The 66,140-nt window shown below is 37.2% G+C and overlaps 2 protein-coding genes across 2 annotated transcripts; both read right to left on the bottom strand.

The window, feature by feature from the left end:
* Positions 1–19,083: 19,083 nt before the first annotated feature.
* On the bottom strand, positions 19,084–47,425 carry LOC142353597 (lactosylceramide 4-alpha-galactosyltransferase-like). Its single transcript, XM_075405916.1, has 5 exons — positions 47,154–47,425; positions 45,143–45,331; positions 35,289–35,444; positions 33,237–33,328; positions 19,084–19,346 (listed from the first exon to the last, which is right to left on the bottom strand). The coding sequence occupies exons 1-5, from the start codon at positions 47,423–47,425 to the stop codon at positions 19,084–19,086; spliced, it is 972 nt and encodes a 323-aa protein (XP_075262031.1).
* A 4,935-nt stretch (positions 47,426–52,360) lies between these two features.
* On the bottom strand, positions 52,361–60,627 carry LOC142352680 (uncharacterized). The gene is made up of 4 exons (XM_075404879.1): positions 60,432–60,627; positions 58,021–58,370; positions 54,942–55,114; positions 52,361–52,667 (listed from the first exon to the last, which is right to left on the bottom strand). The coding sequence occupies exons 1-4, from the start codon at positions 60,606–60,608 to the stop codon at positions 52,474–52,476; spliced, it is 894 nt and encodes a 297-aa protein (XP_075260994.1). The 5' UTR covers positions 60,609–60,627; the 3' UTR covers positions 52,361–52,473.
* Positions 60,628–66,140: the final 5,513 nt, after the last annotated feature.

Here is a 66,140-nt window from a genome sequence, read left to right as displayed (position 1 = left end):
TTGAATCAGAAAAAATCACAGTCTCTATTAGAAAATATCAGAGCAAAAAATGACATGAACAGACTCTGAATCAGTACTGAACAGTTTCTGAAAAACGTTCTTACGCCTTCATCTTTGACGCTATTTAGTTATCATAGCCACAAGGGAAAGGGAAATTTACTGGTATGAATTATATAGGGGGAATTTGAGCGATATAGAGATTAATTAGGGCAATTAGGAGGTAATTAAAAGCCAGGTGAGTAAATTGCGATATCCGCTGAGTTGCGCCAATTCAGCCCCGCTAACGTGACGTCACGAACTGTCTTTTTTACAATTGCACAGTACGGTGTCAGGAGATAATACCCAATGCCAATATACCCACAGTGAAAAGTACCCAATATTTTATCCTAATATTGAAGCTACCAAAACAATTATTTAGCATAATTTCTACTAATTTCTAGCTACAAGTTGAAGTTGGACTTGATATGAAACTATCACAACCGAACATGGGATCAAATTATAAGCTTAATTATGATAAACAAAACTTGAAATACCGAGTGCAAATTTGTAATCGGATTTTTAAACGAAATTGATCAGAGGGAATAAATTGGGTATAATATCATTGGGTATATTATCACATTGGGTATTTTGGCATTGGGCATATTGTCGGTGTCCCGCTTTTTCACTCCTATTCATTTAGCCCCCTATCATTGAACCCCGATTTATTCACCCCTGTATCATTTAACATCTCTATCATTTCACCCCGATTTATTCACCCCTGTATCATTTAACACCTCTATCATTTCACCCCGATTTATTCACCCCTGTATCATTTAACACCTCTATCATTTCACCCCGATTTATTCACCCCTGTATCATTTAACACCTCTATCATTTCACCCCGATTTATTCACCCCTGTATCAATTAACACCTCTATCATTTCACCCCGATTTATTCACCCCTGTATCATTTAACCCCTCTATCATTTCACCCCGATTTATTCACCCCTGTATCATTTAACACCTCTATCATTTCACCCCGATTTATTCACCCCTGTATCATTTAACACCTCTATCATTTCACTCCGATTTATTCACCCCTGTATCATTTAACACCTCTATCATTTCACCCCGATTTATTCACCCCTGTATCATTTAACACCTCTATCATTTCACCCCGATTTATTCACCCCTGTATCATTTAACACCTCTATCATTTCACCCCGATTTATTCACCCCTTTATCATTTAACACCTCTATCATTTCAACCCGATTTATTCACCCCTGTATCATTTAACACCTCTATCATTTCACCCCGATTTATTCACCCCTGTATCATTTAACCCCTCTATCATTTCACCCCGATTTATTCACCCCTTTATCATTTAACACCTCTATCATTTCACCCCGATTTATTCATCCCTGTATCATTTAACACCTCTATCATTTCACCCCGATTTATTCACCCCTGTATCATTTAACACCTCTATCATTTCACCCCGATTTATTCACCCCTGTATCATTTAACACCGCTATCATTTCACCCCGATTTATTCACCCCTGTATCATTTAACACCTCTATCATTTCACCCCGATTTATTCACCCCCGTATCATTTAACCCCTCTATCATTTCACCCCGATTTATTCACCCCTGTATCATTTAACACCTCTATCATTTCACCCCGATTTATTCACCCCTGAATCATTTAACACCTCTATCATTTCACCCCGATTTATTCACCCCTGTATCATTTAACACCTCTATCATTTCACCCCGATTTATTCACCCCTGTGTCATTTAACACCTCTATCATATCACCCCGATTTATTCACCCCTGTATCATTCAACACCTCTATCATTTCACCCCGATTTATTCACCCCTGTATCATTTAACACCTCTATCATTTCACCCCGATTTATTCACCCCTGTATCATTTAACACCTCTATCATTTCACCCCGATTTATTCATCCCTGTATCTTTTAACACCTCTATCATTTCACCCCCGATTTATTCACCCCTGTATCGTTTAACACCTCTATCATTTCACCCCGATTTATTCACCCCTGTATCATTTAACACCTCTATCATTTCACCCCGATTTATTCACTCCTGTATCATTTAACACCTCTATTATTTCACCCCGATTTATTCACCCCTGTATCATTTAACACCTCTATCATTTCAGCCCGATTTTTTCACCCCATGTATCATTTAACACCTCTATCATTTCACCCCGATTTATTCACCCCTGTATCATTTAACCCCTCTATCATTTCACCCCGATTTAATCACCCCTGTATCATTTAACACCTCTATCATTTCACCCCGATTTATTCACCCCTGTATCATTTAACACCTCTATCATTTCACCCCGATTTATTCACCCCTGTATCATTTAACCCCTCTAACATTTCACCCCGATTTAATCACCCCTGTATCTTTTAACACCTCTATCATTTCACCCCGATTTATTCACCCCTGTATCATTTAACACCTCTATCATTTCACCCCGACTTATTCACCCCTGTATCATTTAACACCTCTATCATTTCACCCCGATTTATTCACCCCTGTATCATTTAACACCTCTATCATTTCACCCCGATTTATTCACCCCTGTATCATTTAACACCTCTATCATTTCACCCCAACTTATTCACCCCTGTATCATTTAACACCTCTATCATTTCACCCCGATTTATTCACCCCTGTATCATTTAACACCTCTATCATTTCACCCCGATTTATTCACCCCTGTATCATTTAACACCTCTATCATTTCACCCGGATTTATTCACCCCTGTATCATTTAACACCTCCATCATTTCACCCCGATTTATTCACCCCTGTATCATTTAACCCATCTATCATTTCACCCCGATTTATTCACCCCTTTATCATTTAACACCTCTATCATTTCACCCCGATTTATTCACCCCTGTATCATTTAACACCTCTATCATTTCACCCCGATTTATTCACCCCTGTATCATTTAACACCTCTATCATTTCACACCGATTTATTCACCCCTGCATCATTTAACGCCGCTATCATTTCACCCCGATTTATTCACCCCTGTATCATTTAAGACCTCTATCATTTCACCCCGATTTATTCACCCCTGTATCATTTAACCCCTCTATCATTTCACCCCGATTTATTCACCCCTGAATCATTTAACACCTCTATCATTTCACCCCGATTTATTCACCCCTGTATCATTTAACACCTCTATCATTTCACCCCGATTTATTCACCCCTGTATCATTTAACACCTCTATCATTTCACCCCGATTTATTCACCCCTGTATCTTTTAACACGTCTATCATTTCACCCCCGATTTATTCACCCCTGTATCGTTTAACACCTCTATCATTTCACCCCGATTTATTCACCCCTGTATCATTTAACCCCTCTATCATTTCACCCCGATTTATTCACCCCTGTATCATTTAACACCTCTATCATTTCACCCCGATTTATTCACCCCTGTATCATTTAACACCTCTATCATTTCACCCCGATTTATTCACCCCTGCATCATTTAACACAGCTATCATTTCACCCCGATTTATTCACCCCTGTATCATTTAACACCTCTATCATTTCACCCCGATTTATTCACCCCTGTATCATTTAACCCCTCTATCATTTCACCCCGATTTATTCACCCCTGAATCATTTAACACCTCTATCATTTCACCCCGATTTATTCACCCCTGTATCATTTAACACCTCTATCATTTCACCCCGATTTATTCACCCCTGTATCATTTAACACCTCTATCATTTCACCCCGATTTATTCACCCCTGTATCTTTTAACACCTCTATCATTTCACCCCCGATTTATTCACCCCTGTATCGTTTAACACCTCTATCATTTCACCCCGATTTATTCACCCCTGTATCATTTAACACCTCTATCATTTCACCCCGATTTATTCACCCCTGTATCATTTAACCCCTCTATCATTTCACCCCGATTTATTCACCCCTGTATCATTTAACACCTCTATCATTTCACCCCGATTTATTCACCCCTGTATCATTTAACACCTCTATCATTTCACCCCGATTTATTCACCCCTGTATCATTTAACACCTCTATCTTTTCACCCCGATTTATTCACCCCTGTATCATTTAACACCTCTACCATTTCACCCCGATTTATTCACCCCTGTATCATTTAACCCCTCTATCATTCACCCCGATTTATTCACCCCTTTATCATTTAACACCTCTATCATTTCACCCCGATTTATTCACCCCTGTATCATTTAACACCTCTATCATTTCACCCCGATTTATTCACCCCTGTATCATTTAACACCTCTATCGTTTCACCCCGATTTATTCACCCCTGTATCATTTAACCCCTCTATCATTTCACCCCGATTTATTCACCCCTGTATCATTTAACACCTCTATCATTTCACCCCAATTTATTCACCCCTGTATCATTTAACACCTCTATCATTTCACCCCGATTTATTCACCCCTGTATCATTTAGCCCCTCTATCATTTCACCCCGATTTATTCACCCCTTTATCATTTAACACCTCTATCATTTCACCCCGATTTATTCACCCCTGTATCATTTAACACCTCTATCATTTCACCCCGATTTATTCACCCCTTTATCATTTAACACCTCTATCATTTCACCCCAATTTATTCACCCCTGTATCATTTAACACCTCTATCATTTCACCCCGATTTATTCACCCCTGTGTCATTTAACACCTCTATCATATCACCCCGATTTATTCACCCCTGTATCATTTAACACCTCTATCATTTCACCCCGATTTATTCACCCCTGTATCATTTAACACCTCTATCATTTCACCCCAATTTATTCACCCCTGTATCATTTAACACCTCTATCATTTCACCCCGATTTATTCACCCCTGTGTCATTTAACACCTCTATCATATCACCCCGATTTATTCACCCCTGTATCATTTAACACCTCTATCATTTCACCCCGATTTATTCACCCCTGTATCATTTAACACCTCTATCATTTCACCCCGATTTATTCACCCCTGTATCATTTAACCCCTCTATCATTTCACCCCGATTTATTCACCCCTGAATCATTTAACACCGCTATCATTTCACCCCGATTTATTCACCCCTGTATCATTTAACACCTCTATCATTTCACCCCGATTTATTCACCCCTGTGTCATTTAACACCTCTATCATATCACCCCGATTTATTCACCCCTGTATCATTCAACACCTCTATCATTTCACCCCGATTTATTCACCCCTATATCATTTAACACCTCTATCATTTCACCCCGATTTATTCACCCCTGTATCATTTAACACCTCTATCATTTCACCCCGATTTATTCACCCCTCTATCTTTTAACACCTCTCTCATTTCACCCCCGATTTATTCACCCCTGTATCGTTTAACACCTCTATCATTTCACCCCGATTTATTCACTCCTGTATCATTTAACACCTCTATCACTTCACCCCGATTTATTCACTCCTGTATCATTTAACACCTCTATTATTTCACCCCGATTTATTCACCCCTGTATCATTTAACACCTCTATCATTTCACCCCGATTTTTTCACCCCATGTATCATTTAACACCTCTATCATTTCAACCCGATTTATTCACCCCTGTATCATTTAACCCCTCTATCATTTCACCCCGATTTAATCACCCCTGTATCATTTAACACCTCTATCATTTCACCCCGATTTATTCACCCCTGTATCATTTAACACCTCTATCGTTTCACCCCGATTTATTCACCCCTGTATCATTTAACCCCTCTAACATTTCATCCCGATTTAATCACCCCTGTATCTTTTAACACCTCTATCATTTCTCCCCGATTTATTCACCCCTGTATCATTTAACACCTCTATCATTTCACCCCGACTTATTCACCCCTGTATCATTTAACACCTCTATCATTTCACCCCGATTTATTCACCCCTGTATCATTTAACACCTCTATCATTTCACCCCGATTTATTCACGCCTGTATCATTTAACACCTCTATCATTTCACCCCGATTTATTCACCCCTGTATCATTTAACACCTCTATCATTTCACCCCGATTTTTTCACCCCTGTATCATTTAACCCCTCTATCATTTCACCCCGATTTATTCACCCCTGTATCATTTAACACCTCTATCATTTCACCCCGATTTATTCACCCCTGTATCATTTAACCCCTCTATCATTTCACCCCGATTTATTCACCCCTGTATCATTTAACACCTCTATCATTTCACCCCGATTTATTCACCCCTGTATCATTTAACACCTCTATCATTTCACCCCGATTTATTCACCCCTGTATCATTTAACACCTCTATCATTTCACCCCGATTTATTCACCCCTGTATCATTTAACACCTCTATCATTTCACCCCGATTTATTCACCCCTGTCTCATTTAACACCTCTATCATTTCACCCCGATTTATTCACCCCTGTATCATTTAACACCTCTATCATTTCACCCCGATTTATTCACCCCTGTATCATTTAACACCTCTATCATTTCACCCCGATTTATTCACCCCTGTATCATTTAACACCTCTATCATTTCACCCCGATTTATTCACCCCTGCATCATTTAACACCGCTATCATTTCACCCCGATTTATTCACCCCTGTATCATTTAAGACCTCTATCATTTCACCCCGATTTATTCACCCCTGTATCATTTAACCCCTCTATCATTTCACCCCGATTTACTCACCCCTGAATCATTCAACACCTCTATCATTTCACCCCGATTTATTCACCCCTGTATCATTTAACACCTCTATCATTTCACCCCGATTTATTCACCCCTGTATCATTTAACACCTCTATCATTTCACCCCGATTTATTCACCCCTGTATCTTTTAACACCTCTATCATTTCACCCCCGATTTATTCACCCCTGTATCGTTTAACACCTCTATCATTTCACCCCGATTTATTCAACCCTGTATCATTTAACACCTCTATCATTTCACCCCGATTTATTCACTCCTGTATCATTTAACACCTCTATCATTTCACCCCGATTTATTCACCCCTGTATCACTTAACACCTCTATCATTTCACCCCAATTTTTTCACCCCATGTATCATTTAACACCTCTATCATTTCACCCCGATTTATTCACCCCTGTATCATTTAACCCCTCTATCATTTCACCCCGATTTAATCACCCCTGTATCATTTAACACCTCTATCATTTCACGCCGATTTATTCACCCCTGTATCATTTAACACCTCTATCATTTCACCCCGATTTATTCACCCCTGAATCATTTAACACCTCTATCATTTCACCCCGATTTATTCACCCCTGTATCATTTAACACCTCTATCATTTCACCCCGATTTTTTCACCCCTGTATCATTTAACACCTCTATCATTTCACCCCGATTTATTCACCCCTGTATCTTTTAACACCTCTATCATTTCACCCCCGATTTATTCACCCCTGTATCGTTTAACACCTCTATCATTTCACCCCGATTTATTCACCCCTGTATCATTTAACACCTCTATCATTTCACCCCGATTTATTCACTCCTGTATCATTTAACACCTCTATCATTTCACCCCGATTTATTCACCCCTGTATCACTTAACACCTCTATCATTTCACCCCAATTTTTTCACCCCATGTATCATTTAACACCTCTATCATTTCACCCCGATTTATTCACCCCTGTATCATTTAACCCCTCTATCATTTCACCCCGATTTAATCACCCCTGTATCATTTAACACCTCTATCATTTCACGCCGATTTATTCACCCCTGTATCATTTAACACCTCTATCATTTCACCCCGATTTATTCACCCCTGTATCATTTAACCCCTCTAACATTTCACCCCGATTTAATCACCCCTGTATCTTTTAACACCTCTATCATTTCACCCCGATTTATTCACCCCTGTATCATTTAACACCTCTATCATTTCACCCCGACTTATTTACCCCTGTATCATTTAACACCTCTATCATTTCACCCCGATTTATTCACCCCTGTATCATTTAACACCTCTATCATTTCACCCCGATTTATTCACCCCTGTATCATTTAACACCTCTATCATTTCACCCCGATTTATTCACCCCTGTATCATTTAACACCTCTATCATTTCACCCCGATTTATTCACCCCTGTATCATTTAACCCCTCTATCATTTCACCCCGATTTATTCACCCCTGTATCATTTAACCCCTCTATCATTTCACCCCGATTTATTCACTCCTGTATCATTTAACACCTCTATCATTTCACCCCGATTTATTCACCCCTGTATCATTTAACACCTCTATCATTTCACCCCGATTTATTCACCCCTGTATCATTTAACCCCTCTATCATTTCACCCCGATTTTTTCACCCCTGTATCATTTAACACCTCTATCATTTCACCCCGATTTATTCACCCCTGTACCATTTAACACCTCTATCTTTTCACCCCGACTTATTCACCCCTGTATCATTTAACACCTCTATCATTTCACCCCGATTTATTCACCCCTGTATCATTTAACACCTCTATCATTTCACCCCGATTTATTCACCCCTGTATCATTTAACACCTCTATCATTTCACCCCGATTTATTCACCCCTGTATCATTTAACCTCTCTATCATTTCACCCCGATTTATTCACCCCTGTATCATTTAACACCTCTATCATTTCACCCCGATTTATTCACCCCTGTATCATTTAACACCTCTATCATTTCACCCCGATTTATTCACCCCTGTATCATTTAACACCTCTATCATTTCACCCCGATTTATTCACCCCTGTATCATTTAACATCTCTATCATTTCACCCCGATTTATTCACCCCTGTATCATTTAACACCTCTATCATTTCACCCCGATTTATTCACCCCTGTATCATTTAACACCTCTATCATTTCACCCCGATTTACTCACCCCTGTATCATTTAACACCTCTATCATTTCACCCCGATTTATTCACCCCTGTATCTTTTAACACCTCTATCATTTCACCCCCGATTTATTCACCCCTGTATCATTTAACACCTCTATCATTTCACCCCGATTTATTCACCCCTGTATCATTTAACACCTCTATCATTTCACCCCGATTTATTCACCCTTGTATCATTTAACACCTCTATCATTTTACCCCGATTTATTCACCCCTGTATCATTTAACACCTCTATTATTTCACCCCGATTTATTCACCCCTGTATCATTTAACACCTCTATCATTTCACCCCGATTTCTTCACCCCTGTATCATTTAACACCTCTATCATTTCACCCCGATTTATTCACCCCTGTATCATTTAACACCTCTATCATTTCACCCCGATTTATTCACTCCTGTATCATTTAACACCGCTATCATTTCACCCCCATTTATTCACCCCTGTATCATTTAACCCCTCTATCATTTCACCCCGATTTATTCACCCCTGTATCATTTAACACCTCTATCATTTCACCCCGATTTATTCACCCCTGAATCATTTAACACCTCTATCATTTCACCCCGATTTCCGATTTATTCACCCCTGTATCATTTAACACCTCTATCATTTCACCCCGATTTATTCACCCCTGTGTCATTTAACACCTCTATCATATCACCCCGATTTATTCACCCCTGTATCATTCAACAATTCTATCATTTCACCCCGATTTATTCACCCCTGTATCATTTAACACCTCTATCATTTCACCCCGATTTATTCACCCCTGTATCGTTTAACACCTCTATCATTTCACCCCGATTTATTCAACCCTGTATCATTTAACACCTCTATCATTTCACCCCGATTTATTCACTCCTGTATCATTTAACACCTCTATCATTTCACCCCGATTTATTCACCCCTGTATCACTTAACACCTCTATCATTTCGCCCCAATTTTTTCACCCCATGTATCATTTAACACCTCTATCATTTCACCCCGATTTATTCACCCCTGTATCATTTAACCCCTCTATCATTTCACCCCGATTTATTCACCCCTGTATCATTTAACACCTCTATCATTTCACCCCGATTTATTCACCCCTGTGTCATTTAACACCTCTATCATATCACCCCGATTTATTCACCCCTGTATCATTCAACACCTCTATCATTTCACCCCGATTTATTCACCCCTGTATCATTTAACACCTCTATCATTTCACCCCGATTTATTCACCCCTGTATCGTTTAACACCTCTATCATTTCACCCCGATTTATTCAACCCTGTATCATTTAACACCTCTATCATTTCACCCCGATTTATTCACTCCTGTATCATTTAACACCTCTATCATTTCACCCCGATTTATTCACCCCTGTATCACTTAACACCTCTATCATTTCACCCCAATTTTTTCACCCCATGTATCATTTAACACCTCTATCATTTCACCCCGATTTATTCACCCCTGTATCATTTAACCCCTCTATCATTTCACCCCGATTTAATCACCCCTGTATCATTTAACACCTCTATCATTTCACGCCGATTTATTCACCCCTGTATCATTTAACACCTCTATCATTTCACCCCGATTTATTCACCCCTGAATCATTTAACACCTCTATCATTTCACCCCGATTTATTCACCCCTGTATCATTTAACACCTCTATCATTTCACCCCGATTTTTTCACCCCTGTATCATTTAACACCTCTATCATTTCACCCCGATTTATTCACCCCTGTATCTTTTAACACCTCTATCATTTCACCCCCGATTTATTCACCCCTGTATCGTTTAACACCTCTATCATTTCACCCCGATTTATTCACCCCTGTATCATTTAACACCTCTATCATTTCACCCCGATTTATTCACTCCTGTATCATTTAACACCTCTATCATTTCACCCCGATTTATTCACCCCTGTATCATTTAACACCTCTATCATTTCACCCCAATTTTTTCACCCCATGTATCATTTAACACCTCTATCATTTCACCCCGATTTATTCACCCCTGTATCATTTAACCCCTCTATCATTTCACCCCGATTTAATCACCCCTGTATCATTTAACACCTCTATCATTTCACGCCAATTTATTCACCCCTGTACCATTTAACACCTCTATCATTTCACCCCGATTTATTCACCCCTGTATCATTTAACCCCTCTAACATTTCACCCCGATTTAATCACCCCTGTATCTTTTAACACCTCTATCATTTCACCCCGATTTATTCACCCCTGTATCATTTAACACCTCTATCATTTCACCCCGACTTATTCACCCCTGTATCATTTAACACCTCTATCATTTCACCCCGATTTATTCACCCCTGTATCATTTAACACCTCTATCATTTCACCCCGATTTATTCACCCCTGTATCATTTAACACCTCTATCATTTCACCCCGATTTATTCACCCCTGTATCATTTAACACCTCTATCATTTCACCCCGATTTATTCACCTCTGTATCATTTAACCCCTCTATCATTTCACCCCGATTTATTCACCCCTGTATCATTTAACCCCTCTATCATTTCACCCCGATTTATTCACTCCTGTATCATTTAACACCTCTATCATTTCACCCCGATTTATTCACCCCTGTATCATTTAACACCTCTATCATTTCACCCCGATTTATTCACCCCTGTATCATTTAACCCCTCTATCATTTCACCCCGATTTTTTCACCCCTGTATCATTTAACACCTCTATCATTTCACCCCGATTTATTCACCCCTGTACCATTTAACACCTCTATCTTTTCACCCCGACTTATTCACCCCTGTATCATTTAACACCTCTATCATTTCACCCCGATTTATTCACCCCTGTATCATTTAACACCTCTATCATTTCACCCCGATTTATTCACCCCTGTATCATTTAACACCTCTATCATTTCACCCCGATTTATTCACCCCTGTATCATTTAACCTCTCTATCATTTCACCCCGATTTATTCACCCCTGTATCATTTAACACCTCTATCATTTCACCCCGATTTATTCACCCCTGTATCATTTAACACCTCTATCATTTCACCCCGATTTATTCACCCCTGTATCATTTAACACCTCTATCATTTCACCCCGATTTATTCACCCCTGTATCATTTAACATCTCTATCATTTCACCCCGATTTATTCACCCCTGTATCATTTAACACCTCTATCATTTCACCCCGATTTATTCACCCCTGTATCATTTAACACCTCTATCATTTCACCCCGATTTACTCACCCCTGTATCATTTAACACCTCTATCATTTCACCCCGATTTATTCACCCCTGTATCTTTTAACACCTCTATCATTTCACCCCCGATTTATTCACCCCTGTATCATTTAACACCTCTATCATTTCACCCCGATTTATTCACCCCTGTATCATTTAACACCTCTATCATTTCACCCCGATTTATTCACCCTTGTATCATTTAACACCTCTATCATTTTACCCCGATTTATTCACCCCTGTATCATTTAACACCTCTATCATTTCACCCCGATTTATTCACCCCTGTATCATTTAACACCTCTATCATTTCACCCCGATTTCTTCACCCCTGTATCATTTAACACCTCTATCATTTCACCCCGATTTATTCACCCCTGTATCATTTAACACCTCTATCATTTCACCCCGATTTATTCACTCCTGTATCATTTAACACCGCTATCATTTCACCCCGATTTATTCACCCCTGTATCATTTAACACCTCTATCATTTCACCCCGATTTATTCACCCCTGTATCATTTAACCCCTCTATCATTTCACCCCGATTTATTCACCCCTGTATCATTTAACACCTCTATCATTTCACCCCGATTTATTCACCCCTGAATCATTTAACACCTCTATCATTTCACCCCGATTTATTCACCCCTGTATCATTTAACACCTCTATCATTTCACCCCGATTTATTCACCCCTGTGTCATTTAACACCTCTATCATATCACCCCGATTTATTCACCCCTGTATCATTCAACACCTCTATCATTTCACCCCGATTTATTCACCCCTGTATCATTTAACACCTCTATCATTTCACCCCGATTTATTCACCCTTGTATCATTTAACACCTCTATCATTTCACCCCGATTTATTCACCCCTGTATCTTTTAACACCTCTATCATTTCACCCCCGATTTATTCACCCCTGTATCGTTTAACACCTCTATCATTTCACCCCGATTTATTCACCCCTGTATCATTTAACACCTCTATCATTTCACCCCGATTTATTCACTCCTGTATCATTTAACACCTCTATCATTTCACCCCGATTTATTCACCCCTGTATCATTTAACACCTCTATCATTTCAACCCGATTTTTTCACCCCATGTATCATTTAACACCTCTATCATTTCACCCCGATTTATTCACCCCTGTATCATTTAACCCCTCTATCATTTCACCCCGATTTAATCACCCCTGCATCATTTAACACCTCTATCATTTCACCCCGATTTATTCACCCCTGTATCATTTAACACCTCTATCATTTCACCCCGATTTATTCACCCCTGTATCATTTAACCCCTCTAACATTTCACCCCGATTTAATCACCCCTGTATCTTTTAACACCTCTATCATTTCACCCCGATTTATTCACCCCTGTATCATTTAACACCTCTATCATTTCACCCCGACTTATTCACCCCTGTATCATTTAACACCTCTATCATTTCACCCCGATTTATTCACCCCTGTATCATTTAACACCTCTATCATTTCACCCCGATTTATTCACCCCTGTATCATTTAACACCTCTATCATTTCACCCCGATTTATTCACCCCTGTATCATTTAACACCTCTATCATTTCACCCCGATTTATTCACCCCTGTATCATTTAACCCCTCTATCATTTCACCCCGATTTATTCACCCCTGTATCATTTAACCCCTCTATCATTTCACCCCGATTTATTCACTCCTGTATCATTTAACACCTCTATCATTTCACCCCGATTTATTCACCCCTGTATCATTTAACACCTCTATCATTTCACCCCGATTTATTCACCCTTGTATCATTTAACCCCTCTATCATTTCACCCCGATTTTTTCAGCCCTGTATCATTTAACACCTCTATCATTTCACCCCGATTTATTCACCCCTGTATCATTTAACACCTCTATCTTTTCACCCCGACTTATTCACCCCTGTATCATTTAACACCTCTATCATTTCACCCCGATTTATTCACCCCTGTATCATTTAACACCTCTATCATTTCACCCCGATTTATTCACCCCTGTATCATTTAACGCCTCTATCATTTCACCCCGATTTATTCACCCCTGTATCATTTAACCCCTCTATCATTTCACCCCGATTTATTCACCCCTGTATCATTTAACACCTCTATCATTTCACCCCGATTTATTCACCCCTGTATCATTTAACACCTCTATCATTTCACCCCGATTTATTCACCCCTGTATCATTTAACACCTCTATCATTTCACCCCGATTTATTCACCCCTGTATCATTTAACACCTCTATCATTTTACCCCGATTTATTCACCCCTGTATCATTTAACACCTCTATCATTTCACCCCGATTTATTCACCCCTGTATCATTTAACACCTCTATCATTTCACCCCGATTTTTTCACCCCTGTATCATTTAACACCTCTATCATTTCACCCCGATTTATTCACCCCTGTATCATTTAACACCTCTATCATTTCACCCCGATTTATTCACCCCTGTACAATTTAACACCTCTATCATTTCACCCCGATTTATTCACCCCTGTATCATTTAACACCTCTATCATTTCACCCCGATTTATTCACCCTTGTATCATTTAACCCCTCTATCATTTCACCCCGATTTTTTCACCCCTGTATCATTTAACACCTCTATCATTTCACCCCGATTTATTCACCCCTGTATCATTTAACACCTCTATCTTTTCAACCCGACTTATTCACCCCTGTATCATTTAACACCTCTATCATTTCACCCCGATTTATTCACCCCTGTATCATTTAACACCTCTATCATTTCACCCCGATTTATTCACCCCTGTATCATTTAACGCCTCTATCATTTCACCCCGATTTATTCACCCCTGTATCATTTAACCCCTCTATCATTTCACCCCGATTTATTCACCCCTGTATCATTTAACACCTCTATCATTTCACCCCGATTTATTCACCCCTGTATCATTTAACACCTCTATCATTTCACCCCGAATTATTCACCCCTGTATCATTTAACACCTCTATCATTTCACCCCGATTTATTCACCCCTGTATCATTTAACACCTCTATCATTTCACCCCGATTTATTCACCCCTGTATCATTTAACACCTCTATCATTTCACCCCGATTTATTCACCCCTGTATCATTTAACACCTCTATCATTTCACCCCGATTTATTCACCCCTGTATCATTTAACACCTCTATCATTTCACCCCGATTTATTCACCCCTGTATCTTTTAACACCTCTATCATTTCACCCCCGATTTATTCACCCCTGTATCATTTAACACCTCTATCATTTCACCCCGATTTATTCACCCCTGTATAATTTAACACCTCTATCATTTCACCCCGATTTATTCACCCCTGTATCATTTAACACCTCTTTCATTTCAGCCCGATTTATTCACCCCTTTATCATTTAACCCCTCTATCATTTCACCCCGATTTTTTCACCCCTGTATCATTTAACACCTCTATCATTTCACCCCGATTTATTCACCCCTGTATCATTTAACACCTCTATCTTTTCACCCCGACTTATTCACCCCTGTATCATTTAGCACCTCTATCATTTCACCCCGATTTATTCACCCCTGTATCATTTAACACCTCTATCATTTCACCCCGATTTATTCACCCCTGTATCATTTAACGCCTCTATCATTTCACCCCGATTTATTCACCCCTGTATCATTTAACCCCTCTATCATTTCACCCCGATTTATTCACCCCTGTATCATTTAACACCTCTATCATTTCACCCCGATTTATTCACCCCTGTATCATTTAACACCTCTATCATTTCACCCCGAATTATTCACCCCTGTATCATTTAACACCTCTATCATTTCACCCCGATTTATTCACCCCTGTATCATTTAACACCTCTATCATTTCACCCCGATTTATTCACCCCTGTATCATTTAACACCTCTATCATTTCACCCCGATTTATTCACCCCTGTATCATTTAACACCTCTATCATTTCACCCCGATTTATTCACCCCTGTATCTTTTAACACCTCTATCATTTCACCCCCGATTTATTCACCCCTGTATCATTTAACACCTCTATCATTTCACCCCGATTTATTCACCCCTGTATCATTTAACACCTCTATCATTTCACCCCGATTTATTCACCCTTGTATCATTTAACACCTCTATCATTTTACCCCGATTTATTCACCCCTGTATCATTTAACACCTCTATCATTTCACCCCGATTTATTCACCCCTGTATCATTTAACACCTCTATCATTTCACCCCGATTTTTTCACCCCTGTATCATTTAACACCTCTATCATTTCACCCCGATTTATTCACCCCTGTATCATTTAACACCTCTATCATTTCACCCCGATTTATTCACCCCTGTACAATTTAACACCTCTATCATTTCACCCCGATTTATTCACCCCTGTATCATTTAACACCTCTATCATTTCACCCCAATTTATTCACCCCTGTATCATTTAACACCTCTATCATTTCACCCCGATTTATTCACCCCTGTATCATTTAACCCCTCTATCATTTCACCCCGATTTGTTCACCCCTGTATCATTTAACACCTCTATCATTTCACCCCGATTTATTCACCCCTGTATCATTTAACACCTCTATCATTTCACCCCGATTTATTCACCCCTGTATCATTTAACACCTCTATCATTTCACCCCGATTTATTCACCCCTGTATCATTTAACACCTCTATCATTTCATCCCGATTTATTCACCCCTGTATCATTTAACACCTCTATCATTTCACCCCGATTTATTAACCCCTGTATCCTTTAACACCTCTATCATTTCACCCCGATTTATTCACCCCTGTATCATTTAACACCTCTATCATTTCACACCGATTTATTCACCCCTGTATCTTTTAACACCTCTATCATTTCACCGCCGATTTATTCACCCCTGTATCATTTAACACCTTTATCATTTCACCCCGATTTTTTCACCCCTGTATCATTTAACACCTCTATCATTTCACCCCGATTTATTCATCCCTGTATCATTTAACACCTCTATCATTTTACCCCGATTTATTCACCCCTGTATCATTTAACCCCTCTATCATTTCACCCCGATTTATTCACCCCTGTATTATTTAACACCTCTATCATTTCACCCCGATTTATTCACCCCTGTATCATTTAACACCTCTATCATTTCACCCCGATTTATTCACCCCTGTATCATTTAACACCTCTATCATTTCACCCCGATTTATTCACCCCTGTATCATTTAACACCTCTATCATTTCACCCCGATTTATTCACCCCTGTATCATTTAACACCTCTATCATTTCAGCCCGATTTATTCACCCCTGTATCATTTAACACCTCTATCATTTCACTCCGATTTATTCACCCCTGTATCCTTTAACACCTCTATCATTTCACCCCGATTTATTCACCCCTGTATCATTTAACACCTCTATCATTTCATACCGATTTATTCACCCCTGTATCTTTTAACACCTCTATCATTTCACCCCGATTTATTCACCCCTGTATCATTTAACACGTCTATCATTTCACCCCGATTTATTCACCCCTGTATCATTTAACACCTCTATCTTTTCACCCCGATTTATTCACCCCTGTATCATTTAACACCTCTATCATTTTACCCCGATTTATTCACCCCTGTATCATTTAACACCTCTATCATTTCACCCCGATTTATTCACCCCTGTATCATTTAACACCTCTATCATTTCACCCCGATTTATTCACCCCTGTATCATTTAACCCCTCTATCATTTCACCCCGATTTATTCACCCCTGTATCATTTAACACCTCTATCATTTCACCCCGATTTATTCACCCCTGTATCATTTAACACCTCTATCATTTCACCCCGATTTATTCACCCCTGTATCATTTAACACCTCTTTCATTTCAGCCCGATTTATTCACCCCTGTATCATTTAACACCTCTATCATTTCACCCCGATTTATTCACCCCTGTATCATTTAACACCTCTTTCATTTCACCCCGATTTATTCACCCCTGTATCATTTAACCCCTCTATCATTTCACCCCGATTTATTCACCCCTGTATCATTTAACACCTCTATCATTTCACCCCGATTTATTCACCCCTGTATCATTTAACACCTCTATCATTTCACCCCGATTTATTCACCCCTGTATCATTTAACACCTCTATCATTTCACCCCGATTTATTCACCCCTGTATCATTTAACACCTCTATCATTTCACCCCGATTTATTCACCCCTGTATCATTTAACACCTCTATCATTTCACCCCGATTTTTTCACCCCTGTATCATTTAACCCCTCTATCATTTCACCCCGATTTATTCACCCCTGTATCAGTTAACACCTCTATCATTTCACCCCGATTTAGTCACCCCTGTATCATTTAACACCTCTATCATTTCACCCCGATTTATTCACCCCTGTATCATTTAACACCTCTATCATTTCACCCCGATTTATTCACCCCTGTATCATTTAACACCTCTATCATTTCACCCCGATTTATTCACCCCTGTATCATTTAACCCCTCTATCATTTCACCCCGATTTTAATCTTTCTATAAAATAATGATTATTATATTAGCAATACAATCATTTGACCATGCCTCAGCGGCCCGTGGGACTTGATATGAAACTATACAACCGAAAGGGGGGGATTAACTTACCAATTTAATTATGACAAAACATGCCGTTAATGTCGACTGCTAGTTGGCGGGATGAAATGATAGAGGGGTGAAATGATAGAGGGGTTAAATGATAGAGGGGTTAAATGATAGAGTTAAATTGTCAAGTAACCGCACTATACTTATATTGAAGACCCAGCATCAAAAGTTTTCCAGATCTTTGAAGGCTTTTGGACAGAATTTTGGCCCAAAATACGAGTAACTCTCTCTTTTGACATTCCCAGTCACTTTAAACTGCTTGGTCCGATTTGAATAGAAATGGATTCCGTGGCAACATCTAGAAAGTTCCTCCCATTCTTCGGGTGTTGAGTTTCCGCCTTTTCCGAGCCACAGTCTCTGGCGGGCGTCACGCCAGTTGACAGGAGTGAAAACCCAGCTATGTAGGAACTCGATGTCTTTCTGGTCTGAAAATACATCAATTAGCTGAACCCAAAACGAGGCATTAAACTTGTTAGGGGGTCTAAGTAGGCGCAACTACTGTGAAATTGGACGGGTACAGGATTCGAACCAGCTTTTCTTACTTGCTAGCCTAGGGAGCAAAGTTAAGCAATAATTTATTTGCGTGGTTATCAAAAACCGTTTTTCTGTTTTTTGCTGCAGTATTTCAAATGAAAATCTTTGTCGATTCCCCGGATGACCCTTTTTAGATACTTTATCAAAGACCTTATATGGTTCCATTCAAGTCAAGGCAAAACATTTCTTGTATGATCTTGCTATGGTTTCTAAGAAGCCATATATGATCTTGGGTCTGTTTTTTTTCAGATTTAACATATAAAAGGTAATTTCAACAGAACAGCACGTTTTTGATGATGTTCTCACAGATCGAATGTTTTATGATATTGGATATGTCATCTCAGACACCTTCTATTTTTTGTGATTCGAAAACGTTTTTTAAACGATTTGTCTTTTTTGTCGTTTTTGAAGTAATTCAAGTTCTTTTTACCAAGAAAATGATGCAAAAATTTTTCATGTTTATGGTCTTCTATGGGCCAAAGATTTCTATGATCTTGGATATGGAATCTATGACACCATCCATCTTTCTTTTTCTCAGCCTTCTTTTCTTTTGTCTTTTTTCTCTATCAAATTAATTGAAGTTCCTTCAACCATAAAAAACGGATGCTCAATTTATGGTCTTTTATGAGCCACGATTTTCTATGGTCTTGGATATGGAATCTAAGTCCCCTGAAAAAAATTTTTCATTCATTCAAAAAAAATCAAATTTCGTCAGCTTGTTTTTAGTATGCGATCCAAAATACGTCATTTGAGACCTAGTTTTGTTTTTTGTGTTGTCTTTGATGTGGTATTTAAGACACCATACGCACCATATATAAAATTGAAATGGTATGTAAGATGGATTTCAGTTGGTCAGCCTGCGCCTTGTCTCGAGTCTAGCTGTTTCATGGAATTTCACTTATCTAAATCAGCAGCAGTTTTCCAATTTACGTCACATGCAATGGTTGATCAAAAAATTACGTTTGCAGAAAAGCCTTCACCACATCAAATATGTACTCGTAATTAAATCTGGTCGAATTGAGTGAGCCAAAATCCTTGAAGCAGACCCCAAGATTGTAACTGTCGAAATGATTTACACCATCTATTATATGTTGCTGAGAGTCCCGTTGAAAATTACGACTCTGCCTGATTGAAATTAATGTTGACTGCAGCAGTGAAGTAACGGTAACGACAAAAGCATAACATCTGTCGGCTGTCGAAACAGGAATCAAGTTTTTACCTGGTCTGGTTTTGCTGTCAGGATTTCAATTTCTTCTTGTCTGTGACGAGTAAAAGATGTGCAGAGAAGAAAATTGAAAAAAGACAATCTATGATTCGACTATGTCTAACGATTCCGTTGCCTAGAGCGTAGCATATGACCGCAAGTTCGCCGTACAGATCTATGGTTCCCGTATCAAGTATACCGAGTTTCGTTCAATCACAAATTCAGCGTATTGTTGGAATCGATGGTGCTGCAAACCATGCTCCCGCTCGTGGATGTTGCAGTGGCAACACGAGGGCTTTTTGTCTTTTGTGTGTTTGCTTGTCTAAAAAATCCTCGCATTATACTTTGATCGCGGCACGGGTTTCGCGATTTTTTTTATATAGCTTGTAAAGCAGAGAAGAGATGCTTGAATTTAAACCGACGTAATCTTTAATCTAACTATTTGAAATCTCTAATTTGAAAAAAATAAAGAGGATTATGAAGTTATGCAGCCAAAATATGTTTGTTTCTTGATCAATAGATTTCTTAACTCCTAATCCCAACAGCCTAACAGGTTAAGCATGCTTGAAATCAAGCAATTTCTAACAATGGTTCACCAATAAAGCATTGAGAATTGTCCCTGTGTGCTGGTTATCAAATGACCTTAAGACTTTGATATGGCATACAAAATGGATTTAGGTTGGTCAGCCTGCGCCTTGTCCCGATTCTAGCTGTTTCATGGAATTTTACCTCTCTAAATCAGCAACATTTTTCCAATTCACGTCACAGGCAAAGGTTGATCAAAAAATTGACCACTGAAATTGACCAATGTGACTCTGCCGCATCGAAATTGTTGTTGAATGCAGCAGTGAACTAACGGTAGCAAAAGAGCATAAAATCTGTCGGCTTTCCAAATTCGAATGAAGTTTTCAACTGGTCTGTTTTTGCTGTCAGAATTTCAATTTCTTTTGTCTGTGACGAGAGAAAGATGTGCAGAGAAGAAAATTGAAAAAAGACAATCCATGATTCGACTATGTCTAGCGATTCGGTCGCCTAGACCGTAGCAGGTGACCGCATGGTCGCCGTACAGATCTATTGTTCCCATTTTTTACTATGAATTTTTCGTTTGCTATCATTAACCAGAAAATCTGGACGGTACGTCAGGCCTACCGAATTTCATTCGGTCACAAATCCAGCGTATTGTTGGAATAGTTGGTGTTGCAAACCATGCTCCCGCTCGTGGAAGTTGCAGTGGCAACACGAGGGCGTTTTGTCTTTTGTGTATTTGCTTGTCTAAAAAATCCTCGCGTAATACTTTTATCGCGGCACGGGTTTCGCGATTTTTTTTATATAGCTTGTAAAGCAGAGAAGAGATGCTTGAATTTAAACCAACGTAATCTTTAACCTAACTATTCGAAATCTCTAATTTGAAAGATAGGGAGGATTGTGAATTTATACAGCCAAAATATGTTTGTTTGTTTGATCAATAGGTTTCTTAACTCCTAACCCCAACAGCCTAATAGGTTAAGCATGCTTAAAATAAAGCAATTTCTAACAATGATTCACTAATAAAGCATTCAGAATTGTCCCTGTGTGCTGGTTATCAAATGACTTTAAGACTTTGATATGGCATATAAGATGAATTTAGGTTGGGCAGCCTGCGCCTTGTCTCTATTCTAGCTTTTTCATGGAATTTTACCTCTCTAAATCAGCAACAGTTCTCCAATTCACGTCACAGGCAATGGTTGATCAAAAAATTGATCACTGAAATTGACCAATGTGACTCTGCCGCATTGAAATTGTTGTTGAATGCAGCAGTGAACTAACGGTAGCAAAAGAGCATAAAATCTGTCGGCTTTCCAAATTCGAATGAAGTTTTCAACTGGTCTGTTTTTGCTGTCACAATTTCAATTTCTTTTGTCTGTGACGAGAGAAAGATGTGCAGAGAAGAAAATTGAAAAAAGACAATCCATGATTCGACTATGTCTAGCGATTCGGTCGCCTAGACCGTAGCAGGTGACCGCATGGTCGCCGTACAGATCTATTGTTCCCATTTTTTACTATGAATTTTTCGTTTGCTATCATTAACCAGAAAATCTGGACGGTACGTCAGGCCTACCGAATTTCATTCGGTCACAAATCCAGCGTATTGTTGGAATAGTTGGTGTTGCAAACCATGCTCCCGCTCGTGGAAGTTGCAGTGGCAACACGAGGGCGTTTTGTCTTTTGTGTATTTGCTTGTCTAAAAAATCCTCGCGTAATACTTTTATCGCGGCACGGGTTTCGCGATTTTTTTTATATAGCTTGTAAAGCAGAGAAGAGATGCTTGAATTTAAACCAACGTAATCTTTAACCTAACTATTCGAAATCTCTAATTTGAAAGATAGGGAGGATTGTGAAGTTATACAGCCAAAATATGTTTGTTTGTTTGATCAATAGGTTTCTTAACTCCTAACCCCAACAGCCTAATAGGTTAAGCATGCTTAAAATAAAGCAATTTCTAACAATGATTCACTAATAAAGCATTCAGAATTGTCCCTGTGTGCTGGTTATCAAATGACTTTAAGACTTTGATATGGCATATAAGATGAATTTAGGTTGGGCAGCCTGCGCCTTGTCTCTATTCTAGCTGTTTCATGGAATTTTACCTCTCTAAATCAGCAACAGTTCTCCAATTCACGTCACAGGCAATGATTGATCAAAAAATTGACCACTGAAATTGACCAATGTGACTTTGCCGCATTGAAATTGTTGTTGAATGCAGCAGTGAACTAACGGTAACAAAGGAGCATAGAATTTGTTGGCTGTGTAAATTCGAATGAAGTTTTCAACTGGTATGTTTTTGCTGTTAGAATTTCAATTTCTTCTTGTCTGTGACGAGAGAAAGATGTGCAGAGAAAAAAAATTGAAAAAAGACAATCTATGATTCGACTATGTCTAGCGATTGGGTTGCCGAGACCGTAGCAGGTGACCGCATGGTTGCCGTACAGATCTATCCTTCCCATTTTTCACTATGAATTTTTCGTTCGCTATCATTAACCAGAAAACCTGGACGGTACGTCAGGCGTACCGAATTTCACTCGGTCACAAATCTAGCGTATTGTCGGAATAGTTGGTGTTGCAAACCATGCTCCCGCTCGTGGAAGTTGCAGTGGCAAAACGAGTGCTTTTTGTTTTTGTGTGTTTGATTGTCTAAAAAATCCTCGTATAATACTTTTATCGCGGCACGGATTACAAGATTTTTTGATATAGCTTGTAAAGCAGAGAAGAGATGCTTGAAATTAAACCGACGTAATCTTTAGCCTAACATTTTGAAATCTCCAATTTGAAAAAATAAGGAGGATTGTGAAGTTATACAGCCAAAATATGTTTGTTTGATTGATCAATCGATTTCTTAACTCCTAATCCCAACTGACTAATAGGTTAAGCAGGCTTGACGTCAAGCAATTTTTAGCAATGGTTCACCAATAATGCACTCAGAATTGTCCCTGTGCTGATATGACCTTAAGGATTTGATATGGCATATAAGATGGATTTAGGTTTTTAGGTTAGCCAACTTAAGCCTTGTCGCGAGTCTAGCTGTTTCATGGAATTTCACCTGTCTAAATGAGCAGCAGTTTTCCAATTCACGTCACAGGCAATGGTCTATAAAATTTTTAGGTTTGCAGAAAAGCAGTCACCACATCAAAATTGCTGCCCTTTGCTTCGCATTTATCAATGACTCATCAACTTCAACCCTTCTAAATATGGACTCGCAATTAAATCTGGTCGAATTGAGCGAGTCAAAATCATTTAGGCAGGCACTTTGATTATAACTGTCGAAATGATTGCCACAATCTATTATATGTTGCTGAGGGTCCCGTTGGAAATTGTGACTCTGCCACATTGAAATTTATGTTGACTGCAGCAGTGAAAAAACGGTAACGCATCAAAAGCATAACATCTGTCGGCTGCCCAAAATGGAATGAAGTTTTCACCTGGTCTGGTTTTGCTGTTAGGATTTCAAATTCTTCTTGTCTGTAACGAGTGAAAGATGTGCAGACGAGAAAATTGGATCAGGACGATATATGATTCGACCATGTCTAGCGATTCTGTTGCCTAGAGCGTAGCAGGTGACCGCAAGGTCGCCGTTCAGAATTATTGTTCCCGTATCAGGCATACCGAGTTTCGTTCAACCACAAATCCAGCGTAATGTTGGAATAGGTGGTGCTGCAAACCATGCTCCCGTTTGTGGAAGTTGCAGTGGGAACACGAGAGTTTTTTGTCTTTTGTGTGTTTGCCTGTCTAAGAGTCCTTGAATAATACCTTTATCTTGGCACGGGCTTCCTGAAATTTTTTTATATAGCTTGTAATGCCGAGAAGAGATGCTTTAATTTAAATGGCATCTCTAATTTGAAGAAATGAGGAGAAATGTGAAATAATTTATTCAAACAATATGGGTTTATTTGATCAAAGGATTTATTAACTCCTAATCCCAACAGCCGAATAGGTATACGTGCTTGAATTCATGCAATTTCTAACAATGGTTCACCAATAATGCATTCAAAATTGTGCCTAAGCTGGTTATCAAATGAACTTAGGACTTCCAGAAGTTTTCTGGAAGGAATTTTGCACCTTAGAGAATAAAACATTTTGACAGACACAAAACAATGGCAAAAAAACCTCAGAGCGCATTGAGGATCATCAGTGTGGTCAAATTGTTTGAAAAGTGCTGCTTTTTTGTTTATTCGTTCCTGCAAACACGAAGCTGCGTGTATCGGAGTCCCAAAAGCAGTACATAGAACTTCAATTTCCTAGGGTTTGTTTCAGTGGATGATGTATATATTTCAAGAAGTTAATAGAGTGACCAAAGTTCACACTTGTCTTTTCGTAAAATTAGACCTCTTTCTGGACGTTTCCTACGGAGGATTGTTAGCAGTAGTTTTGATTCATTTTTGGTCATAAACACAGCGCTATCATGGAGACACCTTGTAGTATGTAGCTGATCTGGCTTTTTCCCGTTGTTTGATTGGTTGACAGGACAAAAGTAAACGCACGTAAAATGGGTCCTAATGGGCTATCATGCTGCACTCCTATGCGACTATTGATGACTTTATTAGAGAAAAATGCTTGGGCCGTGAGCACCAAATGTAACTTCTGTCTGATCACTGAATTGATGGAATTGAGGATAGTTCTGTTGTTGTTGTTTTTGGTAATTAAACTTCGTTAGAATGCATCTTCTCCATAGAATCCTGCATGGTTATACTGACTCGAGCTAAGCCCTCAGAGGCTGGAATCTCGGCCACTCCGCCGAATTGTCCCTGCAAGCCAAAGATTTCTATGATCTTGGATATGGAATCTATGACACCATCCATCTTTCTTTTTCTCAGCCTTCTTTTCTTTTGTCTTTTCTCTCTATCAAATTAATTGAAGTTCCTTCAACCAAAAAAACGGGTGCTCAATTTATGGTCTTTTATGAGCCACGATTTTCTATGGTCTTGGATATGGAATCTAAGTCTCCTGAAAAAAATTTTTCATTCATTCAAAAAAAAATCAAATTTCGTCAGCTTGTTTTTAGTATGCGATCCAAAATACGTCATTTGAGACCTAGTTTTGTTTTTTGTGTTGTCTTTGATGTGGTATTTAAGACACCATACGCACCATATATAAAATTGAAATGGTATGTAAGATGGATTTCAGTTGGTCAGCCTGCGCCTTGTCTCGAGTCTAGCTGTTTCATGGAATTTCACTTATCTAAATCAGCAGCAGTTTTCCAATTTACGTCACATGCAATGGTTGATCAAAAAATTACGTTTGCAGAAAAGCCTTCACCACATCAAATATGTACTCGTAATTAAATCTGGTCGAATTGAGTGAGCCAAAATCCTTGAAGCAGACCCTAAGATTGTAACTGTCGAAATGATTTACACCATCTATTATATGTTGCTGAGAGTCCCGTTGAAAATTACGACTCTGCCTGATTGAAATTAATGTTGACTGCAGCAGTGAAGTAACGGTAACGACAAAAGTATAACATCTGTCGGCTGTCCAAACGGGAATGAAGTTTTTACTTGGTCTGGTTTTGCTGTCAGGATTTCAATTTCTTCTTGTCTGTGACGAGTAAAAGATGTGCAGAGAAGAAAATTGAAAAAAGACAATCTATGATTCGACTATGTCTAACGATTCCGTTGCCTAGAGCGTAGCATATGACCGCAAGTTCGCCGTACAGATCTATGGTTCCCGTATCAAGTATACCGAGTTTCGTTCAATCACAAATTCAGCGTATTGTTGGGATCGATGGTGCTGCAAACCATGCTCCCGCTCGTGGAAGTTGCAGTGGCAACACGAGGGCTTTTTGTCTTTTGTGTGTTTGCTTGTCTAAAAAATCCTCGCATTATACTTTGATCGCGGCACGGGTTTCGCGATTTTTTATACAGCTTGTAAAGCAGAGAAGAGATGCTTGAATTTAAACCGACGTAATCTTTAATCTAACTATTTGAAATCTCTAATTTGAAAAAAATAAAGAGGATTATGAAGTTATGCAGCCAAAATATGTTTGTTTCTTGATCAATAGATTTCTTAACTCCTAATCCCAACAGCCTAACAGGTTATGCATGCTTGAAATCAAGCAATTTCTAACAATGGTTCACCAATAAAGCATTGAGAATTGTCCCTGTGTGCTGGTTATCAAATGACCTTAAGACTTTGATATGGCATATAAAATGGATTTAGGTTGGTCAGCCTGCGCCTTGTCCCGATTCTAGCTGTTTCATGGAATTTTACCTCTCTAAATCAGCAACATTTTTTCAATTCACGTCACAGGCAAAGGTTGATCAAAAAATTGACCACTGAAATTGACCAATGTGACTCTGCCGCATCGAAATTGTTGTTGAATGCAGCAGTGAACTAACGGTAGCAAAAGAGCATAAAATCTGTCGGCTTTCCAAATTCGAATGAAGTTTTCAACTGGTCTGTTTTTGCTGTCAGAATTTCAATTTCTTTTGTCTGTGACGAGAGAAAGATGTGCAGAGAAGAAAATTGAAAAAAGACAATCCATGATTCGACTATGTCTAGCGATTCGGTCGCCTAGACCGTAGCAGGTGACCGCATGGTCGCCGTACAGATCTATTGTTCCCATTTTTTACTATGAATTTTTCGTTTGCTATCATTAACCAGAAAATCTGGACGGTACGTCAGGCCTACCGAATTTCATTCGGTCACAAATCCAGCGTATTGTTGGAATAGTTGGTGCTGCAGACCATGCTCCCGCTCGTGGAAGTTGCAGTGGCAACACGAGGGCGTTTTGTCTTTTGTGTGTTTGCTTGTCTAAAAAATGCTCGCGTAATACTTTTATCGCGGCACGGGTTTTGCGATTTTTTTATATAGCTTGTAAAGCAGAGAAGAGATGCTTGCATTTAAACCAACGTAATCTTTAACCTAACTATTCGAAATCTCTAATTTGAAAAATAGGGAAGATTGTGAAGTTATACAGCCAAAATATGTTTGTTTGTTTGATCAATAGGTTTCTTAACTCCTAACCCCAACAGCCTAATAGGTTAAGCATGCTTAAAATAAAGCAATTTCTAACAATGATTCACTAATAAAGCATTCAGAATTGTCCCTGTGTGCTGGTTATCAAATGACTTTAAGACTTTGATATGGCATATAAGATGAATTTAGGTTGGGCAGCCTGCGCCTTGTCTCTATTCTAGCTGTTTCATGGAATTTTACCTCTCTAAATCAGCAACAGTTCTCCAATTCACGTCACAGGCAATGGTTGATCAAAAAATTGATCACTGAAATTGACCAATGTGACTCTGCCGCATTGAAATTGTTGTTGAATGCAGCAGTGAACTAACGGAAACAAAAGAGCATAGAATTTGTTGGCTGTCCAAATTCGAATGAAGTTTTCAACTGGTATGTTTTTGCTGTTAGAATTTCAATTTCTTCTTGTCTGTGACGAGAGAAAGATGTGCAGAGAAAAAAATTGAAAAAAGACAATCTATGATTCGACTATGTCTAGCGATTTGGTTGCCGAGACCGTAGCAGGTGACCGCATGGTTGCCGTACAGATCTATCCTTCCCATTTTTCACTATGAATTTTTCGTTCGCTATCATTAACCAGAAAACCTGGACGGTACGTCAGGCGTACCGAATTTCACTCGGTCACAAATCTAGCGTATTGTCGGAATAGTTGGTGTTGCAAACCATGCTCCCGCTCGTGGAAGTTGCAGTGGCAAAACGAGTGCTTTTTGTTTTTGTGTGTTTGATTGTCTAAAAAATCCTCGTATAATACTTTTATCGCGGCACGGATTACAAGATTTTTTGATATAGCTTGTAAAGCAGAGAAGAGATGCTTGAAATTAAACCGACGTAATCTTTAGCCTAACATTTTGAAATCTCCAATTTGAAAAAATAATGAGGATTGTGAAGTTATACAGCCAAAATATGTTTGTTTGATTGATCAATCGATTTCTTAACTCCTAATCCCAACTGCCTAATAGGTTAAGCAGGCTTGACGTCAAGCAATTTTTAGCAATGGTTCACCAATAATGCACTCAGAATTGTCCCTGTGCTGGTATGACCTTAAGGATTTGATATCGCATATAAGATTTATTTAGGTTGGCCAGCTTAATCCTTGTCGCGAGTCTAGCTGTTTCATGGAATTTCACCTGCCTAAATCAGCAGCAGTATTCCCAATCACGTCACAGGCAATGGTCTATAAAATTTTTAGGTTTGCAGAAAAGCAGTCACCACATCAAAATTGCTGCTCTTTGCTTCGCATTTATCAATGGCTCATCAACTTCAACCCTTCTAAATATGGACTCGCAATTAAATCTGGTCGAATTGAGCGAGTCAAAATCATTTAGGCAGGCACTTTGATTATAACTGTCGAAATGATTGCCACAATCTATTATATGTTGCTGAGGGTCCCGTTGAAAATTGTGACTCTGCCACATTGAAATTTATGTTGACTGCAGCAGTGAAAAAACGGTAACGCGTCAAAAGCATAACATCTGTCGGCTGCCCAAAAAGGAATGAAGTTTTCACCTGGTCTGGTTTTGCTGTTAGGATTTCAAATTCTTCTTGTCTGTAACGGGTGAAAGATGTGCAGACGAGAAAATTGGATCAGGACGATATATGATTCAACCATGTCTAGCGATTCTGTTGCCTAGAGCGTAGCAGGTGACCGCAAGGTCGCCGTTCAGAATTATTGTTCCCGTATCAGGCATACCGAGTTTCGTTCAACCACAAATCCAGCGTAATGTTGGAATAGGTGGTGCTGCAAACCATGCTCCCGTTTGTGGAAGTTGCAGTGGGAACACGAGAGTTTTTTGTCTTTTGTGTGTTTGCCTGTCTAAGAGTCCTTGAATAATACCTTTATCTTGGCACGGGCTTCCTGAAATTTTTTTATATAGCTTGTAATGCCGAGAAGAGATGCTTTAATTTAAATGGCATCTCTAATTTGAAGAAATGAGGAGAAATGTGAAATAATTTATTCAAACAATATGGGTTTATTTGATCAAAGGATTTATTAACTCCTAATCCCAACAGCCGAATAGGTATACGTGCTTGAATTCATGCAATTTCTAACAATGGTTCACCAATAATGCATTCAAAATTGTGCCTAAGCTGGTTATCAAATGAACTTAGGACTTCCAGAAGTTTTCTGGAAGGAATTTTGCACCTTAGAGAATAAAACATTTTGACAGACACAAAACAATGGCAAAAAAACCTCAGAGCGCATTGAGGATCATCAGTGTGGTCAAATTGTTTGAAAAGTGCTGCTTTTTTGTTTATTCGTTCCTGCAAACACGAAGCTGCGTGTATCGGAGTCCCAAAAGCAGTACATAGAACTTCAATTTCCTAGGGTTTGTTTCAGTGGATGATGTATATATTTCAAGAAGTTAATAGAGTGACCAAAGTTCACACTTGTCTTTTCGTAAAATTAGACCTCTTTCTGGACGTTTCCTACGGAGGATTGTTAGCAGTAGTTTTGATTCATTTTTGGTCATAAACACAGCGCTATCATGGAGACACCTTGTAGTATGTAGCTGATCTGGCTTTTTCCCGTTGTTTGATTGGTTGGCAGGACAAAAGTAAACGCACGTAAAATGGGTCCTAATGGGCTATCATGCTGCACTCCTATGCGACTAGTGATGACTTTATTGGAGAAAAATGCTTGGGCCGTGAGCACCAAATGTAACTTCTGTCTGATCACTGAATTGATGGAATTGAGGATAGTTCTGTTGTTGTTGTTTTTGGTAATTAAACTTCGTTAGAATGCATCTTCTCCATAGAATCCTGCATGGTTATACTGACTCGAGCTAAGCCCTCAGAGGCTGGAATCTCGGCCACTCCGCCGAATTGTCCCTGCAAGCAAATACTTTTTAGCTCTTCTGGCTAGTAAATCAATCTCTTGGTCAGGTTGTTTGACCCGTATATATTTTTTCATTGAAGCTGCCTCTTGCTACAGACCACCAAAGCCGCTGTTGTTCTATTTGTCATTTCTTCACAACAATTTTCCTCCTTTTTGCAGCTCACGTTTTTGCCACCTCCGCTTTGAGACCTCAGGACATGTTTAGACACCGGGACCAATTTTTTAAGCTGCTGAAGTCTTGAGAAACCTTTCACGCAAAAGTGTAGAGCGATCAATTGTAACCATTTAATGCAAAAGATTATCGGAATAAAACATTGCAGGAATGGGTGAAGTGCATACAACTTTCAGGTCATTTAGCTCATTGTTCACTTGGTTCTTGGATGTATTTAAACTATTCAGTTACTCCCATAGCTTGGACTAGACTTAGCTTATCCGATTATGACCAAATTGATGAAGAATTGATCCAGGTATCTTGCTTTGTCGCCCAACATTTTGTCGTACATTTATCTTGATATTGTTATTCTCAAGTACTTGAATCTTACACAGCTTATCTGAGGTGTCGGGGTAAATTCTGTTTTGCCTTTTGGAAACCCAAGGAAGTCATCAACGCAAAGATCTTGCATATTTTGAATGAATCAAATTTGTAGAGAATCATCGGTTGAGCAACATTAAACAAAAAAATATTCCATAAAGTGGTTCAATCTTGTAGAGGAAGTTTCGAACGATTTATCATTGGTTGGCAAGTTTCTCAAGTTGCAATATTGTCCATTTGAAAAATGATTTGAACTTAAAGACTGCTTTGTTGGGCCGAGAATTTCATTTTTTTAAAGGAACCTTGAAAAGCGGTTTTCAACACAAGTTCTGCGTACAGCGGATTAGTAGGAAGCGGACTTTTGCTCAAATAGGGCCAGAGTCAGGACTTTTGCCCCAGAAGGGTGAAAATCTTATGTTCGATTCGGACACTGCTCTGCAACTGAAATTCGACTCTCACATATTGCGTAAATCAAAATTTGAGCATATGAATGTCGGAGAACCTTCAAAGTAAAATACCACCTAATTGACTTAACTTTTTATGAGAAATTTTGGTTCGTTTTTATTTATTTCATTCATTCGTCAATAAAAGAAACCGTATTAGGTAACGAAAATCATCTATTGCCACGCAAATTCATTGGGCGAGGAAAATAAATTTTTCTGTTGTAATATCACTATTTCTATTTAACCATAAAAGGTTGACGAGTGAAAACTAACAGTTTGAAATTTTAAGTTCAAAAAGTGCAAAATTTAAAACATGCGTTTAACAGGTGTTCCACAAACTTAAAGAAAATTCATAATTGTCTGAAAAATTGTTTCATCAATATAGATTTTGTGACTGCGTTTTAAGTTCTGTGATAGTCTCAAAGTGTTGCCAAATTGACACAAAACAAAAAGAAGTCACTCCTCAGATACACTAGACAGTATGAAGTGCCGTTTAAAAGTCTTGACTGACTCCACTTAGGGTAAGCGTGGAGTTGTCTCCATGGTCTGCTCAGTCCAGATTACCGTTTCAAGGAAATAACATTCAGTGCAAAAAAGAACTATTTCATTATTTTGCTTTGTTCGCATGATACATGTATCGTAATTGAGGGGACTATATAAGCCAGCCAAGCTTTTGACTCATCTATTTCAAAAAGGACCATCATTTTTGGATTTTTAAATTATTTGGGAGAAAATCCTCAGTTTTGACGTTTTGATCGTTTGATCTGTAAGATTTTTTCGATGGTGAGAATAACGCATTGTTCTGTTATGTAGTTTATAGATCACATCAAGAAAAATAGTCACTAAAAACCACTCTATTTTTTAAAAGAGATCTTGATCATATGAGTATAATTGGATAATTTTAATATCATTGTGCTCACATATTCGGATTGGTTTGTGAATGATCTACAGAGAACTACAGAAATATTTTAAAAAAGCATGGATAAAATTTTCTCCTTGCTGTGCGCTCTTTTGGAAAATAATAATGTCTAAAAATACCTAAAAATACCTTAGGTTTTCTGTTTAAGGGTGGTTTATGCTGATGAAAAAATGCAGAAAAATATTTTTCTCTAGAGTCCATAGTTTTTTTGCATTGATGATTTCTTTTAATGACCCGTTTTTATATTATAACTTATTAATTTTCATTAAACAGGCCCTATTCCCTGCGTGTATTACAATAGGACAGCAGATTACTTAACCTTATAACTTTTTGCGTTGTCTCACCATTTTGGAATTTGAGTTTGATATTTGACAGTTTATCGTAGCCATAAAACTTTCTCGCCACTTTGCCCATCACGCCAGGACCAGCTTCACCTCTGAAAAATAGCCCAATGACTTCAGCACATATAAACAACAATAACATTAGAAATTAGGAAATTTGTAATCACCCAAAACATATTTGAATATCATTTAAATGTTTTTTCACATTTCCTAATTTCTGCATACTATTTACACTTTCATGGTTTCAAGTGCCTTGCACATTATTTGCTCCCACGCTGTTTGTGCTCCCCAGAAACGGAGAAGATGATATATTTTTTAAAAAATCAAATCCATTGAACTAGATGACAGAAACCCAGGCTGAGGTTCGGAAATTGAGGAGACCGATTGAACTGATCTTGGACTCGGATCAGACCATTGCGTAGACCATTAGGCGACCTTGCAATGTGGTGATAATAGCAGATTACCTACCGTGTAATAAACCGCGTATATACTCCAATATTGTCTGACCAGATTTCAGTGGGGTCTGAGGCTACACTCTTTAAAGCAAAATAACATTTGAAAGAAATTCCTCCTTCACTTATAACCTCCCCGCTCAGAGACGAGCGAGTGCTAACGCCCTTATTTATCATTATAATTTCTCAAGACACCCCAGCCCCACCCCTCCCCCAAATGTCCTAATTTCGATTTTATTTAAATACTTTTTCACATTTCCTAATTTCTGCATACTATTTACACTTTCGTGGTTTCAAGTGCCTTGCACATTATTTGCTCCCACGCTGTCTGTGCTCCCCAGAAACGGGGAAGATGATACATTTTTTTAAAAAAATCAACTCCATTGAACTAGATGACAGAAACCCAGGCTGAGGCTCGGACATTGAGGAGACTGATTGAACTGATCTTGGACTCGGATCAGACCATTGCGTAGACCATTAGGCGACCCTGCAATGTGGTGATAATAGCACATTACCTACCGTGAAATAAACCGCGTATATACTCCAATATTGTCTGACCAGATTTCAGTGGGGTCTGAGGCTACACTCTTTAAAGCAAAATAACATTTGAAAGAAATTCCTCCTTCACTTATAACCTCCCCGCTCAGAGACGGGCGAGTGCTAACGCCCTTATTTATCATTATAATTTCTCAAGACACCCCAGCCCCACCCCTCCCCCCAAATGTGCTAATTTCGATTTTATTTAAATACTTTTTCACATTTCCTAATTTCTGCATACTATTTACACTTTCGTGGTTTCAAGTGCCTTGCACATTATTTGCTCCCACGCTGTCTGTGCTCCCCAGAAACGGAAAAGATGATATATTCTTTAAAAAAATCAACTCCATTGAACTAGATGACAGAAACCCAGGCTGAGGCTCGGACAATGAGGAGACTGATTGAACTGATCTTGGACTCGGATCAGACCATTGCGTAGACCATTAGGCGACCCTGAAATGTGGTGATAATAGCACATTACCTACCGTGTAATAAACCGCGTATATACTCCAATATTGTCTGACCAGATTTCAGTGGGGTCTGAGGCTACACTCTTTAAAGCAAAATAACATTTGAAAGAAATTCCTCCTTCACGTATAACCTCCCCGCTCAGAGACGGGCGAGTGCTAACGCCCTTATTTATCATTATATCATTATAAATAATTATCATTATAATTTCTCAAGACACCCCCCCCCCCAAAGAAGTTATAGACCCCTCCCACATTGGCATGTTTGCCATAATTGAGGGAGGGGGCTATATATTATCTGAAAACGGATCTTTTCCGTTTGTGCCCCCCCCCGCTTAGTGTGTGCATATTATTTGCAACCCCCAGAGGCACGTGCAATATTTTTACATAATGATTTACTATGTAATGACACGTGCTCTGTAACTGGGGGGATCATAACGTACTGGGGGGGGGGCACAAACGGGAAAGATCCCTGAAAACTAATCTGGGGGGGGGGGGGGGGGAGGAGGAGGGGAGTATAATGGGAAAAACTCAGTTTGGCAGGGGTTCCAAATGAATAAAATCAACAATCAACAGTGGGCTTTTGTTTATTATCCAACCTGATTCTGGTGACAGGATTGTAACTTTTATTGACATAATCCATAGCAGCCCATAGAAGTTGATGTCCTTTGCTTAAATGGAAGTGGCCATTGTTGATGTCTGCAACTCCAGTCTGGACAGCCGGTTTCATTTTGCATCTATCCTGTTCCAGCTTACTGAAATTTGAAGTTCAATCTTTGAATCCTTTCTGTTGTGCCCCCCCGGTACGTTATGCCCCCCATTTACAGAGCACGTGCAGTTGCAGTAAATCATTATGTAAAAAATGGCACGTGCGTCTGCGGTGGGGGGGGGGGGGGGGGGGAGAATAGCTGCGGGCACAAACGGGAAAATCCCAATTTTAAATGCGTATCATGTCTGCAGAATTATAATTCAAATTCGTCGATTGACGACTACCCAGATTCAGGTCCAGATCGGTATCAACTTTGATGAGACCGTCCCTGGTCCCTGACCTATGTCAACTCCAATGACCAGTCTTTAGTAACCTCGAAAATGCGTACCCTTGATGCGCGATCGAATCCAGCTCTGATCACACCATTCAAGGCACACCAAATTAATCATGTGCAGATGCAGCCAAGTCATACGCTTTTGCAGATTAAATTGGAAATATGTACAGTAATGTAATTTTTGCTGAGTTAAGAAAAAAGCAAACCCAGTTAAATTTCCGTAAGGTAAATAGGGAATAAACACTTCACTTTTGTTCAAGTAGCAGCGAAAAACACTTTCTCTTTGCTGCTTATTTTCAATAAAGGTTTTTCCATATGCAAACGGAGACTAAATATGTGTGGCAATTAATTAGCCAATCTATGGATATTCGTTCGACACTATAAACGAAAAGCAGTCAGAATTTTCTGTTGAAATTTAATATGGAAAATTACATTAAAATTTTATGGGAGATAAGTTCTTTTCATGTCTTTTGCTGTTTTGGATAATAGTCTTAAGTATACGAGAAAAATTGAAAAAAGAATAAACCAGCGTTCGCTAAAATACTGCAGCAAGGATAGCAAAAATTTACCTCGACACAGAAAATTTGCAACTCTCGGTTTATGATTTCCTCATTAATTGAAAAAAAAAAATGTTGATCAAACTTTCTCATAATCATTTTAAAAGTTTTGGGGTAAGTGTTTTTTGTTACAATTCGTATGCTTAAGACCCCTCTTTATAACAAAAAAATCATCTGATTTTTGTTATGGTGATTCAAACGAATTGCCACACAAATTTAGTCTACGTTTGCATATGGAAAAACCTTTATTGCAAAGTAGGCAGCAAAGAGAAAGTTTTGTTCACTGCTGCTTGAACAAAAATGAAGTGTTTATTCCCTATTTACCTGACGGAAATTAAACTGGGTTTGGTTTTTCTTAATATAGAGCGTGGCAGTTTTCATGCAGCAGCTTTGTTGATGCATAATGCTTCACATGAAGAAATGTTATATATTTGATATGGTCCAATATTTGACATTTTTCCCATATGTTTTAAGTCTAACTAACAAATCACATGTTTGTATAATCGAGTCTGACTAAAAAATTAAACAAACAATTGTTTATCTTAAATCACAATAATCCCACTATGAAAATGAATGACACGTCGTTGGGGTCAATGAACAAAGACAGTATATGTGAGATAATTTTGCTCTGAACGTCTAAGGTCGTAATTTAAATCAAGCAGATAATGGGTTGCTTGAAGTCTCACTATGTCGGCTTCTTAGCTCAGTCTTTGTCTCTAACAATAAATGAAGACATATATGAAATAAAGCCAATAGAAAACCGCCTACCTTCTGTAGAAGTTGAAAAGTCTGCTGCCCGAGAACATTGTTCGGCTGGGGATTGTTAATTGCCAAGCTTACTTGCCGGTCATTTACCAGTTCTGTACGATGATGTTGCATGTCATCTGCAAATTAAACATGTGCAGATGCAGACAAGTCATATGGTTTTGCGGTTTGAAGCGGAAATAGGAACAGTAATGTAATTATTGGGAACCATCTGATAGTCTTCCAATTATTTTTATCCTTCCTTAAAAATATCTTCCATAATGGAAAAAGAAGCTAACTGCCTCCTGTATTAACAGAAAAGTTTATTGGGTAAAATTGTTTTAACACAGATGTGGTGGGATTTTTTTTTCGTTAGATATTAATTACCACAAAAGAGCTAAAAGGTTTAATATTCAGGCAACCTTATCTAAAAGTTTTAATTTTGCTTATTTTTTATTACCTGATTTCCAAACCTATCTGTCATAGGCTTAGAAAAACATGATTAGGTACAAAGAATAATTAAAACGAAGATGAAGAAAGGGTAGAACACAATTGTTGGGTGATTTGTCTATTAAGAAAATCGGGTTAGGTGTCTAAACTTAGAAAGAAATAATGAAAGATCCTACTGTTCTTTCTATTAGATTTCATGATTGGTAACTAAGCAGACTTACAGTTGCTACACGATACTCTTTTCCCCGCTTAGCGGGTTGAAGATATGTCGCTCTTAGAGCAGAGAGAAATTAAAAGAACTAGTGCTAACTTCAGCGCCTTGAATCGCGCTTATATATATTCCAAACCGATTTTTTTGAACTAGCTACCTCCTCGCTGGCAGTGTTTCAATTCCTTGAATATTTTTAGTTAATAAGAGTCATACGGCTGACTCAAAGCTATTTCTCAGATCGTTCGTGAAGCCGTCTAATACCCATCTGTTGTCTCCATGGTTCACCAGGAGGTGACAGTCTCGGACACGACCAGGATTGTTTTTTTATCCATCACTGTAAGCATGTAATATTAGTGGCAGTGAATCAGTCAACCTAGCCTGGGCAATTGTGCATTAAATAATACACAGCCATATTGCTTATCAATAATGTAGTCTCTTGCTCTAATGTACTACGCAAAGCAGTACGCTCTTAACTTTCTGGTCACTTTACACTAGTTCTAATATGAGCAATTAATCAACGGGTAAAAATTATAATGGTTTTGTTTTATCGATAATTGCCGCGGCATTTAACCAATTAGCAAAACTTGAGTTCGTTTTGTCACTTATTTCAATGCGTGGCTTGGGCACAATAGTGAAAGGTAATATGGCTACGAAATGAGCATCCATTAATATGCACGTTTTGCCTTGATCATCCAATTAGAAAAATTTTTCTCAACTAATTTGTCAACCAACGAAAAGGAACAATCAGCCTCAATACCTTTTGCACTCAATAAGTGTGGCTAGAAACAGTGGTTATTTCATCAACGTATTCTTGTAATCCAATGGCGGTATGCATGAAGATCTTATGTTTGACCTGGTCGACAGATACGGGGATTGAGCAGAGCTCATATGTATTTTTTTAAAAAAAAGATTAGAACTAGTGTTAATTTGGGCGTAGTGTGATAAACATTTTTTATTAGTCAAACTCTATTTACAAAAATGTTTTTTGTTAATTAGATTTTTTTTCGAATTGGAGTGTGAAATATGGGACCATATCATATGTACAATATTTAATCATGTGAAACAGCATACATCAACAAACCTGCTGCATGAAAACTGCGACGCTCTTTATTAAGAAAAAACTAAACCCAGGTGAATTTCAATTCACTACATAGGGAATCACTACTTGAACTATTCAAGCAGCTGTGAAAATATTTTTTCTTTGCTGCTTATTTAGCAATTATAATTTGCCCATATGCAAACGTAGACTAAATATCTTTGGCAATTAGCTTGAATCACTAAAAACTAAAACAGCCAAAGTTTTCAGTTGAAAATAAACATTGGAAACTTAAAAAAAATGTGGTAGATAAATTTTAATCATGTCTTTTGCTGTTTTGGAGACGGATCCCAAGTAGACGAGAAGACAAATCAGCATTCAAAAAGTTTTAAAAATGTTCTGGGAAGTTTGATCCACTTTTTCCAAATAATGGAAAAAAAGAACTATTTAAACTTAAGTTGCGAATTTTTGCAGTCGTGGAAAATTGTTGTGATCTTTGCTGCACTATTGTAGTGAACGCTGGTTTACTCTTTTTTCAAATTTTCTCGTATACTTAAGACCCTTCTCCAAAACAGCAAAGACATGAACAGAATTTACCTCCCACAGAATTTTAATGTAATTTTCCATAATAATTTTCAACAGAAAATTCTGACTGCTTTTCGTTTATAGTGATTCAAACGAATATCCATAGATATCTAATCTACGTTTGCATATGCGCAAATCCTAACTGCAAAAAGATTAGCGAAGGGAAAGTTTTTTACAGCTGCTTGAAAGAAATTGAAGTGTTGATGCCCTGTGTACGGATTGAAATTCATCTGGGTTTAGTTTTTACTTAATAATGTGCGTCAATTTTTTTGCAGCAGCTTTGTTGATATATATTGTTTCTGTAGATTAAATATTGTGTTTGTGATATAGTCCCATATTTGACATGTTTAATCTAAGAGTATCTAATTAACAACCCACTTGTTTGTGTAATCGAGTCTGATTTAAAAGGTAAGTAAATAGTATTGTTTTAAATACCCTCTCTATTTATGTCAGCTTAATATGAAAAAGTGAAGTTACTCTAAATTAAGACAGCTGCTATAAATACTAATGTATTTACGAAAAAAAAGCAGCAGAGATAACAAAAATTTTCCGCGACTCAGAAAATTTACAACTCAAGAGATTTCTTCTTAGAGAGATTTTGAAAATTTATGTGCGTTAGTTTTTTAAAAAGAGACCCCTCTCCAAAACATCAAAAGACGTGAACAGATTTTATCTCACAAAGAGTTCTATTGTAAGATTCTATGTTAATTTTCAACGGATACTTCTTGTTGCTTTTTGCTTATTGTGATTCAAACGAATTGCCACATATTTAGTCTACTTTTGCATATGGAAAAATCTTTATTGCAAAATAAGCAGCAAAGAGAAAGTGTTTTTCACTGCTGCTTGAACAAAAATAAAGTGTTGATTCCCTATGAGCTTGACTGAAATTCAACAAGGTTTGGTTTTTTATTAATTCAGCAATAGTTGCATTACTGTTCATATTTCCGCTTCAATCTGCAAAACCATATGACCTGTCCAAGTCTGCACATGATTAATTTGCAGAAAACATGCAACAGGAATATCCAGAACTGATGAATGGTCGGCAATTAAGCTTGGAAATTAAAAATCCCCGGCCGAATTATGCTCTGGGGCAGCAGAATTTTCAACTGCTGCAGAAGTGAGGCTGTTTTCTCTTGACTTTATTTCATGTAAGTCTTCAAACCTTGTTAGAGACAAAGACTGAGCTACAGATTCAATTAGCAAAACTACAATTTGCTGTGTCACTTGTTTCAATGCCGTGCTAGGGCCCAATTGTAAATGAAAGCATGGCTACAATATGAGCGTAGAGCTGCAGGTTTTGCAAACACCCTTGATCAACCTGTTGGCAGAGAAGTTCTCAATAATTTGTCGTCTAAATCAGCCACAACACTTTGCGTTCTCAAAAAGTGTAGCGAGAAAGATTGGTTTTTCCTGCAATATACTCTTGTAATCCAATGGGGGTATGCAAGGAGATCTTATTTTTCATCTAGTCGAATGATACGGGAATTGATCAAAACTCACGTGTGATTATTGTGCAAAAAGAAAAGAGAATGAACGTGTTAAAGATGTGGGTGTGGTTTTAATGAGGATAAACAGTTTCTTTGCTTTTTTAATTTGACTCGATTACACAAACATGTGAATTGTTAGTTAGATTTTCTTAAATTAAATATGCCAAATATGGGACTATATCACAAACACAATATTTAATCTTCAGAAACAGTATACATCAACAAAGCTGCTGCAAAAAATTGACGCACATTATTATGAAATAACTAAATCCAGATGAATTTCAGTCCGTACATAGGACATCAACACTTCATTTTCGTTCAAGCAGCTGTGAAAAAAACTTTCTCTTTGCTGCTCTTTTTGCAGTTATGATTTGCGCATATGCAAACGTATAATAGACATCTATGGATATTTGTTTGGATCATTATGAACAAAAATCAGTCAGAAATTTTTGTTGAAATTTAATACGGAAAAATACATTAATATTTTGTGGGAGATAATTTTTGTTCATGTCTTTTGCTGTTTTGAAGAAGTGTCTTAAGTAAACGAGAAATTTTGAAAAAAAACTAACTAGTGTTCCTTACAATACTGTTGCAAGTATAGCAAAAACTTTCCTCGACACAGAAAATTTGCAAATTCAAGGTTTTAGAATTCTATTTTCTTCATTAAATAAAAAAAATGTTGATCAAACTTTCTCGTAGATATTTAAAAATTTAGGGGCATTAGTTTTTTTGAAGAAAATTCGTATGTTTAAGACCCCTCTCCATATAAAAAAGTCTTTTATTTTGTATTCTATTTTGTGTTATGTTTTCACTGCTGCTTGAACAAAAAAGAAGTGTTTATTCCCTATTTACCTGACTGAAATTTACCTGGGTTTGGTTTTTTCTTAATATAGAGCGTCACAGTTTTCATGCAGCTGCTTTGTTGTTGCATAATGTTTCACATGAAAAATGTTTCATATTTGATATCGTCCCATATTTGAAATTTTTCACATATGTTTTAAATCTAACTAACAAATCACATGTTTGCATAATCGAGTCTGACTAAAAAATTAAACAAACAACTGTTTATCCTGAATCACACTAAGCCCACTATGAAAATGAATGACACGTCGTTAGGGTCAATGAACAAAAACAGTATATGTGAGATAATTTTGCTCTAAACGTCTAAGGTCGTAATTTAAATCAAGCAGATAATGGGTTGCTTGAAGTCTCACTATGTCGGCTTCTTAGCTCAGTCTTTGTCTCTAACAATAAATGAAGACATATATGAAATAAAGCCAATAGAAAACCGCCTACCTTCTGTAGAAGTTGAAAAGTCTGCTGCCCGAAAACATTGTTCGGCTGGGGATTGTTAATTGCCAAGCTTACTTGCCGTTCATTTACCAGTTCTGTACGATGATGTTGCATGTCGACTGCAAATTAAACATGTGCAGATGCAGACAAGTCATATGGTTTTGCGGTTTGAAGCGGAAATAGGAACAGTAATGTAATTTTTGCGAACCAGCTAATAATCTTCCAAATATTTTTATCATTTCTCTAAGGAATTGTCTTCCATAATGGAAAAGAAGCTAACTGCCTGCTGTATTAACAGAAAAACCTATTGGGTAAAAAATTTTTAAAACAGATGCGGCGGGAATTTTTTTCGGTAGATAATAATTATCACAAAAAAGCTAAAAGGGAAAACATTCAGGCGACCTTATGTAAAAGTTAGAATAAATTTTAAGATCGCTTAATTTTCACGTTTTGATTTCCAAACCTATCTGTCTAAGGCTTAGAATAAAATAACTAGGTTCAAAGAATATTTAACACGAAGATGGAGAAACGGTAGAACACAATTGTTGGGTGATTTGTCTATTAAGAAAATTGGGTTTGGTCTCTAAGCGTAGAAATAATGAAGGATCTTACTGTTTTTTCCATCAGAATTCAATGTTAGTAACCAAGCAGATTTAGAATTGCTACAAGAGACAGTTCTTCCCGCTTAACCGATTGAAGATATGTTGCAGAGAGAGTAGAGATAAATTAAAAGAAACAGCGCTGAATTCAGCTTGTTGAATTCCGATTGTATAGTTTTGCAACCGACTTGTTTTGTCCTAGCTACCTCTTCTCTGTCAGTGCTTCAATTCATCGAAAATTTTTGATCATTTTGAGTCATATGGCTGACTCAAAGCTACTTCTCTGATCATTCGTGAAGCCGCCTATTACCCATCTCTTGTCTCGATGATTTACCTTGAAGTGATAGTTTCGGAGACGGCCAGTATTGACTTTTTATCCATCATTGTACGCACGTACTAATAGTGGCAGTGAACCAGCCGCCATAACGTAGGCCATTTTGTATTAAATGATAAACAGCAGTATTGCCGGGAATTTTGTAGTCTCCTGCTCTATTGTATTACACACCGCAGCTTGCTCTTAACTTTCCCGTCAGTTTTCACTAGATCTAATGTGTGCAATTGCTCGACGAGTAAACTATTATAGTGATTCCTTAGTATGGGTAATTGCGGCGGAATTTTTCCAATTAGCAAAACTACAGTTTATTGTGTCATTTATTTCAGTACCGTGCTCGGGCCCAAAAGTAAATGAAAGCATGGCTAAAATATAAGCATAATGTTTCAGGTTGTGCAAACACGCCTTATCAACCAATTGGTAGAGGTGTTCTCAAAAACTTGTCGAGTAACGAAAGGGAACGATCAGCCACAACACTTTGCGCACTCAATAAGTGTGGCGAGAAACAGTGGTTTTTCCATCAAGGTAGTCTTGCAAACCAATGAGTGTGTGCAAGTACATCCTATTTTTTATCTAGTCGAATGACACGGGGATTGATAAAAACTCACGTGTAATTATTGTTCAAAAAGAAAAGAGAAAAAACTATGGTTAAGGTGGGTGTGGTTTTATTGAGGATAAACACTTCGTCCAATTTTCTTAAATTAAAAATGTCAATTTTGGGACTATACCACATTTACGGAATTAATCTTGTGAAACAATATACATCAACAAGTCTGCTGCAAAAAAATTGACGCACAATATTAAGAAAAAACTAAACCCTGATGAATTTCAGTCCGTACATAGGGCATCAACACTTCATTTTCGTTCAAGCAGCTGTGAAAAAAACTTTTTCTTTGCTGCTCTTTTTGCAGTTAAGATTTTTGCATATGCAAACGTAGATTAGATATCTGTGGATATTCGTTTGAATCACTATAAACCAAAAACACTCAGAATTTTCCGTTGAAATTTAATATGGAAAATTACATTAATATTTTGTGGGAGATAAATTTTGTTCATGTCTTTTGCTGTTTTGAAGAAGGGCCTTAAGTAAACGAGAAAATTTGAAAAGAAAAACTAACTAGCGTTCACTACAATACTGCAGCAAGGATATCAAAAATTTTCCGCGACATAGAAAATTTGCAACACAAGGTTTAAGAATTCTATTTTCCTCATCAATTAAAAAAAATTGTTGATCAAACCTTCACGTAGATTTTTAAAAAAAATTACGGGCGCTAGTTTTTTTATATAAAAATTTTGTATACATAAGACCCCTTTCCATCAAAAGTCATAAACAGTATTTATTTACCACCAAAATTTTTTAATAAGTGTCCAAGTTAAATTTTAACGGAAATTTCTGTCTGCTCTTGGTCAATAGCGATTCAAACGAATTGTCACAGATATTTAATCTACATCTGCATATGAGCAAATATTTATTGCAAAATGAGCAGCAAAGAGAATTTTTTTTCACAGTTGCTTGAACGAAAACGAAGTTTTGATGCCCTATGTACGGACTGAAATTCATCTGGGTTTAGTTTTTTCTTAATATTGTGCGTCATTTTTTTGCAGTGGCTTCGTTGATGCACACTGTTTCACGTTGATGCATTGTATATGTGATATAGTCCCATATTGGACGTTTTAATTTGAAAAAAATCTAACTAACAATTCACATGTTTGTTTAATCGAGTCTGATTAAAAATGTAAGCAAACTGTTTAACCTCAATCACACTACGCGACCATTGACATTAGTTTTAATCTCTTTTCTTTTTGTTGAACAATTACACGGAAGCTTTGATCAATCGGTGAGCTTTGATCAATTTTAACAAAATTTTTCCGCGGCTGAGAATTTTTTTTTGAGAAAAATGCGACTTTCTATCGAGATGAATGTTTTCTCGGCAAAATATTTTAGATCGTTAGGGTCATTATGACCAACTTTGCTAATTATACTCCAAAATGGTCTTTCAAGTTGATTCACCACCTGGTTATTGAAAGCTAATCTTATTATCCCCAAAAAAATTAAGCCTTGAAATTATTACCTAACACTGGTTATGGCAAATATTTGGTTCAATAATTGAATTTACTAATGGAGCGGACGATCTGGCTCTAAGGCAAAGACGTTGTTCATATTTTCTAGACTTTTGAGAATGACGACATCCAAATCCAGATAGAATCCTCCATATTTGTATAGCAAAGCCAACCGGCCTATGGAACTGTAATGCGTTTCTCCGTGAATTTCAGCTCGCTCTGTTTTCCCATTCGTTTCCTTGCCCCTGACCACGAAAAAAAATCAGACTACAATTTTTTAATGAATTCTTTAAGTGCTGAGTGAGTTTGAGAATCACACACCTTACTAAGTTTCATTGCCAGCTAGAACCGACTCTTAAAATTCGGCCTATCTTTTGGCTACTTTTCTTGTGTATTTCAGTTTAAAAAGAGGAATTTGCTTGCAAATTTAATAAGTAGTTTCCACATTAGGCGAAAGTGGACGCTGTCTACTTTTCTGTGTGGATTTTACTCTCAAATAAAACTAGTATTGTCCAAAAATCTATTTCTGAAAGTGAATTCTATAGGGTCATAAAACCGAGAACAAATTTAGTAGAATTTAGACTTAGACTTCCGAAATGCCAGTAATCAAAGAGTAAAATTGTTCTGCAAAATGCTCTGAATTAGTTCTGATGTTGACTGGGTCAGTACGGGAAGCAACAGTTACTAGTTTTACCCAAAAAAAAATCAAGTGAACATGGTACCACGATTAACGGGAAAACTAACTGTTCTGGATTTTTAACGCTAATAAGTTATGACAACTTCAGTTATCCGCTGCCCCCATTCCAGCTCCGGGACTACACCTATCTTCCAATGAGTTCCGTGTTGCTCTCAAATATCGACTGGGTGTAAAATTGTACGAGAACGAGCGAAAATGTCCTTTTTGTAAATCTGGGACTCTAGATGTAATGGGCGACCATGCGGTGTCATGCCATGGTCGCGGTGATATGATCTCTCGTCATGATCGTATATGAGACAAAATTATATCAGTTTGCTCGGGAGCTCTTTTGTCACCCATCTCTGAACAGAAAAGTTTACTACCCGACAATAACTCCAGACCGGGCGATATCTTCTTACCTGTTTGGAATAATGGTCTACCAGCAGCTTTAGACGTTACCGTCGCTTCTCCCTTGCAGTCAAGCCTCATTATAAATGCGTCGGAGAAGAGTGGTTTCGCTCTGTCAGCTGCTGAGAACAGGAAGTACGAACAGTACGCCCAGAATTGTATTGAAGTCGGAATTCAATTCATTCCTTTGGCTTTCGAAACATTTGGAGGATTTTCAGAGACAGTTCGTAAGACCCTCAAACGAATCGCTACTCTGGCTGATAACAGTCTGTGTTACAGCAATTCGGGGGTCTGCAATCATGCTCCTTGCAAGGGATGCAGGATTATAGACACATATGAAACGGGAGCAGATCTTTGAATCGTTGTTGCAGAAATTAAGAGGCGAGTCGGCATTGAATAGTGTGTCATCCATGAGCGGGGACAATCTATAGTGATAAGTTTTTGACTCACCCAATGAGCGGGGAGCCCAAATTTAATGAATTATCATACTAGTTGTACCTCAGTGGCGGGTGAAATGTGATTGTTCAGAACAGGAAGTTTTACCTAAAACAGTTTTTCCAAAAAGGAAACTATTTTGATTGCATGATTGATTGCATGGGTTGAACTGATAACAATGATCGTTGATCGTTTATGAACCAAGATTTTCTAATTTCGTGAATTAATTATGCCGATTTAAAAAAAAAACTTCGGTTTATCTTAGTTCAAATAATACTCAGGTTAAACTTGGGTTTCCAATTCTACTTTTCGAATGAAATAAAGCCGTCTGTGTTTCAGCTCTTCGTGATTTGTTTTAAACTTCTGAAAATAATTTTTTCATATTCTGTTAATAGAAAACACAACTAGAAGTTTGTTTTCAAGACAGTAATATTAAAATGGGGCAAGGAAACATTCTTATTCTCTTCTCAATTCCCTCCACAGGGGTTTGTTCAAACAGTCTTGTAAAATTGAGGGTGTAGAAATGGACATTTTTGTAATTGTGATACAGTTCACACATAGACTTCCTTTTGTTCAGATCAATTTGGGTGGATTTGAAGAGGAGGTGGATTCTGCCAATCTGAGAGTGGAGGGCGGCAGATTCCACCGAGCACACTTGTCTTCCACTCAAACCTCTCGCTCCCGATGTCTCCAGGAAAAACAGCTGTTGCCCGCCCAGTGAATTCCCATTCTCATTTTCAAAGTAGGGCAGATTAATTGTAACATTGCACGGATCGGTTTTCAATTGGCCGTATCCGAAAGTTTTCAAGCTTTTGTTCATAATATTTTCGGTTTTTCCCAAGTTGGAAAAAGATCTACGCGATTGGTTAGAGGTCAGAATCGAAAAAAATATCATCACAAGTCCCGCAATAATAATATCAAACCAATTTTTTACCTCGAAGATTTTCGAACGTCTAGCCATTATACGATTAATTATGTAATTAAAAAGGAAATTAAAAAATATTGGTGGATTTTAAAAGAACTTTTTGGAGTCGAAGCGAAACTTAGTGGGTGATAATAACCAGATTTAAAAAGGTGTGGATTTTTCTAAATAAATTCAAGAACTGTTTTTGAAATTCTATGATTGATAAACTAGACTTAAAAAGCAAAAAAAAAAAACGGGAAAGGAACATGGATTATCTCAGAGGTCCATATCATATGTAATAACGTACTTATAACTTTACATAATTGATAAAGTTGCGCAAATGTCAGCCGCTGTGTTGGTATATCTTTGCATTTAATGATAAATAGCGTGATGTCAAAACTTTTTGGCTGCTAAATGATTCACTGCTTGAATAACTTTCAATTTCTCCATAATTCTGTCTATACAACTTTGCAATATTTTTCAATTTTGTCTTTCTTCGCGCAGAAAATGGCAAACCTAAAAATGCTGTTATATTAATGCACAATCGGTGATGCTTCAGACTTGTGACTAGACGAAAGTTGGTTCCTGGGGCCTCTGGACAAGAATAATGATACATCGTTACTCTTATCCAGTCAACCCAGGAACCAACAATAGTGATCATGAGTCAAGGCCAAATTTGAGCCGAAATTTTATGATTTGCAGACCTGTAATGCATCACTGTAATTTTCAGTTTAAAAATTTGCTCCAATGCTCACATTTTTTTTCGAAAAAATGGCCAAAACTGTGCTTTGGAGATCTAAACGGGGGGGGGGGGCTAATTCGTTTACAAAAAAAAAACAAATCTACAAATCTTGACTCGAATCAAAAAAAGTTTTGTAAACCCGATGTATACTTATATAAAATTTGGTAGCTAGAGCTCAGGATGTTTAAGTATCATCTTATGACCATATTTGTTTTTCTATGTTTGTTTATCGAGCAGAGCTTCTTTCCTTAGCTATAATCAGAGTTTATCAAAAAGCGATGCACTTGGTTCTGTTCTCTTTCTTCATATTTTTTCTGGTAAGGAAAAATTAGTCTGCAAAAATTTTTTTTTGCCATGAACTCCAAACTCCCATCACAAACTCTCATTTTTTTTATTGCTACCGAATTTTAGGGTTGACTCAAAACAAAGTTTTACCAAAAAGTGTTAATAAGCAAATTATAAAGCAAAATTTTAAAGCTATTTTAAAATCAATTCGTTTTTAACTAAACAGAAAGTATTCTGTTTTTAACAAAATTTTTTTCAAGTCATGTCAGGTTTTGTTTATAATCAGCGGAGAATAAAGTTGTTTGCGGACAAGGAGATTGAAATGAAAACCATTCAAACAAAAACTTAAACACGCACGCCTCAAAAAACTTTATGTGAGTTTTCACGTTCTGCATTATGTATTTACGCTCAAACTTTATAAGTTATGCATTTTAGTGTCACCAATGGGATATGATTCAGTCAGTTTTATCGAAGGATTTCAATTTTAGGCGTCTATTAAAAAAGAAGTAAACGAGGAAGCCCTCTAAAACCTACCCCTGACTAAAAATTCACTCAGAATAGTACCGTCTAAGCCAAATTTTTAATTTTTCATATTTGTGCTTCCTATGAACTGTCAAAAATTGACAGTGCTTAAAGAGTTGATAACCCATCATCCGTGCTATGGTACCTAACCACAGTCATGGTGCTGTCACTTGCCCTACGGTGTGAGGACAACCACCGTTCAGGTATTAGAAAGATTTTTTTGGTGGATAAACTGAACAGAACAAACTATTCAGCCGGTTTGCTGGTTTTCAATCAACTTTTTAGCACGTGCTGTATCAAACGCGTGTACATACAATCAACAGCTCTGATTTTGTTATCCTAATCCAAATATTGCGACAATATTGCGACAAAATTTCAAGACAAACTCATTCTCTAACTTATCAAACTTGAAATCAACAACAACAATTCCAATTAAATGGAAACCTCTGAGTTTGACAATTTTGTGTTACATTAAAGTCAACAAAGGAAGAACGAAGCTCATATATCAAAGTTTCGTTTATATTAAAAAAAGAGGAAGTCAAAAATTCTACTAGTTGTGAGTGAGAATTATGAAGAAACAAAGCACAATGTAAGCACCAAATTCGGACACTTAATGCCCAAGTTATTTGGCAATCGTCCTATCAACCTACGCACGCACGCAACTCCACGCTAAATGAGGTTACAGAATTAACAACCTGATTAAAGAAGACGCAATTGAACAAGAAAGTGTTTTAATTCAACACACTCTGTCCAACAATGTTCTAATCCCCATTGCCGAATGCGCAATTAAGATGCGTACAATTTCGCGCACCAAAAGACGTATCCGCCATATTAAACAACAACAAAAGGATCTGGGCCAATTCCAAAACCGACGACTTTGAAATCCCCGAGATATACTTAACTACGAAAAAAAGCGATGAGTTCCTCTTTGAAAACAGAAATGTTCAGCAGTAGGAAAAAAGGTTTCTGGTCTTTGGATCCAAATACAATTTGCAATTGCTCAACGAAAACAAAGAATGGTTTGCTGATGGAACTCTCAAAAGCTGTCCTGGCAGCTGCTATCCATTTTTTACTGTGCATGGCCTCGACAATAGAAAACAGTCCCATGCATATATGCTCTGATGCCATACAAAAAAAAACAGGACACAAGTGGCATTTTGGGAAAACTTAAAAGAAAGTGTATCACACACCAACACACTAAAAATGGACTTTGAGTCTGCCTCAATAATGCTGCAACGGAAGCCTTCCCCAATACCAAAGTTGTTCGATGTTTTTTTTTGTTTCTTTCAATCTTCATATAGAAAAGTAGTTGAGCTGGGCTTCACTGTCAAATATTTTAACTTAAGCATCTGTATGTTTGCAGCAGTTGAGTTTTCAGCCCCGAACACAATGAATCGTGGTTCAAAATCGCTCAAAATCTTCATCCCACAAAGTGGAACGTGTATCATCGAACGATTGAGCATCTACAGAGAATCAACAACGCAACAAAAGGTTTTCATAGAGGTTTTGAATCGATGCTGCAAGTCAACAATGTTTGGAGATTTTTGGAGACAATACACAGACAACAAGCGCTTCGTGAGTTTACCGTGGCAAAAAAAAGGTGGAAGCAGGTAGTTAAAGAAAAGGAGAACCATGGCAGAATAAAATGAATTGTTTGTGCTGCGCTCGAATATCAACCATTAGAATATTTGCGAGCAATTACTTCAAACTTGTCATTTTGAGAAACCGTTTCAATCTTTTGCTTTTCATCTGTGTAATTGTGTTAGAATATAATTCGTTTATTTATTCAATTAATTTAATTTGATTGAAATTACATTTCTTTGACAGTCAAGTGGGTGTTTATTTCCATGGGTTTTTTCGCGGGGGAATTCTTTCGGTGGGTTTTTTTCCTATATAACTTTGTGTGGAGGTTTTTTTCCGTGGTTTTTTTTCCGAAACTGAGTTATTTCTGTCTTTTCTTGCGAGCAAATTTAACTAGTGCAAGTTTAATTTTAGAACAAAAGAACGACTGAGTGACTGAAATGAATAATTATTTATTTTTAGAGTCTTCAATAGGAACAGACTGTGAGAATAAAAAGAAATCAATATTCAAATTGTGATTAACTTCACTTGTGCTAAAATGAGATTGCACTAAGAAACAATTTTTGAATAGTAGAAAAAAAGATTTAAAAAGGACAAAATGAACATTAAGTTAGGTTGCTAGCCAATTGATCCAAGCTAAAGAGTAAACTATATCCATTAAATGTCTGAATGGAGCTCGGGGAACACTGCCAAACGTTTCTCAGTCAATATTTTTCGAAACTTTTTAGCTCATTTATTTGACGGGGTGCAAAATATGTCTGCGTTAAAGTTGATCTTTTTTCCTTTAACACATCGCGAGTTCATTTGTTATTCGTTTCTTCAACAATACCTAAATAAGGGTTGCTGGCAAAAAATCAGAACTGTTTTCTCTAAGTGACAACTAACTATGACTAAACAATTTTTTCGTTGTAATTGATCCATTGTAAAAGAGGCTTTATGAAGCGCTAAGTTTTGGTCAGCAAACATCATCTAATTTGGTCACAAGCACACAATTGACTAAAATCCGATTAAACAATGATTTTGATCATTCATTTTTCTTCTGACTTTGGCTTCAGAGTTTCACCGCTTTCCTTTCAACCACAGAAATTTGAAGAAATAATTACGCACACAATTGGATCTTCAACAAATTTCTCTATTGGTCAGCCCTCTGATTGGGCGAGAATTTGATATGATCGTCAAAATGTCCTCACTGATTGGTTAGCGTTATTTAAAAACTCCCCTAAGATTGCGCAAATTTAATTTCAAAAATATCGAAGCTCATACGGCCCTGGCTAGGAGCGCTGTCGTGTTTCCCCGAATTAAGACTACAGATTAAGAATGAGCTAATTTGTGCAAACAACCGACAATTCTTCAAAGAGCATGTGTTTCAATGTACTCATAATATGGATGTAATTTTTGGTCCCATCTCTTATTGGACTTGGAAATAAAATCGGATTAAGAGAATAATTGAGAGTAAAAGTAAAAATTGAATTTCAAAAACTGTCACTGAACGTCAAAATTTCTACAAAGAGCGCTGTAAAGCCTTGGCCGATTTCAAATTTATGCCATCATAGACTCGGTGCAATATTTAGTTTGCCATAACAGCTTGTTTTTTGTGATTCTGGGAGTTTGTGGAATTTTAAATTAAATTCCCCCTATGCTGGCGATTTGTAATCTGAAACCCGAAATTCATCGAACTAAAAAGAAAACGCAGGTTTTATGTCATCGAAAAGATTGTGCTTATCAACTTTATTGCAGTCAACATTATAATGATTCATTTATTAATTTAATATTCGTGCATGTATCAGTTTATATATTTTTCCGTAATATTTTCAGTATCAGTTTATTAAAATCATTATTTCAGTTCACTTCTATCTTTGCATTCGCAGCTGCATTTGCGTCGTGAACAGACACCCTTCATCACACATCCGGTCTCTTTGGCTATTCTTTTGACCTCTGGTGTCTGGTTCCTGTTGCATTTCACAGTGCACTCCGCATTTCTGTTACAGTGCAAACTTATCCGACTGGTTTTGGGATAAATGACCATATCTTGTACGACGGGCAACTGATTTTACACTATTTAGTCAATAACGGATACTTAATCTTGCTAAAAGTAGCAGCGCTATTCAAGTAATTTATTTACTTTTTCACAAGATTGGTGTGAATGGACTTCTCAATTTCAGTGATCTATAGCGTAATAATTGGATCGTTTGTAACTTCTTTCAATTTTTTTCTGGTTCTTAGTATGGTTAGTAAAAAAACATGCAACCAAATATCGCTTAGTATGGTTACTAAGAATCATATGACTTAGTATGATTACCAAGATTCTTTTGTTTTGTTCAACCCGGCCATTAATATTACGAGGGACATTTTTGCTTTTGTTTTGAAGGTTTTCTTAAGGTAGGTTTTCTTATTATTTCGGTATAACCGCGACGAATAATCTTAGTAATCGCGCACTAAGATCATCAATTTTTCCATAAAAGACATTTAAAATTTCTGAGTATGATCTAGCAACGTTTGACCTAGCAAGATCCATACATGCTCTGTGGATTACTATTATCAGTATTGTCATAAAATACTCTTTATTATGATTGAGACATCGTTACCAAGAAATGAGTAAAACAGTGACAAAAGCGAGTAAATGCACTAGAACAAAACGTACGTTTTGATGTGTAATGTTAGAGTGGTTTAAATGTGAGCTAGATGACGTCACTGAGAAACTGTGTCATTGGCCACGAACCGCGTAGTAGGTCGAGCTGTAAGTCAAAATTTATGGGTGGTTTTTAAAGAGTCACGTGACCTTGCTTGAAACACGAACTTGCAACTTTGAAATCTTGCACTTTACCTAAGAAAATAAGGCCTAGCAGATTTTGACGATACAGAAATCTGGCATTTGAAAATTGCAGTTAAGTGTTTCATGTATAGGAAACGTAACTCTGACGAAATAACTGAGAAAGCGGTTCGAGTTTTTACCAGAGCTTCAAAGTGACTTTGGCAGAGTCACATAACCTTTTTAAAACACGCATTGTGCAAGTTAACTCAAAAACACTTCACCTGCAAAATTGATTACAGTTTTTAGTTGCGAAAAGAATAAAACTTTGAGGATCTACATCCCCCCACCCAATTAGTGCTCATAGTTACATCTACGCACAATAACTGAACTCTAATGCCAGCAAGCTATACATCATATTGGATGTCAGGTTGTAAGTGTTTTTTGGGGGTAACAAATAGATGCTAATTTTAGCGGAAAACAGGAAAATCTTTTTTGCAGACAATCAGCTTTTTTCTTTTCCTTATGAAACTCTTTTGATGAACCATTTATGAATTTTTGACTTTTTGACTTTTGAATCATTTTGGGATTTTTTTTCGTGCTCCCCAAGCATAGAGGGTGCACAATATTTGCAACCCCCAGACACATTTTTTAAAATTATGATTCACCTTATAATAGCACAAGCTATGTATCTGGGGTAATATAATGTACTGGCGGGTGGTGCACAAACGGAAGAGATCACATTTCCTTTCTTTTCTGTTTGTGCCCCCTGCCAGTACGCTATGCTCCCCCAGTTACAGAGCATGTGCTTTTACATAGTAAATCATCATGTAAGAATATGGCACGTGCGTCTGGGGGGTGCAAATAATATTCACCCACTAAGCTGGGGCACAATCCAAAAAGACCCCCATTTCTGTTATATGTATGTATTGCATTTTATCCAATTGTCTTTGTTTTTTTTTCAAATAAAAAGGGTTTGTTTTCCTAATTAAAGGATGACAGGCGAGGATGCAACACTTGCAAAAAACGACCTGTGAAAAACTTCAATGGCTGATAAAATTCAGGAGAAGATTGCATGAAATGAAAAAAGATTTAGATCCTGAATTCTATGAAACTTTGATCGACGGATCTTTTCCGTTTTTGCCCCCCCATATGTTATTCATCCCCCAGTTAGAGAGAACGTGCCATTTCATAGTGAATCATTGTTAAAGTGTAGCACGTGGTTCGGGGGCGCACATAATATGCATTCACTAAGCGGGGGTGGTGATACAAACGGAAAATATCCCAATTGACACGTATTTATTTAGAGGGGCTCTATGTAACAACTGTATATTCAATTTCAAGTGAGAAGCACGTTTTTGTGTTTGAGTACTTTAAGATCTGTCACTGTATAATGGAAGGTCTGGCATTCTAAAGTCTAGCATTGTTAAGATCTAGTAGCATTCTAAAACTTGCACGTGCGTGTTTTAAGCTTCTTTCTAAGCATTTCAAATCTTGAATAAAATTTCACTGCTCTGAAAGAAAAGAAAACTGGAAAACCGGAAAACAGTTGCCTGGCAATTTTTGTCCAGGGTAGAAATAGTGATGGCCCATGTAGGAGGATAGGAAGGAGGGATCAGCATAACGACCGTAGTAGGGCCACTTGTCAATATCCATACCAATATCGTCATCATCGTAATAGTACCTCCGATATCGATCACCCTCTCCGTCGTCATCGTTGTAATACCTCCACCACAGTGCAGAGACGTACCAGAAGGAATATGGGTGCATTAACTCAAGGAACCCTAGTTTTAATTAGGTGTACATTTTGTGAGGTTTGCAATAAATCCATTGAATGGGATCTATTCTGTTTCGCCCCCCACCCGCAGTGTTTTTTATGACCCACAGTTACACATTATATCTTGTTAAATAGCATGTTACTATGTAAGAAAATAGCACGTGCGCCTGGGGGTCATAAAAGATTTATGGTCTTTAAGCTGGGGGGGGGGGCAGAATAGATCCTCCTCTTGTTACTTCATTAAAACGGTAATTATTCTCACTTTCTTAGAAAAAAGCGAGATTTTTATCCTAACCCATTTTTGCTTAAACATTTTTGAATTTCCTTGAGGGTTATTTATCCATTGTATTCCAAGCTCATTACTGCTACAATTTCACTGCAAACAATACAATTTTTGCTTGGCATTTCAAAACTACCCTATAAACTTTTATATGTTGAAACATTTTGGAGAAATAAATGTTTGGTTAAATTTCGTAGTCATTCTATAGCTTTGATCATCAAGAGAAGACTTTTCCCATTTGCTTAGAATAAATTTTACTGCTAATTTTGCATTTGGTTTAAAAAATTTAGAGAGTAAAGTTTTACTTTAATGTTTTTAAAATAAAAAGGACGTAAATTGATGAAATCTTGGTTCACAAGTGATAATTGATAATATAATCAGTTAAGCTCCAACCAGTTGAAATCACTCTCGTTACCTTCTCGGAGAAATCGTTAAAGTTATTTATCCTGTTCTCGCACCCACTCCTGTTCTGCATCAAAAACTCAACAGTATTGACTGTCCACGCTTATTGGGCACAATATGTTTCAACAAAGTTTCCATTCTTAAGGGCAGGATAAGATTTCAATGGCCTGCTCTTGTTCCATATCTGCTATACTCTTGCTATTCTTGCAATCAAGGTGATGGCAGACACAAAAACAGCTGCCACAGAGACTGGTTGAGATAGCCGTCCAAAAACTAGAGAAAACACAGCAGCCTCTGAACATCTCTTTTGGCCAAAATGGCGATTTGGTTGAGGAACTTACGAACTGACTCTGAAAATCCTCCATCGACTAGGCCAAAGGAATAAACAGAAATTTATTTTCATTGCCCGTACATTTGTGAGCGTACAGTTCGTGCTATTTTCCCTCAGCAGCCGACAGAGCAAAACCACATTTCTCGATCGCATTTTCTATAAAATTGGTTAACAAGTGAGAAGTGACGGTAATATCCAAAGCTAATGGCTGTCCCGCATTTCATACAGGTAAAAATATGTCGCCCGTTCTTGATTTGTCGGGTACTAAACTTTTATCTTGACAGGTGGATGACAAATGTGCTCGACGATGATTACGAGCAATCATATCATCCCAAAAATCACATGACACAGAACAATCGGCCATTACGTCGAGAGTCGCAGATTTACAAAAAGGACAATTTGTCTCAATCTGCGTTTTTGTACACTATGACACCAAGTTAGTATTTAATGCCAGCACATAATTCCTTTGGAGATAAATTTAACCTCCGAGCAGGATTGAAGTATGCTGAGAATCGATTAACTGATTGAGTCAGAGAAAGTGATAGCAAACCAGCCTTTTTGCTTGTGAAAATTTGATTTCGCAAAAAGTTCGCATAAGCTGAGATATCACGATTTTCTTGAAGTTTTCTTTTAGAGGACTGCGTGATCGTAATTTTGCTTCAGCCAACTAATTCATCATTTTACCAAAATTGGTTATCCTAATTTGATTTTTGACCTGTAGGAGTTTCTACCAGAAGGGAGGATCAGAAAACAGAACCGACAAACGCAGATTTAAGTTGATTAGCTGGTCTTCAGTTTCCAACTCAGGTCTTGCTGATTGGAAAGCAGGAATGATCTCATAAAGAAGTTGACACCAGAGCTCCTTAACTTTCTGTAAGCTTTTTGTGCTGAACCGAATCAATTTTTTGACGGATTATTTCATAAAGTCCGATAAAAAGTTGCATTGCATGGAGTAGACCATTTTGGCTTCACCTGGGCAACATCGCTTATTAACAAATAGAAAACACATTAAAAATTGTCTTCGAAAGCTCCATTTTCGAGAAGTTCTTTTAATTTTGTTTAAATTATTTCGATACAAAAGGTGAAACAAAAGCATGAGATCCTATAGTTTCTGCCAAGTATGCAATTCCTGCTAGGTTGTTCTTCGTGATCAAACAATCAATTCTGTCCATGCCTTCAATTGACCACAGCTCGCGGTTATCTTTCCAGATTTCCAAACCAATGTTTGTTCCATATGGTTATAGAGGTTATCATTTTACAGAGTTCAAATGCGAAACCTACAATAATGCGCCATCAATACATTAGCACTGTTTGGAAAAATTTGATGTTTTGATGTTGTTTTGAATTTTGCAGACCAGCCGGCCACGAAAAACGACGGCCACGGCCACACTTTTGTTGTGTTGGTAATTTGGGCTTTGATTGCTTCCTATAGCTTGCTTGGGCAGTGATTAGAGCTAATTAATTAAAAATCGCCTCCCCGAGTTTTATAAATACGTTTTTTAACGAAAAATTAGGTATGGACCAGACCGAATACACTAAAAACAAGAATGAGGCAGAAGGAAACGATCGGGTTCGGGTATGAGTCAAATTGGAGCAGACTAACATTTGCTATGGACCAGACCAAGCGAGCCTGACTCAGGTACCCCCCCCCCCACTCACCGGTACCCCCACTCTTCGGTACCTGCACGGACCCCCCCACTCCCCCTCTGTCCGCGAAACAAGTTTGTGTGTTTCACATCTGTTTTGGGTCGCAAACCTGATGCCGTGTGCTACAAACCATACAAGTGCACCCGCAATACCCCTATTGATAAATCTTTGCACTGTCATGTTTGATTAAGACACCTTTCATCATCGTAAGGGTATCGCTGATTGTGACCCCATCGCTCATCGTCATAATACCTGTCATTGTGACCCCAGTGGTCATGGAAACGAAACCTCTGATCACGACCCGGGTGATCATCGTAATGATACCTGTCATCGTGTCCCAAAGGGTCAAAGAAACGAAACCTCTGATCAGGACCCGCTTGATCGTCATAATGATCTCTCGGAGCTTGACCATTGTTGTAATTCCTATCAAAGTGATCTCTGTCTTCATTGTCAGGAAAGAATCTTTGGGCTATTTCGTCGTAATAGTTCTCTTGTTCGTTCATGTAGTGGTCGTCATAGTGATGAGGGTTGTTTTGATCAAGGCCAGAAAACGGAGTGAGGTGCTACTTAAACCTATTAAAAATGATCAAATAGCAACTTCTTCTTATCTTTGTAAATTTAGACCCCTTTTAAAATAAGCAAAATTTTTGGAGAGATGATCAAAAAAAAACAATTTTGTTAAGAAAATAGTTCGATTTAAAGAAGTTTTTATTTGAAGCTGTTCTAAAAACATCTAAAATTTATCTAAAAAGTTTGAAATTTATGAGGAAAATATTGATAGAAAACTCTACCTCGGCAGTTTTGTGGCCAATGGTGACGCGAATCATTGTGCAACACAGAATAAAAATCTCCTCTAGAAAAATTCTAAAGTTAGTGATATAAAATTTTCCTTAAAGATTTCCATTCGGAACTATAACATTTGACTGAAAGATTTATTAATTGGCCATCAATTAATGGTGTCAATCAAAAACAAGCGATTAAAAGATCGGAAAACAGTAAGATTGAAAGCTTGTTATCTTTGTCTTTTCTTTTGTCCTTTCCAATAATTTTACCTGAACACTACAACTGATGCAATGCCTATAGAGGTCAATTAATATGTGCAATCTTGCTTTTAGGGTTTTGTGAACAATTAACTGTTCTTCATTTTTATTGTTCACATTTTCCGCTTGCTTGTGCTAATTTTTTGCCAATTTGCTAAAAAATATGTTGAAATTTATAACGATGGTGTTGTTGGCTTTACCTCTAAAACCGAATATTTGCTAAATTTTTCAAATTTCATCGCGTTTTCCATCAAAAAGGACATGGAATGAGCTTCTTTAGTCCACATTGTTTAAATTTGCCAAATTAACACGCCTGAAACTACTGACACAATCGTCATTAGCTTCATAGAATGCTAGTTATACTTGTGGATCCTTTGAAGATGTTTTTGATTTAAATTTTCGCCGGTTTCTTGCTAATTTAACTCGATATTTAAGTAACCCGCATCATGCAATTTTGTATTTTTAATATATTGACTTTTTTGTCAAAGCTAATGCACGAACGGCAATAGCAAGACTGTTTTTGGTTTAATCGATGTTTCTTAATGTCCCAAAACGAGTTCGAATTGTTATCAGTCGATATTTCTTAAAATATTTTCTCATTTTTTTACGTTAATTACAGAACGGAACAATTCAAACCAAGGCGTAATAATGGCAAATCTAATTGGTTTCCTAAGGAGCTTTAAGGAAAACTATTTGTTTTTTTGTCGAAAGCTTTTGGTAGTTTTTACTTTTGATAGTTTTTACTTTTAAAAATACATATGCTCAAAATAAACAAAGTATTATTGAGCTTTGCAAGTTTTTTTTTACTTTTTTGTTCAACTTGTGGCTTGAGGTCTGCAACGAGAGATCGCATCGTGGGTCTAATGGATTAAAATTTATTATTTAATGTGGTTTTTTGTTTTAAGTATTGGTTTTACTTATGTGCATGGCTTATAGTTTCAACGGTTTCGATACCGGTTTTTCAAATTAAGATTATTTGTTTTTTTTTATTTTTACATAGTGAATTTTTGTGTAATGACACGTGCTCTGTGACAAGAGGGGTCATAACGTACTGGGGGCACAAATGGAAAAGATCCAAAAAATCATGTTATTACCAATCTGTACCCCTACCCATTACATATTATGCATCCCCAGTGACCGAGAACGTGCCATTAAATACTATACCATTATGTAAAAATATGGCACGTGCGTCTTGGGGCGTAAAAAAAGTAAAAAAAAATATGAACCCATTAAGCCGGGGGGGGACATAAACGGAATAGATCTAAAAAAATTATACAGAATCTAAACCTTGCCATTTGATTTTTCTTCACATTTGCCATTTGATTTTTCTATTTGCAAATTGATCTTTCTTGTCAAACGGCTGAAGGATCCCCCCCACCCCCAGTACATTATGCATCCCACAGATACAAAGGACATGTCATTCCACACAAAACTTTTAAGTAGAAAATACGTGCTATTAAGGTTGTGGGGGGGGGGGGGGTTGCAAGATGGGGGCAGAAAAGTAAAAATAACGGCAGCGATTGATGAACCAGGTAAACCCTATTTTTGTACCTAATTTACCTCACCCCGGTGATCCTCCTCGAACCTGTCGTTATGCATGTACCCAAGTAATTGATGAGCCATGAGGGTAAAAGTTAACAATACGAGTAAAAGGTCGCCACTTTTAACAGTAACCATTGTTCGAGTCAACAATTTGCAATTTAAATAATTAAACGAAGTAACTAAAACGCAAACTTCAAGCATCTCATTGGGTTAGAAGTTAGTGAACTATTTTAAATGGCAGCATGACCTTCATATAGCATGTTTACTTATCATAACCACTAAAACCAGTTTAACTGCCCATTTATTGACAGTCAGAATCTGATGGGAACAAGGAGCTGAAACATTATTCTACGTTTTGTTTTGAAGTATGAGCACCTTGGGAGGCACACACGGAAAACATCTTATTTGTTGGATCTGTCCCGACAGGGCCCCAACCGCCAAGCCCCCCCCCCCCGCCCAGAACCCCAGAACGTTATGCTCGTTATGGGGGGGGGGGTGCAAATAATATGCACTCACTAGTCTTGGGGGATGTGTTACAAATTTGCAAACGACCCCATTTTATGAGGTAACGGAACGTTTCAGAGACACTTGTTCCAAAAATCTCTGCTGAATTTCCAACACTCTTATATCTATGCGGAATGAAAAGGGCTCAATTTGTTATAACTTGATTTCAGAAAATTCTGTAATAACCAGTTATATTTGTTCTTGTCATTTTTTTGTTCCGACCCCAACTTTAGTGGGGATGGAGGAACTATATACTCAACTTTTTTTTGTTCAGACAATTTTGGCCGATCGATATATTCATCGTAGAGTTTTGAGTTGTATCATTAAAAAGCACGTACATCCTAGAATATGGAATTAGAAAGATTTTTTCGAATATCTTTTTACTGGGAGTTATGCAGGTTTAAATATATGTGAATATTCGACAGTTTTTATTCACATTTTCAGTAATTTTTCAGTAAGTTTGGCACAATTTTGATAATATAATTTAAAATAAGTTAAAAATTTTAACGGTAGAGTGTTATTGTTACCATTAGAGATAGAAGAGCGCTGCTGACTTGTCTGATTCAAGTTTTTCGGCTAAAAATTTTGATTTCAGACTCTTTTCATCAAAAATCGAACAAAATATGCTTTTTTGGTCTACTTTGTTAAAGTTTGCCAGACACAGTGACCTAAAAATCTTGAGAGACTACCTAATCTCCAAAAGAGCGCTAGTCGGAATAAGGTGTCCGATGAAAATCTCTGCAATTAAAGTTTTGCCGTGTTTTGCAGATTTAACTCGATAATTATACACTATTTATCGTTGTTTTTTTTTAAATATTTGAAGAATTTCACTCAACATTTGGTCTAATTCGCATCGCAAACACTTGGAACACTTGTGCGGTGTGTTTGGCGCGTGGCAAAGTCAGGGTTAGGTTTGATATTATCATGGATTCTTACAATCAAAAATTTTATAATTTTTATTTTGGTGCTGACTTTTTTCAAAATATTTTGCTTTTGTTTTTTTAATGTTAAAGAACTGACAATTTTTTTTATTCACGGCTCCATTAATGACAACCCCTATATACGTAAACATGAAGACGAATATATATATATATATATATATATATATATATATATATATATATATTATATATATATATATATATATATATATATATATATATATATATGGTTTGTTTTCAGAGAACCTAAAGGTTTTATGACTCTGAGTAAGAGTTATAGTAAACTTTGACTGATTATTTCGTGTGGTGTTTTGCCCTAATTGTTATTCTCCTTGCAGTCTGATTACTAAGTCTAACCATTCAAAGATCCAAATGGCTTCCTCTACAAGTAGGTGAATCTTTACCATGCATTCGGTTTTTACTTAATGTCTCTTATGTCATTGAATGTATTTGTATAAGGAAATTTCAGTGATTTTTTGAGTTTAACAATTTTTTATTTTATTTTAGACAACCGTTTGCTTTTTCTCAGTATATACCGGTGAAACTTTCTTTCCAATAGAATACAAATTAATGTTGTGCGGATTGCTTTAACAGAACGTTTTCTTGCTTTTGGTAATAAGAGTTTTTATACAAAGTTTTGTGATTTTTGTGCATAATTGCTTGTTTTTGCTGTTGTTGCTGTTTCTTTGGTGATTAGTCACATTATATAACTATTTAAATGAAAAAATCTTTACAAAATTTGGAATTGAACATATTTTTTGTTTTCATAACACATTGTTTTAAGGGCTGCGACACCGTTCTCTTGCAGAATTTAGTAGTTTTTATTTTTGCCCTATATTTGTTGTTAATTTTTGTTGTCGTATGCCAAATGTTGGGTTATTAAAGGTCTCGGTAGCCAATTATAGATTAAACAAATGAATTGATTAACTGATATTGTTATATAGCTAATGGTTCTATTGACTTTCTAATTAAATTTCGAAAAACAGAGTAATAGTATCCTTCAGCCTATCATCTTTTGTTCTGGTTTACGTTTTTTTTCTTATTTTACAATGTTGTATCATTCTCGTAACTTATCGTCAATTTTGGGAGGTCTTTTTATTGTTTTGTTGAATCAAACAATAATTCTTTTTAGTTAAACGGTTTGACTGATGTCTTCAGGGCTAAGACAATTTGTTTCAGAAGAACTTTGTGAAATTTAGATTCTTTTCAATTCTTGTGGTTCTTTTTGCTGTCATTTTGTGATAGTCGTTTTACAAAAAGACTTTATGATGATCAAAAGAGATGCAAATGAAGATTTTCTGTTCTCGCGGTTATTGTTTTATAAATTAAGTGACTTCAACACTGTGGTTTCTTAAAGTAGTTTGTGAGATTTTTTTTAGTTCAGCTTGTATGTCATGTTATTTGATAGTCTTACGATTTAGTCTCACTAATAACAGGCGCAATTAGTTTTCCAAGAAATTGCAAGATAAACTTTTTACTCTTTTAATTGAAAGCTTATCTTGACTATGACTTTTGAAAATATTTGGTTTTTAAAAAAGGATGGGATTTCTGAGATTTTCCAGTCTTTTTTGTTAACTTGTAGCTTAGCATCTCTATAGACAAGACTCATCCCTCATCTATTGAACCACAATTTGCTCTATATAACGGTTTTATTTTCCTTAAATAGTCTTTATTCTTGGTTCAACTTACTTTCATAAAATAATCCTGATTAATTAAAATTCTCCCCTTTTTTGTAGGTTTTTGTTTTCTTTTCAAAGTATCACAATAATGGGCGTCATTTGAATCACAAATGTTGCTATTTGAAAAAAAGCAATCAAAAACCATTAATGGCTTTAGTGAACAGCTTATTGTTTAACTGGCTGGGGCATCATTTTCGTGCAAATTTTTTCGTTCAAATTTTTCCTTTTTACCTGTTTTTGTCGTTCTTTTTGTTACCATATGACATATCCTGGATAATTAAAGGTCTCAAAAGCTCTCTCTGGAAGTATAAAAGAGTTTCTCAATGAATTCATTTGATGCTAAATGTCTCTAATCAGTTTGAAATGATTTATTTTCAAAGAAAGCAATGTTTTATTAAACTTTGCCAGTTTGCTCACTTCTTGTCGACTTGTTACCACGTCGCATTGAGGAAAAGTCCCATTTTTTTCTAATAAAAGTACACAATAATTTTCCCAGTATAAAATTTATCTGATGCCATTTTGATTTGGTTATTAATAGTTTTCAAAAAATGGACAACGAGTTTTGGTCATAATTAATATGTTTTTATTTGATATTTATCGCCGTCTTTTCTGGTAGTCATTTTATGGTAGTCACAGGTCTCATAGGCCCTCTAAGGTAGATCGCTATATTTTTTGGTAGTTTGTTGGACGATATGGTGAAATGTTATTTTTTTATCTCTCCATCATTTCGTAGACAATTAAGTGAAAAATGTAGATGAGCGGGTTCGGAACTTAATGTGCAAACGCAAATTACCGAGCCTCCTTGTTTCTCTGATTCCTTCATCGCTTTATTTTTGTTCAACAATCCTGGCGCATGGCAGTCTTTCAGTGTTCACGAAGTGTAGTGAAGCCATAATTGGTGTCATTGGGAATTTTTTTCTACCTATCCAAAAAGGATTTGGTTTGTATTGGAGCTTTGTATTCTTGACGACTCGAAGAAGAGTTGTTTTCAACTTTGAACTTCTAAATCGGTGAAGCGTCAGTCAGTCAAACAAGGGTCGTGTTTAGGTGAAGTGTTTAGGCCAATCTGCTAAACAAACGTCAAAAACAGAGAAACATCACCTTTTTCTGGGAGAGCAACGAAAGCAGGTATGAAGCATTTTTTTGGACAATTGATCAACAGTTTTGGTCACAACTGGCTCATCTAATCCGTTTTTCATTGAGTGAAACGTTTTCATGCCAAACTGATTTTCTGGCATGCATCAATAGATGCTGGGGTTTAAGGCAAAACCGTTAGTGTTCAAAGAAATTTGATATTTTTAGATTTCAGGGGACTGAAAGATTAAAGTTTTTTGGGTAGTTTTGAGAGTGTAGACCAATTTTTTTGACAATAACTTGTCTGCTTCAGAAACTTTCTTTGTAGTCACTTTTATTTCTTGAATTAAGTTTTTCTTGTGTTTTAAAAGATTCTCGGACTTCATTTTCATCGATCAAAAATTTTGGCTCAGTTTCATGGTTTCTTAATTTTTTTGGTTTTTTGAAACAAATGATCATTTTAAGTTGTGTGCCACTACTCTTAACTTTATTTTCTGTCTATTTGGGGGAAAATTAAATTTCATCAATGCATACGAAGGATTTTTCATGTCCCAGTTGAAAATTTTGAGCAGCTATTCGAAGAATTGCAAGCAAGTGTCTTATTCTGATGTTTTTCGCTGAAAGTTTTCTCGTTTCATTCCTTGTTGATATGTATACAAATTTTAATCTTGAGAGCCTTCATTACTCATGGTTCATTGTATAAGAATGTACTTCCCATGTTTTCATGCTCTTATTTGGATGTGTGAAATATTTTTGCCAATTTTGGCTGTTTCTTTCTAATGATTTTGTCTTTTTTGAATTTTACTCTGGCATCGAAAATATAGTTGTGATATTTGATTGTGTTTAGGCTCTTCATTACATATAGCAAAAAAATGGTAAACATATTACAAGAAAGTTGTTTTATAATGTTCTATAATCATAAAGTGCTCTTGGATCTTGTGATACGTATGGATACCTATTATATATCGAAACATTTATGTGTACTAAATTATTTACCCTCTATATCTATAATTATATCATGTGTTTTATAGCTAAAAGTTATGACTTCTCTTTATTCACCTATATTAATATTCCCGTTAGTCTACTAAATTATTTCACATTTTGTTCATACTAGTTTATCATAAGTAATCATAATTTCATTTAGTCAATCTGAATTCAAGTTACTCTGTAAACGCTCTTCATAATCTGAAGCTAAACTTAGCAACGGATTCGCACCGCGTTTCCAATAATCAGAATTCGTAATACACAAGTAGTTGTGTATTCGCCTAGCAATTTCTATCATATTCTTGAGACAAGTATTCGCAACGCGAATCCTAAATTATTCAATACGATAAAGTATAACATGGCGCAGTCAGCGACAAAGGACAGCGGCAAATGCCCACTTGGAATTCAACCCTTTTGGGAAAAGGCGACACTAGAACCCCCAATTCGCTGGGAGTTTTGGAGAATACAATTGAAACTCGCAATTCTCGCCCGAGAAGGAATTGAAGTGGACCTCCTCTTATTGGACCCTCCAGAACATGTCCTCTTACCTC

This window comes from Convolutriloba macropyga, chromosome 1 (assembly GCF_964194025.1).
Source record: "Convolutriloba macropyga chromosome 1, txConMacr16.3, whole genome shotgun sequence".
In the NCBI taxonomy this organism is placed as follows: Eukaryota; Metazoa; Xenacoelomorpha; order Acoela; family Convolutidae; genus Convolutriloba; species Convolutriloba macropyga.
The sequence above is the reverse complement of the archived record's forward strand: the minus strand, read 5'-3'. Positions and strand labels throughout refer to the sequence as shown.

Excerpts from the sequence above, each read along its gene's own strand:
- LOC142353597 (XM_075405916.1), bottom strand. The coding sequence starts at position 47,425 with ATGAACAAAAGCTTGAAAACTTTCGGATACGGCCAATTGAAAACCGAT. Across the intron at positions 35,445-45,142 it reads CCAGATCGTCCGCTCCATTA|TAAGCTGGAACAGGATAGAT; the intron begins GTAAATTCAATT and ends TTCAAATTTCAG. Across the intron at positions 33,329-35,288 it reads AATCCTGTCACCAGAATCAG|AGGTGAAGCTGGTCCTGGCG; the intron begins GTTGGATAATAA and ends GCTATTTTTCAG.
- LOC142352680 (XM_075404879.1), bottom strand. The coding sequence starts at position 60,608 with ATGCTTGAAGTTTGCGTTTTAGTTACTTCGTTTAATTATTTAAATTGC. Across the intron at positions 58,371-60,431 it reads GGTTCGAGGAGGATCACCGG|GGCCTTGATCAAAACAACCC; the intron begins GGTGAGGTAAAT and ends ACTCCGTTTTCT. Across the intron at positions 55,115-58,020 it reads TACCCTTACGATGATGAAAG|GTATTACAACGATGACGACG; the intron begins GTGTCTTAATCA and ends ACTGTGGTGGAG.